Source organism: Physcomitrium patens, chromosome 26 (genome assembly GCF_059467195.1).
Source record: "Physcomitrium patens ecotype Gransden chromosome 26, ASM5946719v1, whole genome shotgun sequence".
In the NCBI taxonomy this organism is placed as follows: domain Eukaryota; kingdom Viridiplantae; phylum Streptophyta; class Bryopsida; order Funariales; family Funariaceae; genus Physcomitrium; species Physcomitrium patens.
In genome coordinates, this window is record NC_143435.1 from 4,253,887 (window position 1) to 4,325,975 (window position 72,089).

At 30.8% G+C, this 72,089-nt stretch overlaps 4 protein-coding genes across 5 annotated transcripts; 1 reads left to right on the forward strand and 3 right to left on the reverse strand.

Annotated features, from left to right (window-relative positions):
• Nucleotides 1-6,517: 6,517 nt before the first annotated feature.
• LOC112277805 (uncharacterized) lies at nt 6,518-10,481 on the reverse strand. The gene is made up of 2 exons (XM_073531570.2): nt 7,939-10,481; nt 6,518-7,760 (listed from the first exon to the last, which is right to left on the reverse strand). The coding sequence occupies exons 1-2, from the start codon at nt 8,966-8,968 to the stop codon at nt 6,775-6,777; spliced, it is 2,016 nt and encodes a 671-aa protein (XP_073387671.1). The 5' UTR covers nt 8,969-10,481; the 3' UTR covers nt 6,518-6,774.
• A 12,665-nt stretch (nt 10,482-23,146) lies between these two features.
• LOC112278044 (calvin cycle protein CP12-1, chloroplastic) lies at nt 23,147-24,408 on the forward strand. The gene is made up of 2 exons (XM_024511052.3): nt 23,147-23,453; nt 23,922-24,408. Exons 1-2 carry the CDS (start codon nt 23,277-23,279, stop codon nt 24,123-24,125), a joined length of 381 nt encoding a protein of 126 aa, XP_024366820.1. The 5' UTR covers nt 23,147-23,276; the 3' UTR covers nt 24,126-24,408.
• An 87-nt stretch (nt 24,409-24,495) lies between these two features.
• Nucleotides 24,496-26,185, reverse strand: LOC141044968 (histone-lysine N-methyltransferase SUVR4-like). 2 transcript variants are annotated; one of them, XM_090248197.1, is made up of 3 exons: nt 25,804-26,185; nt 25,347-25,407; nt 24,496-24,995 (listed from the first exon to the last, which is right to left on the reverse strand). In XM_090248197.1, exons 1-3 carry the CDS (start codon nt 26,070-26,072, stop codon nt 24,891-24,893), a joined length of 435 nt encoding a protein of 144 aa, XP_090104323.1. In that variant the 5' UTR covers nt 26,073-26,185; the 3' UTR covers nt 24,496-24,890. The 2 variants fall into 2 exon arrangements, with proteins under 2 accessions (XP_090104323.1, XP_090104324.1); XM_090248198.1 differs by having other exon boundaries at nt 24,496-25,150.
• Nucleotides 26,186-26,564: 379 nt separating this feature from the next.
• LOC112278043 (uncharacterized) lies at nt 26,565-28,860 on the reverse strand. Its single transcript, XM_073531756.2, has 4 exons — nt 28,589-28,860; nt 28,377-28,460; nt 27,875-28,180; nt 26,565-27,631 (listed from the first exon to the last, which is right to left on the reverse strand). The coding sequence occupies exons 1-4, from the start codon at nt 28,730-28,732 to the stop codon at nt 26,819-26,821; spliced, it is 1,347 nt and encodes a 448-aa protein (XP_073387857.1). The 5' UTR covers nt 28,733-28,860; the 3' UTR covers nt 26,565-26,818.
• Between the last annotated feature and the right edge of the window lie 43,229 nt (nt 28,861-72,089).

A 72,089-nucleotide genomic window follows, 5' to 3' on the forward strand; every position in this document is an offset into this window, starting at 1 on the left:
TTAGCTAAATTCTATGCTAGTGGAATTACAAGCTCAATGTAAAAAATAATTATTATAAATTATACATTAGCTTATATATTATTAGTTATACTTTAAATTTAAATATAATAAGTCAAATGAATGTATTTATCAAATAGTAACATGTAAAGAAGTGTCCATGCATTTGTTTTTAGTGCCAATAATTGAAGATGCTATGAGTTTAAGCAATAATCCAAATGATCTTATATGAAAAAAAATTACATTGAAAAAAATAAAAAAAATAAAAAAATAAATGATGAAACAACTAAATAATGCATATTATTGCTACTTATATATGAATATAGGCAATAAAATAGAAATTCTTATCCTTTGCTTGTTTTTATATGATAGTGGATTGTGGCATGTCTTAGCAACAACTTGACATAGTTAAATATTAAAAAATAGTGTTTAGCAAGTTTGCATGGTGATGTGTAAGGTATTCAAGTTAATAAGAATGATCTTACCATATATGTATCATTAATAGAGTGAAATTGCAATCATAGAATAGCTGCTATATGAGATATTTTAAAGTGTAACTTTAGAAACACAAAAATAGAAGCATGTAAGATATTAGAAATTTCTTGAGTTTTATATTGAGAATAATAATACTTCAAAGAGAGATCACTAAATCAAAGTTTGTTAGTAAAAGAATAAGATGGATTAACAAAGTTATTAAGACTTTAATTCCTAAGAAGTAAGATTAAAAATGACAAAGAATAGATTTTAAAGAATATCCGTCTACTATAATAAAGCTTGAAATACATAGTGTTTTAGAATGAAGAAGAAAAACCATACATATTGTGGACATCTAAAAAATTCATAGAATCTAAATATCTTAAAGAAAACCAATAATTAATATTATATTGGCTTTAATGGACACTTTAATAAACTAAAGAGTCAAAAAAACTTAATAATAAGTTAAAAGTTGGATATATAGATATATATATATATATATATATATATATATAAAAGAATATTCTATATAATGATTGCATAAAAATAACAACTATTTATATACATGCAAGTTGACTTTATTATCAAAGAGTAAAATTGAAAATTAAATTCAAAACTATAAAAATTATTTTAGAAAGTACGTTTATTCTAGTAAATAAAGAAGAAAAATATAATGAATGGTAGAAAAATAAGAAAGGTTAGAATTACATGAAGAGATGACTACTTAAATAAAGTTAAATTTCTATTTAAATTTTTGGGATATAATATTGTGTAAAAAAATCCATTATTTCAGAGAAAAATAAAATAATATATATATATATATATATATATGAAAATAGAATTAAAAAAAAAATCATAAATCCAAATTAGATAAGATATTTGCAATAGATGGCTTCATTTCAAATTGGCTTTAGGTGTTTATAAAGAAGAGAAAAAATAAAGATGTAAAAACAAGTGATAATTACAAAAAAGTATAGATTAGATTTTGAATGATGTCTTTAAATAAGCTTTAAAGATACTAGAGTATAAATGGTGTTATTATCTTATAATATCTTAGCTATATATAATATGATATTGTACAATAATAAAATAACTACAATATGGTTTATATTTTAGAATATATACAAAGAAATATATATATATATAAAATAAAATATTTAACATAGTTCAAAACCATAACTTAATTGGAGACTTAAACAAATGAAGAAAGATCCTAAAAATGATGAAAAAAAAAAATTTAGAGCAATATCAAAGGGATATTTAATATATACAAGATGAAGTTGAAATTTAAAAAGTAAATAAAATAAGAAAAGAACGTTGGAAGAATTTTAGTATTAATATGAAATAAACACAATTCAATATTAATTAATCAAAGTACAACAAAAAAAAAGACCCAAAAGAGGATTTCAAAGCCCTATTGCATGAAATGGCTTTTAGAAGAAGAAAAAAACTCAATGTGCAGTATTATTGAAAATATTGCAGAACAAATTTAGGCTTTAAATATAATTCAAAATTCATTTTTTTCTAAAAAATTCTTTTTTAGATAATTTCAAATATTTAATTTATTTTATTTATTTTAAAATTTTAAAATTAATAATTATGCATAAAAATTAATTAATTAAATAAATTTCTAAATTTTATATAGTTATATTAAAAAAAATTATTAATATACTATAAGTTATTCTTCTGAAGTCAAATAAGATTTGTAGAAGTAAGATTACTAATAGGCAATATCTTTCTATTGTATAAAAGAATAATTAAGCTTTTTAAAAAAAATCCAAGAATAAGGTGAAATTTTATGAAATTCTAATAAGTTATACTTAGATATTAATTCAAAAGTCTCAAAAGATTATTTACTAAAAATAAGATTTTAAATAATTTTAAATCAAAATAATATTTTTTAAAATTTTATATCTTCTTTAATAAAATTAACTAGGTTTTTATTAATTGTATTTATTGACTTAACCTTCAAGTGTTTGCAAGTCTATGTTACTTGGTCCTTTCTTATTCTATTGATCAATGTATAGATCAATTCTTTTATAAAATTATTTTATGCTATATACTATAAAAACTTTTTAAATTTGGTTCAAAGTTTTCAATACTTATTTGTATATAAATATCATTTTTATACCAAATAAGTACTTAAAGACTATATATATATATATATATATATATATATATAAGATTATATTTTGATTTACTTCAAAAAAATTAATAAAAAATATAGATATTTTTTTATTATTCATTTAAAACTTTATTGAAATTTTATTTTAAAATTTATATCATATTGAAAGATTTATAAGAAATAGTAGAAATGCAATATTACATAAGCATTCTAAAATCTTGGGAGATGTCACATAAAGATGGCTATACTAATGTTAGAATTTTAATGAAAATCTGGTTGCTAATGTTAAAGCTATATGAAGTCTCTTATTCTTCTAATAATTATCAATCTTTCTTGTTTATAATTATTATGTTGATACGTAAAGTTTTAATTTTTATTAAGATTATAACTAGCACAAATTTGGAAGTAGATTGTCCTATATTTTAGAAAAAGGAAAATTGGCACTACCTTGATGCATTGACTATCTTAATCAATGGTCTAGAATCTCTATTCATTTTCTTCCATTATCAAGGTGTTCTTTCTCCAATGTATTACATTTTTATTAATAATTTATTTTTATCTAGATCATAAAATTATAGTTGCTAATTGATTGACTTAAAAAGATTACTACATTTTTTTGTTTGAGACTAAGTTTTGTCTTTTTAAAGTAAAAATTTATTATTACTCCAATCAAATTATGTATTTATTTATTTATTTATTTTTATCTAGAAATTTTTTTCTCTAAAATTAAAGAAATTAAGTTAATTTATAAAATAGTAGAAATATCAATCTATTCAATTATTTATTTCTTTAAGATCAATTTTTAATAAAACACATAATATTTAGAAATATAGTATTATCTAAAGATCAACTATTTTACATTAAGTTATCCACCTATTTACACAATTTTTTAATCTATAATAAAATAAAAGTCCTTTTATGTGCTTCAATTTTGTTAAACTCAAGTGACATTTTGAAGAAAAAAAAGCACCTCACTTTGCAATTCAGTACTACTTCCTTAAGATATCTTTAAAAGATTTCAACAAGAGTAATATTAGATAAAATTATTTTATGATAATTCTTATAAATTGCTAAATTATGGCACTTTAACAATCACTTGCTACTTATATTTTATTTTTTCCAACTTCTTTTATTCATTCTTTCTCTTATCTATTTTTAAACATTATTTTCTAATATGTACCACTCTTTTGTTTTAAGACCTAATTAATTATCAATGCCTTATTCTATTCAATATAAGCTTTAAATGAATTAATAGAATCAAGTCAATTGGATTGAGTTGACTCAATTGTTTAATATCTTTCTAAATTCACTCAATTGACTGAATTCTCCCATTAATAAGAAGATTGAAGCCAAAAGAATCAAGAACATAGGTCCTTCTATCAACATAGCTAACTTCATATCAAAAAAAATAAATATATATATATATATATATATATATTTTATTTCTTGTAGATAAAACTTTACAAAGAGTAGAAAATTAAATACTAATAGTAAAGGATATCAAATCAAAAGAATAATTTAATATAATAAGTTAATATTTTTATAAAAAATATAAGTCAAATATATAAAAGTGATATTTTTTAAATATAAATATTATCTAAAATTACCTAATAGTCTAAAATAATAATAATTAAGGTAAAGAATTTATAGATTTTTATCAAAGAAGACGTAGAACTTTAAAAATATATAAATATATATATATATATATATATATATATATATATATATATATTATAATATAATGTATTTGGTAGTTGAAACAAGAATTTTAACAATAAAAAATAATTATCTCAAACTCTAGAAAATAAATAAGGATTATAAAAGAAACCTAACTTACTAGTGTGTATTATAACAGTTGCATAAAATCAGTACACCATACAAAAACCACTTTAACACACATCTATTAGGACATGTTAGATGCCTTGGAGACTGACAAGAAAATAAAACAAATCTTTTGCAACTTTTTTTTGGTCAAATGAAGACCACATCATAAAATTACATATTCTTAGAAGAATGCACAGGACAAAACTCACAAAAGAAAGTTTTTTTTTGCAAATAGAATTATAATTAGGATATAATTAGTAACCATACTAAGAAGCATAGGTATTTGGAGAGCAATAAAAGCAGATATTACATCAAAAATAAATAGTAGCATTTGGAGGCATATTCTGAAAACTTCGGAATGTAAGAAAGATTTGTTTAGCCAAATAAGTATAAAATTTATAATATATATATATATATATATATATATATATTTGCATATTTAAGTTGAAGCAATGAAGACACTTGTAGCAGCCTGATTAATTTGCTATCTTGATATGTATATTTATATTTTCAATCATCAACTAAGAAATAATATCACAATCACCTTAACATAAAAAGATTGATTCACATAAAATATTAAATTAAACAATAATTATATATTTTTTATTCTATTAAGGTTTCTAAATAAATAAGTATATTCAAATAATTATAAAATTAAAAAAAAGTATAACCTTGTATCTCATTGGCATTACCATTAACTACCAAGAAAATAATAATAACTCTACAACTTATGAATATATTTTTATTTTTATTTTACATCTTTCAATATATATATATATATATATATATATATATTTTTTTTTTTCTTTTTTAGAAGTTACAAATTTATACAATCTAATTGCAAAATCACTACATCTACTTTATTTGTTCATACCACTACATAATATGACATATTCAAGTTAATATGATATAATTTTGATACATTTCAAATTTAATATCTATTAAAACTACATCATCTTTCTACTAAAAAAGTAGTTAAATTAGAAAAACATATAATATTTAATTTTTAAATTTTAATATACTAAAAAGAATATATTGTCTTTAAACTGTTAAAGAAAGATTATTGTTAAACATTGGTAGATTTTCAATATTTAATTTTTAATATTTGATTAGGTGGTGTTGAAATAGCCACAAATAACTGCTTTCGGACTATGAGCCATAAAAGATATTTCTTTTGTTCAAATATTGACCCAATTTAAGAATATAGGCAAATGTTTTTTATTTTTTATTTGTATTTACTTGTCTTGATAGTTTAAAAGTTATTAAAGCAGCTCAAGGATGACAAGGGCAACAAATATAATTTTTTAAAAATATTTTATTATACATAAAATAAATATAAACACAAAACTAAACTTAATCTTGCCACCATTCAAGCATAGTGAGACACCTCACTATGCTCACCAAACTTTCTAACACATATCTTATTCTTGAGATTCAATGATTCATACTCAAGGAAGAATTTTGGTCCATGTAAGGTGCCCCTGAACTTTGGGACACCAAATAGACAATTAATAGAACCCTTTGCCTAAACCTGATGAATGATAATCTACAAGACAGTACTTGTGTAGCGGATTGAGCACTGAGGTAGTCTTACAGGAGTGGTGTTGAAGTTAGACCGTTAAACTTAGAGTATAAAATGATCCATGAGGGAATTATATGTTATTGGATATGGCCTGCCAATCAGTTTGAAGTGAAGGGTCGCACTCTGTAATTTTAGGATCAATTCAAAGGCCACCAATTATACGCGCTAAAGGCAAGTTCATGTTTAGAATTTATTTTATACACACTGTCACTGGAAGCCTAGCTGTAATGAACGACAATGAGGGACTAGATTTGGGGGCTTGGTTGGTAGGACAGCGGAGTTAGAGGAGCACTGAACGCTGAATGGAATACCGTGTTTGGCAGAACTCCCACCCATGATTCACGTGGCTAACTACGGTGTTACAGCTTTCCAGTTTGTGGGATGTCAAATTACTGCTTCCCGGTGGAAGAAGCGGAAGGAATCTAAGCTGGTGACGATCTGTAAAGCCTGAGAGGGAGAGGAAGGAATTGAGAGTAACGGAGTGATATGTTACGTGATCGGTAGGGAAGAGTAGCTTATCTTCAAGGAGAGCCCACCTTCAAACAGGTAGTTTATTCCAGTCAAATTCAGTTTTTGATAGGCCTAGCCTGGATTGAGGTTTCACACTTCGCTGGAGGGAAGGAAACTAAAACTTCTCCCCTTTTGACTAATCAATGCACCACAATATTCTACAAGTTGTTGTGGCCAGCCCTTCAACAACTGCACCAAGAATGGGGAGAAACTAATCTGTACATGCACACGGGGATAAGAGAATTATTCACACCAACAAACGCTATCTTCTGCTGTTAGTGTTTTTCGCAATAGTCTTCGGCTTCCTCGGCCTCAACACAGCCTTAGCAGCAGGCAACATCGACTTCCCACGCCCTGCTCTCTCCATGTGGCTGAAGCAGTCCATACACACAGACTTGAAAAAATCTTCGATGAGGTCAATATAAAACGGCGAGTTTAGCTTCATGTAGCCCGCAATGAATTGCTCCACGTCCATGTTGAGCTCGGGGACGTCCGCACCTTCAAGCATCATCCTTGCAACCTCGTTCTGAAACGCAGACACGGCGTCGGAGTTGGGATTAATAATAGTCCGCAATCTGTCGAGGTCCTTGGCAGACAAGTTTATTTCCTCCTGCAACTCCTTCAAATCCTTCGGCCCCGGTGGCAAGCCGCCGACTCTGAGACCCTTCCGGTTGCCATACTTACCAAGTAGAACCACCACTTTCGCTGCCGCGGCAGCCGGATTTTCATCACTCTGATATGTCTGAAGGCATGTCGACAAAGGATTTTCCTTTTTAGTGACCTTCTTTATCGTCTGCTGTTGTTTACCGAGCTGCAATTCTTTGTTAGTTCCCTTGCGACCGCAACGTGAACATAAGTGGTCTGTGGTGCAGCTTGTGGTCTTTGGCATCACTGGCAAAACAGCCTTTTTCGGCGGTGTTGGCTGGGTCTTCTTTTTAGCCCCAGATTCCTTGCGCCCATGACTAACAGGAATTTTCGTTTCACTTCGAGGATTGCTCTTCATACTTACAGGACTTTTGCTGACACTAAGAGGGGACTCCTTAACATGGTCCGAGAATTTAACGGTTCGCGACGTCGTCTGAAAGGTCTTTCGAAGACTGTGAAGAAGTTGATCCTCCTCAAGCATGCTGTTGTGTGCTCTGGATCGCTGCAACACCGACGAAGTATCTTCGGTTTCTGCGCACCACTCTTGAGAGTCCGAGCTGATGCTATAGTCACGGCCTAAGTCAGACTCCGACACCGTGTCATCTGTTCATGTACAAAGCATATCTGGTTCAGATGGCAGGATTTGAAAACGTGGCAATGCTCGGACATGAGACAATCAAACTACTCTGATGCCAGATCATTTAGATGAGAAATGCGTTGGAGAAAATGTCGTCTGTACAGAGGAAGAAAAGAATATTGAGAAAAAAATTTGCTAGCATACCTTGCAAGTCCATGTCCACGTTCATATCTTCATGCTGAGACGAGGAAATCGACACTGTGTCATCAAATTCAGGGCCTTCTCCGCTTTCCTCAAGAGACACATACCCAATTTCGAACTCCCCAAACCTACCTGATAAATCACTCACATAGCTAGTCCCCTCCTGAGCAAGGCTCGAGTTCAAACTTGTCCGGGGAATGATAGAAAAACTACTCGCATCATCGTCGTATACTTTGGATTCGAGAGTCGATCCCTGGTATGACAAGCCAAATGGCGAGCTGAAGCTGCCATTCACTTTCATCATGGAGATCATCGTCGTCTCGGAGATGCTTGTGTCTGTCAAGTTCATGCTTCCTTCCGATAATGTGTCATAATCAGTGCTTTCCGCTGCCAAGAAGGTTGCATTTGAGAGCACGACGGTGCCTCGTCTAATTCTTTCCTCATATTCCACATCTTCTGCCACAGCCATGACCTTCCTACCGCAGGCCGAGAAGCTCGATTCAATGACATGGGGGCCCGTCTCCACATGCAACTTATCCGGTTGATCAACCTGTTCCGAGGCTGAACCTTGTGTGAACTGCTTCAACAGCGAAAGCAACCCTCTTTTTTTTCTCTTCGGTTTTACAAGAGTGTTGAGTTCTCGTTCTTGTTCGGTTTCAATAACGTGCCTAATCTCTGCCTCCTCTTCAATCTCCTCTTGCGCTCGATCCATCGATTTCACCGACTCTGGACTAAGGGGCGACTCCGGCACCCGGTGCTCGTCTTGAGGATACGATGATTCACCGGAATGGTCCGAAACAGCAGATGGCTGAGCTGTCGATCTGCGACCTTCCACATTGGACGTCCGTTGGCTGTCAACCAAAGGCGAACTGCAGCACTGATGGGACATATTCTTGCAAGTCTCGAATGGATTTCTGAAAAGGTAGGATTTGCCTGTGTGGCCGGAATCTGATCCCTTCCTTTCGAGACTAGATTCAACAACTGCTTGCTGTTGCATCAAGAGCTCGGCTCTCATTTCGCACATGGGGCACATCGTGATAATTCGGGCACAGCGACCCTTTGTGCTTACACTTCAATCGGAACCTTATCAAAATCGCCTCCCAGCATCTTTCTCTACCTCCAGTCTGTGTTCGCCATTACCTGGTCCGCTTACACATGCACCGCGCACGTATCCCCCCCATGGCTTCCCTGGCTTCCTGAAGAATTAGTGACTACGAAATTTTTCTTTACCCCTTCCGTGGACCATGGTAATCGTGCATAGTCTGTGAGACCAGCTATCTTTCTACAGGTCGCATATCTCGAGCCTACGTTCGTGGTCTGCAAGTGGCAGACCTTTGCCACGTATCTCCAACGGCGATGGGACGGACGCTTTTCTGCGATGTTTGGTAGTCGTTCCCCATTAGAATTTAGAACACGCAAGGACCTGATTAAGAAGGGGACGGGATTAATATTACTGCACATGCGCTGTCTTTCGTTGAGGAAATTCAAGTCTATTGTATCATAGAAGCGTAAGCCCAATTCAAAATCGACCTACGTAGTACAAGCTCGGCTTCGTATTAATTCTCAACCAAGAAACGTAAACTAGAAATCCTTCTTCCCAATGCACTACAAACACGTTGCAGATATCAATGAGCTCTAAGAGGGGCAAAACGTTTAGACATCGACAAAACTAAAAAAGGTGGTATACTACAAACTAATATGCGATTATGTTGAATCTGCAACCTTCATTTTTTGCATCTAGCGTGTAACAAGTACAAATTGCTACAAGAACGACTTGACTACACAGCATATCACTTCAATATCTTAAAAGGTTTCGCAAGGTCTACCACCTCCAAACTATGTCAAAATGCTGCCGGCCATTACTCGCCACTTACAACCGTATCAAGCACTCCAGGAAGTTCCACCAATATCCCAAACCGCCCCGGATGAATCTCCAATGGAGATACTGACACAATCCCAGTGGGCCTGGGCAACCTTAGAGAACAATGTGACGCTGGGGGGTTGTGTTCACGGGGAATTGGGGATTCCTGAACAACTTCTCCTAGAAAATTTTAAGCGATTCTTCAAACTGGAAGGCTAATCGAAAATATTAGCAACAGTCCACTCAAGGCGCATCCACATGCTTCTGATTCATACATCAGAATAATTGTTGCCCTTATTGTTATTCTTCATTAAATGACTCCTCTGATATATCTAACGATCCAAACAGAAGAACCGGTCATCTAATACCATTTTTTTTGCCCCATCTGCAATCTCCTTATTAATGTCTCCACCACCAGATTCCCGACTAGATGACAAAAACTTCCAAGCACCACCAGCTGCTCTCTCTACTACAACCTCGTCGAGCACTTGGCTAAAGCCTGCAAACGATCACACTGCGTTTGCAGAACGGGAAGTAAGAAAGAAATCTTAAAAAACAGGTCTACATGAGTTCCAACGGACCCAAACCAACCTCATGAGTCCGCAGCTAAGAATACCAGTCGCCTTCACGTGGATCGACGAACTTCACGAGTTGGAATGGATTAGTTGGCGAGGGTGTCCAGACTTCGACAGATGATAGATCGAAGCCGGTGACATAGGCTATTTACCAGCTACACTTCCAAAACTCCGATGAGAGCCGCTCAGGAGTCAAGGAGAAGAATGAGGATCCGCCCAGAGATGGCACGACGAAGGCGGCGCGGGATGGGCGAACACTCTGGATCAAACAGCGTTCGGATCTCCCTCTAATAGTAAACTGTTGTAGTGAACAAGGCACAATGGTGGTGCGTCGCGTAAGCTCCGCAGCACTCTCATAGTAGTCTTGGAATGCTGGTTAGTGAGATTTCCGCGACTAGTTTCTCGGGAACCCCCCCCCCCCCCCCCCCCCCCCTCCGTTTCGAACAACTGCCGCTTCAGACGTGAACCTCCACATCAGTTCCTTCGGCTCTACGTGCACTTTTTCAGAGATGGAGCTTTTGAACTTGTGAGTGACGTCGCGAGTTCTGCGGTGTGGCGATTCTGTTTCGCCTCCGGATGTTCCGATTTCCCGTTGGTCTGGGTCGATCGGCGGTCGTGGAGACCGACACATGTTTTAGACCAAAACGCCTGCGATCCGCGAGTTAGATTGCGGCTGATGATGAACATGCTTCGACCTGCAGTCGCTGGCTACTGTGTGTTTTGAATATTGTCGGATGATGATGACGATTTGTAAGTTTAATGATGAAGGCTGCAAACATGTATCAGATTGGTGATAAGGGAAAAAACGTCACTGATTTGCATTTTATAAATACAAATACATACATACATACTATTCGGTGAAATGGGACTTATTTGGCTTGTAAAGATATATTTGGGTATTTAAAGTGTGTTCGTTCGAATATGTAGTACGTAGATTATAAATATATATATACATATATGGTTGGGTGTGGGAGGCCTCTCTGCTACAGACCTGAAATGCCACGTAGCAAGGTACCTCAGATGCCAGGTCAGGTGGTACTATATAGAGGGAGCTGAGAGAGTTTAATGGGGAAAGTACAAAGCAGTCTGTTTTGAGAAGACTCGTCTGTGGACTTTCTGAAGAACAGGAGGTAACGAGAAGAAAAAAAGATGTAATCGACGGAAATTAAACGTGAAAGCTACACAAAAAGGTCAAAGGAATGAACTTTTATGTGTATATGGTGTTATTTGTATGTATATTGAGGTAAATATATATATATATATATATATATATATTGTCATACATATTTATGGTGTGTTGCTCATGCCACCATACTTTTTGCTACTGCCATCACAATTTGTTACAACATGTCCTTTATATATATATATATATATATATATTTATTGTAAATTGATAAAAAGGAAAGATATTAGAAATACTAACATAAATTTTTATTGAAATAAAAAAAAAACTAAAAATATATTTCAAATGGGTGGCAAATTGTGCCAATTGTTGCAAACTGCAAAGTTTGAATTGGCATTGCAAAATAGAAATGTACATCTCAAAGTTGTAGAATTTTTTTTGTTTTACAAAGATGTATTATAAAATACACTTTATGAAAAAATATAAACTGGTAATGATTGACAAACTAAAATTTGATCCACGAGTTATAAAACAAATTGTAAAACTAAAAGTATCAAATGCATGTGCTTGAATTTGATGACTCAAGCATTTAGTTGGATGCATTCTTAGTAAATGCTAATTTTATTTGTTTGTGGATGTAAACTTGTATAAAAGTTGATTAAAACCTAAATAAAGGATTTATTCGGTTACAAAAGAGTCAGAACATTGCAGCTTGTGAAATAAAAATGGATGTCAATGCTACGTTTATTAATGCCTTATTATTATTTAAACAGATATTACTTTGATATTCTAATTTCTAAATTACCTATGTTCCAGTGACCTTTTCAAACTTAAATGCCTCATTTTCCTTCTCTTCAAAATCGAAGTTTAAACTTTGATATAAAATAAAAAATAGATAAAAAAATAAAAATAAAAAATACACATTTTTTAATGTTGGTCTTCTTATAATCAAACACATAATTTCAAAAAGAAAAAAGAAAAAAGAAAAAAGAAAAAGTTGGTTTTTAAATAATAAAGATCAAACATTTTGTTTTTCAATCTCATAGATTAAGTTGTATTGAATTATTTTAATTTTCTGGTTTTACTTTTTAATATAGTATATATAATTTTAGAAATTTTTAATAATTATGTCTTGAAAGTTTTAAATATCATTAAAAATCTTTTCATTTTTTTTTTTTTTTTTTTTTTTTTTTTTGTAAGGTTTTAGATATACATTTAAAAATAAAATTTTAAAAAAATACTTGCACACTACATGTAATAAGCCGAATTATGTAAATATTTGTGTTATATTTAGATAAATTATAAGTAATATTTCTTTTACACTTGAAAAGTCTTGTAACAGTTGTAAAGGAGATCAAATTTCTATTAAAATATGAAAAAATATATCTTCCAGAGCTACATGCTACTTCTGTAAAACCCTTAAATTCTTCTAGTACTAGGAGATCTAAAGATTTTTCATAAACACATGAATCTGTATCTATTGACGTTTGAAAATATTTAGATTTTTCTTTGTCTACATTTATGTCAAGAATGCATTCTTGAAATTCTTTTAAATATTATTTTACTTATGTTTCTATTTTATGCATTTGTAAAATACATTTATTTTAAAAGACGTTTCTTTTAATATACCATTAATATTTATGCTTCACTATATTTTTTATATATATATATATATATATATATATATATATATTTTGCATGTAAAATTATTATTATTTATATTTTGAATACTGAACAATATTTTTAAGAGTCTAGTATTCAAAATATTATCATAATTATTTAAAACTTGAGTATTTTAAACCATGAAAAATAAATTAGATCTTAATAAAATTTATAAATGATAAAACTCATGTATAAAAATCATATTAGAAAAATACTATATATGTATATATTCATATTATTATATTATATATGTTATTTGATTTTTTTTACATATATAAAATATAATATTTTAAATATTTTTGTTTTTATGTATATATATATATATATATATATATATATATATATATATATGTGTGTACAAATTTTAATCAAATTAATCAATAAAACATTATAATTAGATAATTAATATTAATTTTGTCTAAAAAACTTAAAGTCTTTGTTTTGTATAAATAAAGGTTGTTATATATAACAAATTAAGTGTCAAAAATTATCATCCAGTATGCAAGTAAAATCAAATAAGAATGCATAACAAACATACTGTCAAAGACAAGAACTCGATGAAAGCAAATAAATAAGTGAGACTCTCTCAAAGAAATATAAAAAAATAGAAATAGAGAAGTATGTATATTAAAAATGAAATTAAATTAGCTATTGCCAAAGGCAAATAAATTAGAGACTCTTGAAACTAGACTAGAAGCAAAAAAAGAATTGACAAGAGTGAAGAAGGCTTCACTCTTGCTTTTATATATACTATCTACTTAGGAATTATGTAGCAACTTTCTATAGGACCTCCAAAAATGTGTTGACTTTACATGATATGTATCTTAACTTGCAAGGCAAGTTTTCTATATAGATGCCACATAGTTACCTTATTCCATAAGCTATCAATATTTATGGCACATGCTTAGCTTGTTGACAAAATTTTTAACCTACCAATCAACTACAAATACATATAAAGTCATAATAGTGTCTAAAAAGCGTCTAAGAAGTTTTTTTTAGAAGGTATTATGAAATTAATATATTTTTACCTACTTCTACCTATTTATATAATTTAAATAATAATTACAATAGATATATGTCTAAGACATTACTCTTCTTTGTAGGGACGAGTTCCTCAAAGAGTGGTAATCACATGTTGAGAAAGTCTAAGATGTGGCAAATTATATTTATATTGTATTTTGATCTTTGTTCTCTTTGAAGATAGTTGATAAGTCTTCTTAGCCATTGATAATGTCCTATTCTAGAACAGGAAGACTACCATGTTATTTAATCATTGTTGTAACCTTTATAACATCCTTCAAATAAAACATTTGTAACACCATCAAGAGTTGTTCCTACCTCCAATAAAATCACTAAACATTGAGAGTTCCTTTTCAGATCATGATATCAAATGTATTATATCTTGCCATCTATTTAAAGAAAAATATGTCATTCTTGAAGGTCTTCATCCCTATTACATTGCCTAAAAGATTGTGATAATTGGAATGTTTCATCCAATAAGTCAGCAAATGATGGTTCTTGAATTGTATCCACTAGTTGTTGATTCTCTATTTCTTTGATGCCACAATTATATAGAAATTACAAATAAGGATAAAAGGTACAATATAATCTCTTTTAAATTATGTTTCTTTTATGGGAAAGGTTTGCTATCTTTTATCTTGATTTTGATAGAAGTCATTGATGAAAAGCTTTGACCTTCTCTTTATATTTATAAGATTTTCTTGTAGCTCCCATGTACATTTGCTAATATCATATCCGTACCAATGAATAAGATATTCCAACCTATGTCAGGGCTGCCTTGACTCTAAGACTTCTTTTACCTCAAATTCTTGATTATTATCTACTTCCATAAAAGGCAATGATATTTATCTTCTTCTCAAGATATTCATTGTCTTTAATGGCTCTAAAAGAAATACATAAAATATAGAATAGATTTTCATAGACTTTGATAGATGTAATCAATAAGTAATTGGATTGACTTACTTACAAATAGGAAATGATCTAAGTTTACAATAATCCAACTTATCACAAAAGCAAATAATTTTGATATTACAACAAAATAACCATACCTTATCACCAACATGAAAATGAGCTTCTTTTTTACAAAAATCATTCGTATTGCTCTTTTGTTGTTCTTGAGTTTTTTTTAGTTGTGCCTTTATTATTGTATGTAGCTTAGATAAATGATTTGCCAAATATTTTGCAACAAGATTATCAACTTTTGAAAAGTCAAAAGCATCAAATCACGGATAATAACCATATTTAATAAAAAAATATATATATTACGTAGAAGAATGTATCATGTTATTATAAGTAAACTTTATTCATAGCAAAAGAGTTATCCAATCATCTTATTGATAGTTGATGGTACACCTCAAATATTATTTCAAAACTTAATTTATACCCTCTATTTGTCCATAAATTTGAAGATAGAAATTTGAAGATAATTTTATATTTACTTTTAGAAATCTTGAAAAGCATTCTCTAAAATCTTAATACAAATTGAATTCTCATGTCCAATATAATATCCTTAGGCAATCCATGATAGGGATAGATGTTGTTAAAAAAAATCTTAGTTATTTCTTTATCTATGATAGTTTTTGTATATGATATAAAATATCCTATCTTGGTTAAATGATCTATTATTATGAATATAGAGTCATAAGAATCTGAGACTGAAAGATCCATGATAAAATCTATAGAAACAAAAGACTATGGTTGTTCTAGAATAACTAATGGTTGTAGAAGTCTATAGGATTGATGTCGAGGAGTTTTTGACCTTGAACAAACATTACATACCTAGACAAAGTCTTTCAGTGCCTTGCACATTTGTAACCACCAAAAATCTTTGAATATAAGTTTTAAAGTCTTATTGTATCTAAAATGTCAAATTGCTAGAATGTCATAATGTACTTGAAAAACACGTAAACATGCTTCTTTTTCTAGAATATATAGGTGTCCTTCAAAATAAAATAGATTTTTTTTGAACTTGAACTTGGAAGTATCATAAGACTTGGAAGAAAGAATCTTGATATCATGAATAAGAAGATCATAGGACATACTTGATTGAATTGGTTTGACAAGAGTTGAATCAATAATCAATGCTGATTTTATTACTCAAAGATGAAAATGCTTGGGCTTCAAGAAAATTATTCTTTGTTGATAAAAAGATGAGTTTCTTTTTAATAAACCCTATTATTTTTTGGATCAATAATTAATCTTAAAATCAAGTCTTGACAAAAATATGCTCCAATAGGCTTAGCAACAATTCAAAACATGTGTTGACATAAATTATTCAAGATTCTTGTGGTCGATATAAATAATGGCTAGATTAGAAATGCCTTTTAGATAATAGTGCCATTCTTAAAACAAATCCATAATTGTAAGAAGTTATTTATTATTATCATATTACAAGAAGTCTTGCTTGAGAATACATTTGGTATTTGATTGTAGAAGATAGAATAGAAATTATAATAAAAAAATCTTAATCCTAATAGAATTTTAAATAAAATCTAATTAAAAATTAACAATATTAAACAAGCTTTAATCAAATTATAAAAGAAACCTTGAAAAAATTACAAAAAAAATATTAAGAAATTTTAAAAGAATTAAAAAAATCCATAATTAACCTTAAAATAATCCTTAAGAAATCCTAAAAAATATTAGAATAATCACAAATACATCTTAAATAAATCTCAATCAAGTTCTAATTTAATCTTAATTAAAATCCTAATGGATTTGACTCAAATCTTAGACAAATTTGAAACGATTTCTAAATCCTAAATCAAATCCTAAACCAAACCTTAGTCAAATCCTAAATCTTAAATCAAATCCTAAATCAAATCCTAAACAAATCCTAAATCCTAAAACAAATCTTAGACAAATCCTAAATCCTAAAACAAATCTTAGACAAATCCTAAATCTTAAATCAAATCCTAAATCAAATCCTAGACAAATCCTAAATCCTAAACCAAACTCTAAAGCAAATCCTAGACAAACCCTAATCAACTCAATCTAATCCTAATATAATTTAAAACCTCAATATCTATCAATAAAACTATTGATCTTTTTTAAAAAATTTACATACCTTTCAACAAATAAATTAGCAATAAGCACATAAATTTTGAAAATAATTAGACTTACCAAATAAAAGAAAAATGCTAAAATTTGCATGGGTATTGGTTGGCTTCTTACTCCAATATAAATGTTGAATTTCCAGTGTCAATCTTTCCTTTTCAAATAGTTCAATTGATATCAAATTTCACATGTGTATAGCAAATTAATTCAAATAACTTTAAATTTAAATTTCACTTCAATCCAAGTAGTAGATTGCTAAAGATCTTAGAATTCCTAACTATCTCTCAAAGTCCAATTTCGAAGTTCTCAACCTACTTGAAAATCAATAACCTTCAATTCAACTATTTGATCAAATTCAAACTTACAGCATACACTCCAGACAACTATTTTCATAAGTCCTCAAAATTTGAATTATAGATCTACTACCAAACTTACAAAAATTTCTAAAATATAATATCTTTTATATTTCACAAATTCTATAGTTATCTAAAACAACTATGACTTTATAAAATTCTTGCAAAGTCATTACACACTCAATTCCCTCAAAATCAATGCTTAAAGAAATTCTATTAAGTTTTCTCTCAAATTCCACTTTCTAATCTACCAAAGAACCGTCAAGTTGTTGTTTGTACTGAGTTTTATACCTTGGGATTCGGTTTCGATCCAAATTGATAATTGATTCTTTTTGGATATCAAATTTTATCCTTTTGAGTTAATTTTCATTTAAATCAACTCCTAATTTCTTCTTTAATATGCTTGTATTCTTTATTTTTTGTAGTCTACTTTGTTTTGCTTTATTTATGGCCTTATAAAATAAGTAGAAGCATACTTTGCAAAAAGGTAGTATTTAAACATTTTATTCTATTTTCTTTCGGACTGTTGTATATTTTCTAAAATAATTTTCTATAATATTTGAAGTAAGAAATTCTATAATATAATAGATTCTTTACCCCTTTCACCTATTAGTCATATTACATTACAACATTGTGAATCTTGAAGTTGATCTCGATTATTAAAAAAATTCTTAAATGAAAAGCTATTAAGTGAAGTTTATCATATATTCACATTTGTGATAATATAGCACTCAAAGCAAAGTCCGATGCATTTGTTTTCATAGAAAATAGTTTAGAAAAGTTAATATGATACAAGATTGGTGCAAAAATAAAGCTTGTCTTTAAAGCTTCAAATATTGCTTTCACTTCTTGATTCCATTGAAGTTTGTCTTTATTAGTGATTTTGACTTTAGATGTATTTATAGGTTAGAAACTTGTCCAACAAGTTAATGACGTATTGGTAGCTTGTAGAACAAGTTAACTCCATGTAATAGCTTGTGGAAGAAATTAACTCCAGGTAATAGCTTGTAGAACAAGCTAACTATGTAGTGCATACATAGATAATTTGCCTTGCAAGTTAAGACATATCGCTAGCAAAGTCAATACATATTAGAGGTCCTATAGAATATTTCTACGTAGTATTGTCATTGAATTATAGCAATATTGAAATGCTTTTGTATGATTCTCTAATCAAAATTCAAAAAGTCAATTCTCACATCTCATAGCAAAGTCAATTGCTTGATTCAATGTTTGAGGATTAAGTAAGTTGAACATCAATTTTTTTATGTCATATTATAATCTGTAGAGAAATTGACTAAAACGTGCACAATCATCCCACTTGATTGATTAATCCTCAAAATTTGGATTTTGTACCATAAAACTTCTTAGATAATGCAATCTTTGATTCTTTAATATTTGAAAATGTGTTCTATCATAAGAAAAGAGATATGATTTGGTACAGATGTTGAAGCAACTTCAATCATCTCTATATCTTTAGCCCTTGCCATTCTTATTGCTTCTTATGGCGGTAAATTGAGTTGATGCATTATAAGCATTAACTTCCTAAATTTTTCTTGCATTTGTATCATTGTACTCTTTATTTTATGAAGCTCTACCATGATATCTCTTAAAAAAAGCAAGATTTCTAATATTGATCAAGATAAATAGAAGAAAAGACTTAAAAATGAAGAAAAAATACTAATGATAATACAAATTTAGAAGAGGATAATCTGCAATTCTTAATATGCTTTAGTCTTATGAAGAAAAAAAAAAAAAAAAAAAAAAAAAAAAATCTACTCTTAATTAAGAAAAGACAAAGCTCTAACATTGTAGTTATATTTTTATCAATCTATCAAGGATAAGAACTCAATGAAAGAAAATAAATAAGTAAAACTCTCTCAAAGCAATATGACAAAATAAAAATAGAGAAGTATGTATATTAAAAAAGAAACTAGAATGGCTATTGCCAAAAGACAAGGAAATGAAAGACTCTTGAAACTAGACTAAAAGTAAGAAAGGAATTGAGAAGAGTAAAGAAGACTTCATTCTTGCCTCTATATATACTATCTACCTAGGATCTATGTAGCAATGTTCTACAAAACCTTCAAAAATGTATTGACTTTACATGATACATATCTTAACTTGTAAGGCAAGTTTTTTTTTTAGGGGCACCACATGGTTAGCTTGTTCTACAAGCTATCAATATATGTAATACGTGGTTAGTTTGTTGACAAAGTTTCTAATCTACCAATCAACTACAAACACATCTAAACTCAAAACAACATCTATGAAGCTTCTAGGAAGCTTTTTTAGAAGATATTATGAAATTAATTTACTTTCATCTACTTCTATTTATTCATATTACCTAAATAATAATTATAATAGATATATATCCGTGACACATACTTTTAAGTACTTCCTTATCACCTCCTCTCCTTTGTTTATCCGATTAAGAGTTCTACTTATTAGCTAAGACAACACCACATACTTAATCAAAGATAAATGCTGCAATAATATTAGTGTAATATATATCCAACTAAGTAGATATTGTAGCAATTAGACAACCAAAATATGTTGCAAACATAAAAGAAGGAATTTTCAAGCCTTATGAATAGATGAAACATGACAAAGACTTTCTACATTAAGAACAAATTTAATCTCTTAAAAAAAGAGTCAAAAGATGTAATATTAAGCATATCATATGTCACATATGTTGGCATTGGTTACACAATAGCATATTAGTAATTTCTTTTATTTCAACTTATATAAAATAAGAAAAGCTATTTGATATAATTTCTAGTTCAAAATGTATAGAACTATCAATAGAAAGATGACAAGGAGCACAATTTTTTGAATGCTTCTAATACTCTTATCCATCCTTGTCTTTTAGCAATAAAATATCATTAGACAACATATCCTTAATACAAAGAATTGTGAATCTTGTATTAACATCAAATATCATAGGCACTCCATGTTACAAATATACATAATTTATTTTAGAAAATCTCTTTAATTAAAGTCAATAAACTCTATTATAAATATAAACATATTATAAAGTATTACAATGTTGAATAATAGATAAGTTTTCTATGACCTTTGATCTTTTTAAAGAGCTTTGATTAATCTTACAAACATTAAATCCAAACATTAAAGTCATTAAAGTTCACAATTAAAGCTCTCTTCTTACATATTGAGCTTAGTTGAATCAATTCTTATTAATATAATTATTGATAAGAAGTATCAAATGCCAAAGATACATGCTTGCTAAAGCGTTAACTTATTGCCATCCATGATAATATCAAGTCAAAATTATAATAGTTGCTATGAAGCAATTTATATTTTTTAAACCACACTTTATGGTCTGAATAACTCATTTAGCTTTGCTATCTTCCCAAAATGATTTCTTAAGGTGATAAGACGATCTACCAAAGCTTACATATACAAAGTCTTAAAAGCTCTAAAGAAATTTTTTTCTTGATCTATTATGAATTTTGTAAGTACTCCAAAATAAGCCTACACAATTTTAAAAAGTCATTATTCTGAACTTTAAAGAATTTTGTGGCAAAGCTATAAGTTCATTTAACTTCCTAAAATGCTCTACTATCATTAATACTTATTTACTTCTATATAGGATAAAAATATGCAACTTAGAAAAGTCCAAGAACAAACAATAGCCAAAACTTTTAATATGTAAAGACTTCAATTAAGGTAATAAAGTGTTAAAACTTTAACCTAACTTGATTGTACACTTCACACCATAAAACATATGTAGTGATTTATTAATATATATATATATATATATATATATATATCAATCTACCAATATTAGTTGCTCAACACAGAATATATTATGCACATCTTAAAATATCTAAGTTGATTATGTATTTTCTCTATCAATGAAGTTCTAATATCTAACCTTAAAACTATATGCCTAACTTTATTGGATCACATATAAAATAAGTAGTTATTTTTCTAATAGAACCTTGCTACTTGGTGACTAATCTTTTGTCACTCTATAGTAGAAACGGTTGAAGGAAATGTCTCTTATTGAAGCTTATACAAGCCTATAAGGTCCTCTCATATATTACTAACCACTTAGATTTTATCAAATTTTTCATTTGAGTATTGATTGTATACTATGGATATAGAGTCTAACATCAAAGTAAGGTATATTGTTGCATGCCATCCAAGTACTACCTTTCTATTGGAATCTTCATATCATCTATTTTCAGTCAAGTCTTCTTTAAAAGATTTGAATTATAAGAAATTTTATTTGTATCCAAATTGTAATGATTTACATATTAAAAAATTGTGGTGCTTTACATGTGTAAGTGTATATTTTTAATTAAAATATTAAAAATATAATTATTATTGTGACATAATAGAAAGATATTTAAAATATAAAATAATATAAAAATTATAATTATAAAAATATTTATTATTTTTATAAATATATAAATATATATATATATATATATATATATACATCATTTTAAAAAATAAGAAATAATATTGAAAATAATAATATTTACAACATTAAAATGGAATTTTTAAAAATAAAACATATTTTATAAAAATCAATAAAAAAGACTTAAATTAATCAATATAATTTCTTTTATATGTCAGTTTTTGATAAATTTTAGACTTAATTTTATGTAAATTTAAAATATATTCTGTTACTATATTTGAATATTATGGTTTTTAAATTTATTTATAAAAAATAATAAAAAAATATTTTTAGAAATATAGACAAAGCATGTATTTTTGTAAAATAATTCAATTATGTACTTTTAAAAATGAATATATTTCTCCTAACTAATATTATTCTATGTTATAAGTTTCATATGTTTAGTAAAAAAATGGTCTCCTTCAGAATTTATTAGAAAAAAATACTTAAAACATGTGTATCATAAGTTTGATCTCCAATATCATTATGGTCTTGCTATTGGAATTTATTTTCAATCTTAATTTTCATGATTTTTTTTAAAAAAGAGGACGTTTTTTTCTTTATTTGGATTATAGATAGTATTAAATAAAAATTTGTAAATATTTATCAATTATTGATTTTATACAACATTTTTTTTATCTTTGTCTTTTACAAATTTTTGAGCTTAAAATATTTTTTAAACTTGGAAAAAGGAGTAAGGATTTATTATTATTGTTATTATTATTATTACAGGAAAACATATTGAATAATTTGAATAAAAGTAGTTCCAGCCATTTGGTGACGCCGTGAAACTATCTCCTTTACAATGCATGACACAGAAAGAAACTCTCGTTGTCCTGTACCAATAAAGTTCACAAAATATCTCTTACGCTATTCTATATACCGGGCGGACATAAAGGGAACCGCAGGAGATACTGTAAACCCCAGGCCAGCCTGTGCTGCCCCCCTAATGAACCCGGATAAGTCTGGAGAGGACGAGCATGGACGAGCGGGATAATGAAAATTCGCCCGATTGCCCGAGGAACGAAATCGGCTGCCCGTGAGCGCAACTTCTTTACGTCTCCACCGCTCAGCAGCTGCGTCGTCCACTACAATTCTGGGGTTGCATTGCTCCCTGCACTTATCTTCACAGTCTCGGCCCGGCGCAGTGTTTCTCTGCGTCGTACACTCCCCCAGTCGCATCAATCTCGCCGTGACCCTGCTTCTTCGGCACCCTCTGCATAGAATTATCATTTTTCCGCGTCGTTTTTGCTGTATTTGAGCGATGGCGGCCCTTACCGTTGCGATGCCCGTAGCAGGAGCCACCATGGCTACTTCCGTGGCTTTCGTCCCGAAGGGCTGTTTCTCCATTGTTGCGGCTGCCAGAATGGCGCCCATCAAGATCAAAAGGCGTCTGTCTGTTGTTGTCAAGGCTTCTCCCAAGGAGGATATTAAGGATAAGGTGAGTACTTGAGTAATTGATTCCTGGTTGCGATCTTAGATTGCACCGTTTCGGTTCTTCATTATTATTCTATTCTGTTCGTTTTGTATCGTCAAACTTTTAGAATTTTTTTGAGGGCATTTTTGTCGATGTGCAAGTTTGTCAGCGCGATTTAAGTCGTCTTAGAAGGTTAATTATTTTCTGTTTTGCCCACTCGTGATCTCTATTTTCAATTTATACAGAGACTGCGTCTGTCGATATTCAGTTATATTGACCTAATTATGAATCTTTGGCACGGGGAAAGCACTTGTCATGCTCTGAGAACTTTTAGTGAATTAGTCTTTACAATATACCATTAGTATTATTCGCCAGGCGGTTGCTTCAACCATCGGTCAAAGAGATTCCCTTGATTATAAACACTCGACCAGCTGGAGATTTGTTGGATTATCTTCTCAATGGTAGGGGAATTCATGTCTCCTGCATGCGCAGATCCCCGAAGCCATTGCTGAAGCTCAGAAGACGTGCGAGGATGACCCCACCTCTGCACCATGTGCTGTCGCATGGGACAATGTAGAGGAGCTCACTGCTGAGGCCGCTCACCAGCGTGACCGCAACAAAGCTAACAGTGACCCCTTGGAGACTTATTGCGCAGACAACCCTGAGACCGATGAGTGCCGAACATACGAGGATTAGGCCATGAAGAAGTGAAAGAATATCTGGTGGATTGTAGACTGATTACCACAAGCGGTTGCTGCCGCTGTACAAAATCATTGGGATTTTTTGGGAAGCAAGCTGGGATAGAAGCCGAAGTACTCTTCCATATGTTGATTCCAGTCCTCGTTATCACTTTTCGTGATGTTAGTATTTTTATGGTGTCTGTAATCTGTCTACCATATCGAGTGAGGTCTTCCCAATTGGTACATCAGACATGTACAAGTTTTTTTTTTTGTTTTATTCTATTTGCTTTTCTATGTCACATGATTTGTCAAATCCATCGAAAGCTGTGCTATGAAGAGCCGCACTGAAGTTTGCCAGGGAAAGTCGGTTGTCACGCTGTAGCAGGTGATTGGCAATTATTCAAGAGTCTACTCACATAATCTTTATTTAAAGAGTTGCACACTCTGTCAAGTACTCCCGTAATACAAAATATATACTCCCAAGTCCAACTTAATTAACTTGACTTAAGATAATTTGTCACAACTAATCTTAGTTCAGTTTCCTCATGACCAACGATAATTGGTAAATCGTAGTGGTAACGATGACCTACCATATTGCCTGGAGTAACGCCTGAGAACTTGTGCCTCGAATTTTCGCATATTTATGTAGCTAGAAATTTGTTAGTGTTCCTTGTCTCCATCTTGGCTACGTAATCTGTAGCTTCGGTTGATAAGAATATCGCTTATCAGTCTTCGACACTGGCAGGGACGATGAGAGAATCAGAAACACTATTGCTGACCTCTACCAGTTGTTTTCGAGCTTGTTACCCCGGCAGTAGTCACTTCCGCAAAGATAGTCGAACGCTTGAACCCGCTGAATCTTGTCAATAAAATTCAAACCATAATCCTGGTTGTCGACAATATAATGGAAAGCGATAACGGGCGTTAGCATACCTAGACGGATTATATCGAATGTACATGAATGGAAACAACCGAATTATAGTAATGTACCCATGTGAGCTCTTCCCCTGCATCTACATCTCTGGTGGTGAAGAATGCGACCTGCACCAATAATTCTCTTGTGCAATAAGCATGACTCACATCAAGACGTGGCAAGGAATTTACAAATGAAGATGTCATCACCCTCTCGAAACTTTTCGACACACTGAAGACTCACTGCCGACCTGATTTGCAGCAGAATTTATGAGGTTAGGCTCACTACTGAGTGCAAAACGAGAGGGAAGGAAGTTATCCATACATGATCATGTTCCGCACTCTCGATCTGAACAGGAACCTCAAGCAGGTTGTTGTCGTAGCATCTGAATAATAACCACGGAGTTAAAACTCTCAGAACCCGTAATGACTTTGAATGACTTTGAACATAGCAACCGCAGTTATTTGGAGCAAAACATAGCCTACAGTGTGCAAGATGTCTGCTGCAGAAGATGTTTAAGAGGGCGTCAGCCAATGCACACTATGGTGGTACACATATTACGACGTGCATTCGTACGAGGAGCAGAATGTTATGTATGAAAGAAGTGATACACTTGATTTCTTCAGTCTTTCTATCTTTAACTCTATTAAATCGATGAATAATCTCTTGTGTCCCTTAAAAAAATATGTCACGACACAGAATTGAAAACCAGGAACCCGTAGATCCTTTGAAAATTTAAGGTGTTTCTATCGTTCAAGTAGCGGTGTAGTTTTAGGCTCACCTATGGTTGACGAAACGAGCAACATTTCCATAATTGGTAGCATCCACGTGAATATTCCTTTCACGCTTCTCAGCGCACCAGGTGCCTAACAGCTGCAGGGAGAAATGAGGATCGCCTGCCGGGATTGTTAGGTGACGCAAGAAACTTTCATCATCGGTCAGGATCTCACCCACAAATTCGAATACAAATGATCCTGCCGGTATATTATCCCAGGTTCGCACACCCCAGCCTTTTCCAGTTTCTGTCCAGAAGACCTGCCCAATCTCCATACCTATGGCAATTAAAGTTTTGCTTCACATGTCTACTAAGGAAAAATAATTGAAACTATTGAAACTCAAGAGTGATAAACGGGAGATCTCATCACAAATAAATGACGAATAGATAGAATCGCCGGCACCACACCTGCAATTTATAACTGATGCCTCGTTGGACTACACGGTTGCCACAATGCTGAGTGCAACCACATTTCTCCTAGCACTCTTTAATAAAAGGTCGTCGTAAAATACGTTTGAGATCCTCTTCGTAATGAGAGCATACAAAATGAAGAGTAATACATGCAAAAGGCAGGCAAACGGAAGTCCTTTCTCTCCAGTTCCTGTTTAAGAAAAAGGGGATGTAAAGAGCCTTCCACTGTGTAAGCATACTCTCCGCCTGCTGATCTAGCTCACTCGCAAGGAGTGGGATTATCTAAGCAATTACCCAAATAGTTACTACATCTGTCATCCTCCCCAATCCTTGCCATTGATGTACCTACCTGTGCATTGTTAGACATAACGCTTCTGTTAATGTAAAAGAAATCTCTAATCAATTCCTTAGTATAAGGACCACTTAGAGAAATAGGGATTCGTTCCTTCCCTCTGCTGATATCATGACGGTCATTGTGCTTTACAATGGAAACATCTGGACCAGGCTTGTCTTCATATTTTTGAATATGCTCATCCAGCAAAGGTTGTTTCTTGATTGAGATTTTTGTGCGTTTTCTACCTGACCCAAAGCCTCGGCGTTCTGAGTGCAGTCACCCTCCTCTTGCATCTGAGAGTTGAGGATTCATACATTTCGATTTCAAGTTTGTCACTTCCTCTACTCCACCTTCAGGCTCAAGTGGGATCTCTGCATCTGAAGTATCAGAATCAGTCACGTAACCTGCCGATTCCTCTAGTCCGCCGTCCGATTCGCCTCGAGGTTTAACAAGTAGTGAACTTCCATGGGTTTCTACTATTTCTTCAGTTTCAATTGCAGGGTTTGCCGAACAAGCTGTCACTCCTGATCCCTTAACCTGGAGCTGCTGATTCGACCCTACACATTTCAATCGAGCTTTTGTTGAAGATTGCGCAAGTAATGATTCTTGAGTTTCGTTCTCTATCAACTCATTCACGTGAGTTATAATAACTTCAACCGAAGGGTCTATCGAAGAGAGCGCTATGAGCAAGTGCGCTGTTGGGGCCACTGCTTGCAGTGGCTCAGGGTTAAAGAATTTTAAAGAGTTTGTGGTAGGAGATGACTCCTTAGTCTTTTGAGAATTTGCTACCGTGAACGTCGTTGGTTCGTTTTCTTGTTTCACAATTGAAAGATCACACGCGACTGTTTTTGGAACACTCAGATTGAGAATTTGTCTACGAATTTCATTCGCGGGCAAAAAAACAGGAATATTTTCCTGTTTTGGTTGAGTTACATTTGGATTAGGAGAATTATTTCTTGTCCCAGCTAACTCTTTAAAACACTCCTCGGTCTGGGTATGCTGATTCACCATATTCGGTGCTTTCACAGATTTTCCTCTCGATAGTCGATTCAATTCCTGTCGCTCTGTTACACTTTGAAGCTCCACACACTGCGCATAAACCAAAAATTAAGTTTGCTTCCACTCTCGAAAGTGAATTAAGAATGTACCTGTGTGTGAAGCCAAGTGTACCAAAGTTAAAAAGAACGTGACTGTCGCTTCATGAGTAACTCTCACTAAGTCTAGTCCAGTTAAGTCAATTGTCACACCTTCGTTTCAAACTGCGGACCAGATGAGTAAGCAAAGAAGAATGCACCCAATGCGTCAGAAAATAAATGCAGGGAAGCTAAGAACCTGATTCGTATTCCTGAATGAGAGTGGAACAGTCTGATCCTCACAACCTGGCTCGTCTTCACTAGCTTTCCGTTTCCCAGCACACGCAACACTGGTTAGAGTCAAGGGCTTCGCAGCTGGATGTCTTATTCTACGGACCAATTTTAGTGAGGAGGCTTCGTTTACGTCGGAGTCGTCAATTTCGATTCTATTACAAAAACTGCCTGTCCTTCGTGCTGGATTAGATCTTCTCTCACAAGACTCTTGCCCCTTTTTCTTCTTGATAAACTGAGTACCAGACGGACCTACCGCCGCCGCCTTCATGTCCTACACTCACACCCACAAACAAGAAATCAAGAGAAAATAGATGTTGGCAAGATTCTCATATTTCGCTCACAATGAACAATCCAAACCATCATGTAGTGACCGACAATATCGACGTCAACGATGTACCTATTCTTCCAAGGCCTTATTTCAAAAGCACAATCACATACCACATTTCTGAAGGGTATGTCAAACTCACCGCTTCCTCCTTCTGCGCAAAAACCATGTCCGCCAGGAGCCGATATCCGTCTGCTTCAATGTGCTCCCACTTATCATCGTAAGCCTGGACGCGCATTCCAGTTAATTCAAAAACAGTCCACAAAAGTATCCACAAAAAATCCAACCGCGCGATAAGGAAAATAACCAAACCCCTTCAATCATTCCTAGTAAATCTCCAGGTCGAGGTCTCACCCTCATCAGCTTCATCAAAACAGGCATCACAACCTGCGTGGGCAGCATGAGCTCCTTCTCCATGGTTTGGAGGGCTTTGATCGTTCTAATCTGCCTCTCCAGCTCCGCCTCCTCCTCCTCCTCCTCCACATCATCCTCCGCCATATCGAACGCTTCAAGGAATTCTATGAAAATTCATGCAACTCTTAACCCGACATTGAACTCAATACGATTAAAATTGTCGATTCAATTGCAGGGAGTGAAGAATCGAGGCAGAAGTAGCGAGCGATAGCAGTATAAGAGTCGGGACACTCTGGCCTGTGAAGGTTTCTCAGATTGAATATGGATGGATGAAGAAGATGAATGATTAATCATCCATTGATGAAGTTAGTGGGACGAGCTGTCACAATCCGACAGCCGTCACCCACGTCAGCGGAGATTGGACAGTCGTAATCGGGAATGCGCCGGGATGGCGGCGGGGGGGATTCCATCTTTCCACGTTTCAAATCGAACGGTAAAGATGTAACGGTAAGTCCATTGAGGCCACGTCAGCTACTTTTCATCACGATTTTGATGTAACTCTGCATGTGTCCCCAGTTACATGTGCAAAAGGGTAAAAGTAAACGTAAAAGTAACTAGTGATAATGCAAAAGGGTAAAAGTAATGGTAAGAGAATCAGACGGTAATTTACTTTTTGGGCAGTAAGTAATTAGTTGGATAAACTTAAGCTGGAAATGTACTTGAAGTGTAGATTATTCGATGTCATGTACTAGAAGAGCTCGTTGAGGTTTAGTATTTTATGCAGAACTAGTGATGTTTTTATTGTAGTATTTGTTATTTCAAAATTTATGAAAATGAACAAATGAAATATGAATAAAAATGTAGGGTTGTTGTAAAATTAAATTAGATGGAATTTTATACATCATGAAAGACAAGAAGTTTTTAAAAATCAGTGATGTTTATTTATTTTATTGCTTTAACTAGAATTTCATATTAAGTGTTTATACCATAAACTATTTTTCATTTTTCGTAAGTTATATGGTTGTTATTTATAAATAAATAATAGATTTTTATTTTATTTTTTTGTTTTGTAAAACATAAATATAAAATGTGAATGTGTGTGTGTGTGTGTGTGTATATATATATATATATATATATACACTTCACTTTAATATTTTAATCCTAAAAACTTTGAGTTTTTGAAAAATAACACTACTTTATATAGTCACAATAGAAATTTAAATTATTCAATAATAAATTAAATAAAATCAACATCCAAAAATCACAAATTAATTTTTTACATCAAGATTACATGATATTTAATTAAAAATATATTATTTAAATTATTATATTGTATGGATTGAAAAATACATATATTAAATAATTTATAATAAATTTTGATGAACAACAAATGATTCATATTTTTATTTTTATTCATTGCATTTTAAAACTAAATGTATTTATTCTACAGGTATATATTTTTAAGCTACAAATATATCTATATATATATATATATATATATATATATCTTTTAGTATAAATGTATTGTAGCTTAAAATATATTTAGTCTTTAGAAAAATAGAATTTCTATTTGTTAAATTAAATGTTTTTTTTTAAGCCACGGCAACAACCCTCAACAGCAAACAATTCCCAGCCAATGCAGTCCAAAGTTCAGGTTTTAGGGTTTAGATGAGGTCATGCAATGGTGACTTTAGCATAAATGCCACTGCCTGCTTGTCACTGCAAAGAGAAAAAACATGTCAAATAAGTTAAAGATTTTAGAACACATGAGCTACAAGGTTCAATGTGAACATAGTGCAAAGATTTAAAGATTAAATGATGTATTTATATTTTTCAATAATCCTATTTTGTTAGATAAACTTCACAAGCAGAAGCAAAATTCAGATTAGCCTGTTTTTTTTCAAATATTTAATCTATATACCAAAATATATATGATATGATAATACAAATTTTTTCTTCACAAAATTTTCACAAAAGCTATAATTTTATAAGTTATTTTTTTAAGCCATAGAAACTAAAATAATTTAACCTTTTTTTTTTTTTTTAAAGGATTTTTTCAAGATATGTATCGAAAAGAACAGACTAGGCTAGATGTTAAAACACCAATACATTATACTTCAAAAATAAAAAATAAAAAAATGTCAAAAATGAAGAAATTCAAATGATTAAAATATTATGTAAATTTCATTTTCTAGTGTTTTAGTTTAAACTTCACATTAATTTCAGAACAGATATGTTTTTAATGTTTTGAATTATATTGATAATTTAATTTAAAATTTTTCCTAACAATTAATAAAAAGCATAAGCATTGTTATGAATTTGCCCAAAAACATACCATATCAATAAAATTGTAATAAAAGATAAAAAAATACATTCAATTGCAATAGATTTTAAACTGAGTATAACATTGGCAATATTATATGAGAGCTAAAAAATGTGCATACTACACTACATAATTGATTTTTATGTAGAAATATGGAAAAGACATAAGGTAAAAAATAGAATACATATTATTTGTGAGTATATGATAAAACAAAATGAGATCAATGCGGGAAGCTGGAAAAATTACACCATTAAAGTTTCCTGGAGTCATCATGCTTCTCCACCCCTGCTTCACAGAATCAACCTCCACCATGTTTGAAGGATCATGTGGAATTGGAAACACACCACAAAGAACATAAGCAACCTTCAAAAATAATACCCACTATATGAATAGACAATCTGGCCACCAATGGTCATGGGTATTGATTGGCGAGTTGTTGGATGAAGTCATTCATTCAACTTTTGTCATTTAAATAATCTAGATCACTCACCAAATTACTGTAGATAAATAAATGTTGTGTTGCAAATAGATTAGTCTTTTTCCCAACATCTACCGTATGAATGGAGATGTATGATATTGCTTGTAGCATCTTAAATACAAATTGTGTAAAGTGGCTCAAAGTGCAATTGCAAAGATTTACACTAGTTTTATTTGTGATGTTGTTTTGCATTTACTTGTGATAAGTTAATAAATATAATAAGTTATGGATCTTTATTCTATTTAAATGTAGTGCATATTGTATTTTTTTTTTGTTGTCATTTTTTTTTGTTTAATAAGAATTTTATTTATCAATACTAATTAAATTTTATTCTTTTGTTTGTTTTGTGTTGTTTATGAATTTAATGGAAAAGCATGAGAAATTTGAAATTAATGTTTTTAATAAAATAAAATAAAAATTGGATATGAAACTACCATATAGAAATTGTTTTCCACTTGTAAAAGGTTTTTAATGAAATCACTAGAATTGAAAAAAAACTAATGCCCATGCTTAGAATACATAATAACATTGAGTTGTAAGAACACATAGATGTGTCAAAGCAAAACAATTTCAATGTAAAGATGCTTATTAATTTAGATATATCTTCAGGAATTATATCAAAACTAACAAGTTGTACTAATGCCAAAAATATGTAGAGTAAATTTTATTCTATTTATCTCTAGTGCGTTGCAAAAAAATATATTTTACTTGCAAAGAAAATTTTTGTGACTATAAAATGTCCTCCTTTGATGATATAAGCTCTCAAAATCAAAATTTTGAAATGATGGCCTTATTGCTCAAAGACCTCAACAATGAAATCTCCAAATCCATGATTCTTTCAAAAATCATGTTTGATCTGCTATCAAGCTTCAACAACATCTTTGCAATGTAGGCCAATATTGGTGAAGAGAAATAAATTACCTTTGTTCTTCAAGAGCATCTTTCCTAATATAAGACATTCTTATAAATCAATGATAATTTATAAGAATATGATAATCTTGCATATTTTATATAAGCACAAGATTGAAAAAATAGTATGATAAATTGGTGTGAGCAATATCAAAAGGATGTAAATTATATTTACAATAAAAATATAGAATTTAATGTTTTAATTGGAGAATACACAATCGTTGATTTGTAGATTGTACTTGCATTAAATGATGTGGTATTACATCTTCTACTTCATAAAATACATTAAGATAGCCAATATTCAAGCAAATAAGGATTTTTTTTTTTTTTTTTTTTTTTTTTTCTAATTGGTATATTCAATTTTTTCCAAACTTTTTATGCTTGCTGTTTGCTTGAAGATTTAGTTATATAAAAAGTTTTAATTAAGATTAAAGGTTTATTTAATATTTATTGAGGTCTTAAAATATTTATAGAAATATAGTTAGGATTTATTTAGAATTTGATTAAGATTTGATAAAAATTTGATTAGGATTTAATTAAGATTTGGTGAAGATATACTTAATATTTTTAGAATTTGGTTAGGATTTTTTTAGAATTTGGATAGGATTTAATTAATATTATATTAGAATTTGATAAAGATTTGATTATAATTTGATTAAGATGTTTTAAGATTTTATTTAGATTTGGTGAAAATTTAATTAAAATTTAATTAAAATTTAGATAAGTTTTGATTAGAATTAGATTAAGATGTTTTAAGATTTTATTTAGATTTGGTGAAAAATTAATTAAATTTTTATTAAAATTTGGATAAGATTTGTTTAGAATTTAATTAAGATTTAGTTAAGATTTATTTTATACTTAATTAGGATTTTATTAGAATTTATGTAGGATTTATTTAATTTTTTTTAAGTATTTCTTTAGGATTTTTTTTATAATTTTTTAATAATTTTTTTGAGTTTTTTTTAGAATTAATTATAATTTTATAAAGTTTTTTAAGGTTTAATTGGAATTTATTTTGGACTCTATTAGAATTTTAAGAGACTTTATTTATTAAAATTTCTAGTTTACCTTTCACAATCAAGTGCTTAATGCATTCTCAAGCAAGAAAACATGTTCTATAATAATGTGATCAAAAGAATATTTTGTTGTATAAACAAAGATTGTTACACACAATACATTAAGTACTACAAATTAATCACAAAGTATGTAATTTAAATCAATTACAAATACACAACCAAGATACTTGTAAAAAAAGATAATGAATCTATACAAAAATAAGTCAAGCTACCTTTCATACTACAAAGAGAGAATCTAAAAGTACAAGTGTGAAGAATAGAAAATATCCCAAAATTTTATTAAAATGGATAAATCACCATAGTTAAAAAAAAAATACTTACAACAAGTTTTATCTCTCTCAAAATCACCTATAAGACTTGACTTGATAAGAATATTAAGTCAAGAGATTTTTCTATGTAAGTATTTAAATCTTAATTGAAATTAATAAGTCAACTAATAAAAAATACTAAGCCAAATCAAATTATATGCATCCAAAATGCTTTGGCACTTGATGACACATCACATATCAATTTGTTTATAGCAACTAATAGATGATAAGTTTTTTTTTGGAATTTTTTCAAATGTAATCTATTATTTTTTTTTAGCTTAAAATTATTTTTTTGTTGACATTTTATTTGTTAAAGTAAGTAAATATTATCTAAAGTAAGTTTCTAATGGTCAAAGGGTAGCAAAAGGATGAAGAAAAGTAACCAAGGTGGTGGCTAGGATTTAAGTGGCAGTTAGGTTAAGAAAGAACCTAGGATTTAGTTGGATGAAGTAAAAATAGATGTAATATCAAGAGGATGGAAGTTGTATCATTGATTAGCAACCACCATCTATAAGTAAAGGATGTTAGAAGTGGGAGGTATCTCATTCCACACTTCTCTTGTATCTAACCATGCTGATTTTTACTTACTTGTGTCTTGCTTATTGTGTTTATTCAATAGGCTATGGGCCCATATACACTTGATTGTGCTTCTCAAGTAAATTGAAGTTATTTGTTGGTTGTTACTTTTGTGTGGAATAGATCTTTTGGTGTTTGTTGATGTTAGGATTTGTATGATCTAATCTTGTGTTTTGGCTTGTAGAGGTTTTGATTTGGACCTTATAGATCCCTAACATCTGTTTGAAGGTTCTTAATTCATAGGATTAAGTGATTAAGACCTTATACAAAGACCTTGATAGTATCTTTGGTATTGTGGAAATTTTAGTTAGAAAGTGAATTTTATGAGTTAGAAAACTTGATAGTGAAGTCGATTGGAGTCCATATACTTGATAAGAGCTTTGAAAGTTGAGTTGGAATATTTGGAGTGAAGAAACACTTATTTGTTCACAAGAAGGTATTCTGAGATTTTGATAGTGCAAAATTATTTTGATGATTTTAAGCACATAGAGACTCCTTTTCTTGATATTTTTTAATAGACCTATTCTTAGATATGGCTTCTAGTGAGGGTGAAGGTTTGAAAATGATTGAGAAGTTTAAAGGTGACAATTTCTACCATTAGAAGGTAAAAATAGAACTTTTGTTGGCATCTTTGGACCTTTGGGACATTGTAAATAAAAGTGAATAGCCTCCAAGCATGCATGTTGATGCTAAGGAGAAGAAGGACTTTACAAGATGTGAAAAGAAGGCTTTTGGCATAATTTCCACCAATTAGGATGAAGTCAATTTTTCTCACATCATCTCTTACAAAAGACCAGCAGAAACATGAAAGACCCTTTGCAATATATATGAGAGCAAGAACTTATCCAATATCATCTCCACAAGGAAGAAATTCTTTACTTGCAAGATAGAAGAAGGTGATAACCTCATAGCTCATGTCAATAAGGTAAAGGCCCTTGCTAATCAACTTGCAATTGTTGACAAGCCTTAAGAAGAGAGTGATATTATCATGACCTTGCTTATGAGCCTTCTTGAGTCCTACAACTACGTCATTGTGGCATTGGAATCCATCAAACTAAAAGAGCTCAAAATGGATTATGTGATAGCAAGACTTACTCATGAAGTGACCAAGATGAAAGAAAAAGAGCCTCAAAGTGATGATTTGACTCTCTTTTCAAGACAAGATAACGGAAGTTATTTTAACAAACGTGGCAATGTAAGAATTTGCTTCATTTCTAGAAAACCAGGTCATTTTGCTAGAAATTACTAGAAGGCTAAGAAATGAAATAAAAAAGTACAAACAATGCTTGTGATGAATATGGAGGTGATGATTATGCAAGTGAAAATGCTTCCATGGCTGTCATATCCAAGTGGATTGTTGATTTAGGTGCTACCAAGTACATGACTCCATACAAGTGTTCATTTGACACCTATGAAGAAATTTCAGCAACAAATATACTCATGGAAGACAATGGCTAAATACAAGCTATTAGAACGGCTTCTATTATAGTAGAGATTGTTGTGAAAGGCCAAACTAAGAGGATTAGATTGAAAGACGTCTTATATGTACCAAAGATGAAGAAAAACCTCCTCTCAGTGAGTAAACTTGTTTTATATGGTTGTAAAGTGTAATTTGATAAGAATGGATGTTTTGTGAAGACATTGAAAGGAGATGATGTTGCAAAGGACTTTAGAGATGGCAACTTCTACTTCATGAAGTGTAAGAAGGTGAATGGAGTTGAAGTGGCTGTATTTATTGAATTTCCTCAAGATCAAGATAATTTTGGTATTTGGCATTGATATCTTGGTCATTTGAATGCCAAGAGCATGAAAGAGCTCTAATCCATAGTAAATGGCTTAGATCTTGGTCATATAAGCCATAATACTATAATACTTGCTTGTGAAGGTTGTATTCAAGACAAACAACAAAGGACTACATTTCCAAGTGGAGTTGCAATACATGCAACCAAATTATTGAAAATAATCCATTTTGATGTTTGTGGACCTATGAAGATACCATCAATAGGAGGTATAAGGTACTTTGTCACATTCATTGATGATTTTTCGAAGAAGGTGTGGATTTTCATCCTTAAATCAAAGAGTGAGTGTTTCATAAGGTTTAAGGAGTTTAAGTACTTATGGAGAAGCAATGTGAGTGCAAAATCAAGATATTATGTATAGACAATGGAGGTGGATATATGTCAAAGCAATTCAATGATTTCTTGAAGATGCATGGTATTGCAAGATAAACTTCCACTCCTTATACTCTACAACAAAATGGAGTTGCTGAAAGAGTAAATTGTATTATTGTGGAGATGGCAAGGAGTATGCTACATGTATAAAACTTTGGATTTGAGTATTGAGTGGAAGCCATAATAACAGCACTGTATATAAGGAATAGGTGCCCTATAAGTACATATACATCAAAAATTTCCAAAGAAACTCAAAGTGGAAGGAAACCTTGTATTTCACACATGAGGACTTTTGGATGCATAGCATATGTAAAGATACTAGATTGTATGAGATCAAAATTTGATGCAAAAGGTATAAAATATGTATTTGTTGGATATTGTGAAGGTACAAAGGCTTATAGGTTCATGTGTTTGGAGACCAAAAAGATCATCAATAGTCATGATGAATTTTTAGAGCACAAGAGTTCTTGTGAGCACTTAGAGATGTGTCCAAGTAGGAGTAATAGTGTATTTGTAAACACATCTTCAAATTCAGCAAAGAAAGAAGAAGATGAAGACAATGATAGTTGTAAAGGTAGAAATGAAGATAAAGAGACAAAGAAGGTGGAGAACAAGGCCTTTAAAAATGCTAAGACTAACAATGAAGAGCATGAAGATGTTGATGATGATGGTGATGAGGATTATGAACCTTTGAGTGAGAAAAGACTATCTTCAAAAGAAAAGAAGGTTGAAAGTGACCATGGAGTGCAACAAGTTGAGTCTTCTTCAAATGAAAGGAGATATCTTTTGAGAGATAGAAAACAACGTGGTGAATGGTGGAAGGACCATATTTTTCCTCAAGTAAGTAAAGAGCATGCCAATGTTGTACTTCTTGCTAATGCATTGAGTTTATGTGATGCAATGAAATCCATGGATGCTATGAAGTGGGAGAATGCTATGGAAGAAGAGTACAAATCACTCATGGACAATGGAACATGGAAATTGACTCAACTTCTACCAAATCGAGCTTCAATTGGTTGTAAGTGGGTGTTTAGAACAAAGAGGGATGCAATGAGTAATGTTGTGAGATGTAAAGCAAGATTGATTGTTAAAGGCTACTCACAAGTTATTGCTGTTGATTTTAATGAGACATTTGTTCATGTGGCTATATTCACCATCATTAGAACCATTGTGGCAATTAGGATAGGAAAGAATTGAAGATACAAATGATAGAAGCTCAATAATGGGATATGTGTTCTTTGTTGGAGTGGGAGTAATTTCATGGAATTATAAGAGCAATTTCTTAGAATTATAAGGTACTAAGATTAATAGCCTTTGACCAATAGTAAAGTAGGAGTGTTAAAGTAAGTAAGTATTATCTTAAGTAAGTTACTAATAGTCAAAAGGTAGCAAAAGGATGAAGGAAAGTAACTAAGGTGGTGGCTAGGATTTAGGTGGTGGCTAGGTTAAGAAAGAATCTAGGATTTAGTTGGATGAAGTAGAAATGGATGTAATATCAAGATGATGGAAGTTGTCTCATTAATTAGCAACCACCACCTATAAGTATAAGGTGTTGGAAGTGGAAAGTAATCATTCTACACTTTTTTTATGTCTAACTTTGCTGATTTCTACTTACTTGTGTCTTACTTATTGTGTTTATTTAATAGTATTCAAGGATGAAATTTTTTTTGTTACAAGTCTAAGACCATATAAATTCCTATTAAAATTAAATAAAATTATTTTGAAAAGACAATAGATTGATTGATTTTATCAATTATCATTATAATTTGTAAGTTTATTAATTCTAGCATTAGTAACGTCGACATCAAATGCCAATTTATCCTTGGCCATTTCTATTAAAATTTAATAGAAAAATTAAAAATTAAAAATATTAATGTATGACATAAATAAATAATGCATGTTAAAATTTTAATTATAAAATATATATCATATCACAATTCTTTGCTAGAATTTATCATTAGAGATATTAATTTATACACCACTTTATATTGTAATTGTATACTTAGTAAGCATGTTAAATCCAACTACGTAATAAATTTAAAAAAATAATATTAATTCTAATTATAAGAATTTTTTATGGTGATATTTTTGAAAAATATAGTAAAAAATCAATTGGCAATACTCAATATTTTATATTATCAAAAGACAATGGCACTGAATTTTTATTTATTCATTAAAAGAAATTAAAATCAAAAGTCTTTAAATTTTTTCAGCAAATGGTAAAAGTAATTAGATTTGATACAATTAATGATGTTAAATGATTCTACACCAATTTAGGTACTAAGTACATAATTATGTCTTTTTAAGAATACTTGATTGCCACTACTATTGTACATGACTTAAAAACTATATATATGCCCGTAGAATGGATAAGATTTTTTTGTTTTGCAATACATAATATGTAGAGTTAAGAGAAGCTAGTAAACTGATAAATGGATAGTTTAGAAGGCAAGATAGATGATTCAATCAAGAAAAGTAGTTATCAACATATTGTGTAGTGGTTGGCATTTTGAAGTAAGCATAAGTAGGTTGAAGAAGAAGTAGGAAGGGCCAAACTGTGATAGTTATGAGTCGAGATAAGCTTGGTGCTACTTCTTTGTTTTCTTTATTTTTTTGTAGTTGAGGAATAATAGATAGTTATTGAATAATGTAAAGAAAAATTTTGGAATAAAAAAGAGACTTAATATTATAAATAAAGTATGGAATTTACTGTGAATGAATACAATGGAGAATTATAAGTAGACAATTGGAAGTATTCATGAAGAATGGATATGAATGAGAGAATTATAATATTGAGGTTTGAGAAGGACTCTTTGGAGTCTGGATTTGTATGAAGAAGTGTAGAGAGAATGATAGTTAAATGTAGAGGATTTCAATGATTGGATTACAGAGTGATGGTATGCTGTCTTTTAAGATAGTATAATATTACATATTATTGTCATAAATTAGGAAAAGAGAAGAGACAATCAATGTGAAGATAGAATTATCGATTGTAATATTTGATAAAATGCGGAGGCCAATGTAGCATTCTTGGGTATTTTTAGTTGATTAGGAGATAGTTAATTATGTAACTCTAATGTGTAAACTCATGCAGATAGTCTTTTCTTATGTTCGAATTCTCTTATATAAGTTTATTTTGATTAGATTAGCCTGAAATAAATAAAATGACAATTACATTTTGGCATTACTGTCGGGGATGGATAATAGTATTGAGTATTAGGAATTAACTATTAAATGTATGGTTGTGGATATCACACAAAGAGATTATAAAATTGATGCTGATTCAAAAGTGAAGCCAAATATATAGTTAGATTGGAGATGAAAAGTAATTTTAGTATTATATGATGAAAGATTATGATTAATAAGAATAAAAACATTATACTAAGAAAAATATGTTAATTGAAAAGAAGATAAGAGAGAGCGCAAGGAAAAAATTTATTGCATGTTGAGTAAGAACATAATCTAAAAAAGAAGCATTGACATAATTAGATTAAATCATAGTTGCATGCATGTTGGCATATTTGAGCATATCAAGAATCTGACAGACTATTAATATTTTAGTCATATATATTATTAATAAAACTACTAAGAGCACTCATAAATTTTTTTGTCAACAGTCTAATTTATCTCTTGAGCCCGTTAACTGAAAGTGAAGGAGGCATAGAAGGATTGGATATTCCATTGGGTACTTTTTTAATAGTGGTTACAGCCAATTCTAGCAAGTCTATTTCCTAAGAATGGCATAAATTGCTTATCAATAAAAGCCAATTTAGAGTGTTTTAAAATTTATCTTTTTTAACCCTAATTTAATTAATAAATTTATTTTGAAATAATAATAGTAAATTGAAGAGGTCTAAAAGTCCAAAAAAGATAATTGGAGAAGGTAGTGATTATTTTAAAAGAAAATTAAGTGAAACATTGACATCTTTAATGGCAGCAGGGCATTGAGTAGTTCTAATTGGGATTCAAATGGGTATAGTAGGTGATTGCACAACTAGCATAGCTTCATTACCTACTTTTAGAGATTTTCCAGGTACAAATCCATATCAACATTTGACTCAATTCTTGACTGCTTGTATAGCCAATAATAGTAAAACTGAAGATATTTGGTTGAGATGGCTAATAGCGACTAATATTTGAATGGTATAATTACCAACTTGCGGACCAATTTCTTAATTGGGAGGTATTAAAAAATATATTTTTAATCCATTTTTGATCAATTAGATTTGAAGAACATCTCAAAAAAAAGTTAATAAATAGTAGAATTGTACCAAGAGAAGTAGTGTATTCATATTATAGATGAGTAGCAGATATTCTTTGGAAATGGCCAAATAACCAAATGTCAAAATTGTTTTTTTTTGTATACTGATTAATGGACTACATCCACTAGAATTGAAGATGTTTGCAAAGAAGGCCCAATTAGCTACTATTGCTTCCTCACTTAATCAAGCAAAGGTATGAAAAGAATGTTATTATGACTAATTCCTAACCACTAGAGTCACGATGATTCTATATCAAGGAGGTTATTAAATGCCAGCTTGGAATGAAATAGTAGGCAGTTATCCAAGAATGATTGATTACGATACAAATATTAGTGTAAATCCACAAGAGATAGTTTATACTATTTCATTACAAGCTGTACTACCAAGAACAGCAGTTCCGTATTCTTCATACTCCTCATATCAAAAATGAGTACCTATGAAAGAATTACTTAATAAACTAGTATCGAGAGATCAAAACGAAGCTTTGTTGTTAACTTTGACAAAGAAGATGGATGAATTGGCTGTTAATTTGGCAAAGGATAAGGAGAAGAGGTATAAATCGACCAATATGTGCTCCAATGTTTGTTGTAGTAATTCTAAAAGACAAGGCCATTTGGTAACGAAATGTTCTTCACCACCTCATATGACTATGTAATGTACATTTTGTGAGGGTAAGTATGCCACTACCAATTGTTAGAATTTACATAAGTAATAACAGTTTGATAATTAGACCGTGATTCAACCAACTTTATAGGATGTTAATCAAGTCGAAATAGGAAATAGGTTTAGCTGGAGTAAAAATTATTTGAATAAACAAAATAGGAATTTTTCTAGTTTTCAAAATTTTGAGTATAACAAAGAATGTGGATCAAATACTGAAGGTTTTATGTAAAGTCAGTAAGAATATTTGTAATATCCACCCATTCAAAAATCAACTTTAGATTCTACAGTACCAATTGCTCAACCAAGATCATTTACCCATCCAACTTGGAATAGGTCCAAGTAATATATATCAGTAGAAACACCCAATATTCTTAATGGAGTTGGAAGAAGACCACTTTGATGTTATCATTGTAGGTAGATAAGATATTATGCTAATCAATGTCTCAATCTAATAACCAGTGATGAATAAGCTCTAATATTTGGAAATTATAAGCAATTTGGATATACTTATTAATAGTGTAATTTTCCATTTAATTTCAATAACCAAGATTAGCAGATGTAGTCAAGCCAACAGTTAGATGATAAAGATCATATTCAACAAGAATCTCCAGTATATTGAGTTGAGGTGGTTAATGCAATACTTACATGGGGTTAGCAAAAAGAACAAGATCTAATTCAAGAATTAGGTGAACCAGTTGTGGGGGAGCAACTCCATCTGCTAATGGGTAATTTAAAACTAATATCAATATTGAGAAACATTTCAATATTGAAACCTAGTTCGTCTAAGCAATCCAATTTGATTCCCAGTACCAATTTATTGATCCCACCAAATCCAATTTTAAATAAAATATCTTATCCATTAAAAGATCTTTTGGTGGAAGAAAACTTAGAGAATATATAGACAACAATTTTGACCACAAGGATTTAATATCTCAAGGAGTAAAAGTAAAACCAATGAAACAAAAGAGGGCATTGGAAATCACTTTCAATATAGAACCATATGATATTTTGAAAGATTTGGATGTACTTTAGCCCTCTATCACAATGAAGCAACTTTTGGCAGTAGCATCGGAATGTTGTTTTATATTGAATGCCTTATTAATAAGATGTAGGTCTTGTAATAGAGAAATTCATGAAGTTAGTTTGAATTCCAATCTGGAGGCACCAACTATTAATGTATCAATTGATGGAGTTCTAATTCCCAGAGTTCAAGTGGATGGTGGCTCTAGTATCAATTTGATGAACGTCGATATAATGGAGGACTTAGATTTAAAATATTTATCACCACAACATTGGTATTGAAAATGGCTGATCATAGTAGGGTGAAACCAATAGATATCATACACAATATTGACACTATAATTGTTAGAATTATATACAAAATTAATTATGTTATTTTCTACTTACAAAGTTTTACATTATTATATCCAATTTTATTGGATTGACTATGATTATATCAAGCCAAAGCTAAGAATGATTGGAGTTGTGGCACATTGACCATTGGAAAAGATAGTAATCAAATTGTGTTACAAATGTATCGAATGCAATATCATGAGAATTTCAATTGCCACAATCAGAGGTTACATTGGAAGATGAGAGTCAATCTGTTGAAGAGGACAACAGAGCTGTAGAGACAATGTACTTTGGTGAAGTTCAAAATACTTTGAAGTAGAATAGGGTGGTTTACCAATGTAGAGGCCTTGGCGAATATTTAGTATATCAGGAGGATACAACGAATTCTTATCATGCTATTGCTGATTGGATGAATAATTATGATGTAAATCACATCAGTGCAATGGAATCAAAGTTGTGTAGTTTTAAATTATCAGATCATATGAAAGATTATGAGTCAATGAAAAAAAATCAAATAGGAGGTTGTTGAGAAACCTGTGTGCCAATCCATTAATTTAGGCACCATTGAAATACCACAGATTATTAAGGTATACACTAATATTATTAGTATCAAGCTGAAAAATTAGAAAGAATTCTTCTTCAATTAAAAATCTATTTTTTCTTGATCATATGTGGATTTAAAAGATATTTCTATCAAGATTTGTGAACATCAAATTACTTTAGAAGAAGATGCTACATTGGTTTGTCAAAGGCAATACCATCTTAATCTAGAATATTTCCTTATGATAAAAGAAGAATTGGACAAACTTTTAAATATGGGTTTTATTTATCTAGTCTTATATAGTGAATGGATTTCACCAATTGTGATGGTGCCAAAGAAGAATGGAAAAATCGAATTTTTTTAAGATTTTTGTAAATTGAATGCAGCTACTAAAAAGGATTATTTTCTTTTACCTTTTATGGATAATATTTTGGACGCAGTAGCAAGATATGAATGTTATTCCTTCTCGGATGGATTTTTGGATTACAATCAAGTTAGAATTACATAGGAGGACTAGTTAAAGACTATTTTTATTAGGGATTGCGGCACATTTGCTTATAAAGTGATACCATTTAGATTACGTAATGTCCTTGCTACATTTCAAAGAGCGATGATGTAAGCATTTTAGGATTATTTATAATTATCAATGGAGATATTTTTAGATGATTTTTGCACATTTAGTATGAAGACCAAATATTTGGAATATCTTAGTAAGTATTTGGATTGCTCATCATTATAGGATCTCTTTGAATTTAGAAAAATACCAATTTGGAATACCATCTGATAATTTATTAGGACACATTGTCTCACTGGCTAGTATTGCTACTGATCTAGATAAAGTTATTAATATATTGGCTTTACCAAAGCCAAAGACAATATCAGATATTCGTGGTTTTGTCGGCCATGTCGATTATTATCGACAATTTATTCCTTCATTTAAGATTATATATCAGCCTTTAACTAACCTCTTAAAGAAACCACTATCGGATGGGTCTAATCCAATTTGGACTAAAGACTATACAATTGTGTTTGAAGAATTGAAACAAAAATTGGTGTCTATACCAATATTGATTGTACCTTGTTGGACGAAATTATTTCATGTTTATATTGATGCATCCAATATTGCTATTGGATCAGTATTGAGTCAAAAAATGAGAATAATTTTGACCATCTAATATATTTTGCTAGTCGTTAATTAGTTTGAGCCGAATAAAATTATACTACTATAGAACAAAAAGCCTTGGGCATGATCTACTATGTCCAAAAATTTTGGTATTATCTACTTGGTTATCTATTTGTGTTTCATATTGATCATGATGCTCTAAAGTATGTGGTTAATAAACCTCAATTGAGTGGATGTATTGCTCGATGGATGTTACTACTTCAAGAATTTAATTTAACTATTAATGTTTAACCAAGCAAGAAACATGTTAATGCAGATCACTTATATCGATTGTCTAATATATTGAAAAATGAACCTATCCATGATATACTTTTTAACATGTAATTATTTGCTGTCAACATGATTATATCCGAATATAATAAATTGATTCAATATCTAACATTTCAAATATTTCCAACTCCATGTAGTGAAAAATTAAAGAAACATCCAATTTTAAAAAGTGTGCTATATACAATGATTGGTGATACCTTGTATAAGTAAGGACAAGATGGAATTTTACGCTGATGTATCTTTCAAAGTGAAGTGCATATTATATTGGAAGGATGCCATTTGAATAATTGTAGAGGACATTTTGTTAGAGATAGTACTGCTCGTAAAGCTCTAATGGCTGGATATTGGTGGCCAACCATGTTTTTGGATGCATACCATTATGTTCAATGTTGTGATCCTTGTCAACAAATTAATTGACCTATCAAAACTTCTGCCATGCCGTTGGTACTAGTTTTGGCACAAGCATGATTTGAAAAATGGAAGATTGATTTTATAGGACCAATTGTACCAACCTCCCAAAATGTATAGAAAAGATATATTTTGGTAGTATTTGATTATGTCACCAAATGGGCTGAGGCTATGGCAATGAAAAATGGATAATGCCAATATAATAGCCACATTTTTATATGAGAATATTATCACCTATTTTGGAATTCTTAAAGAATTTATTAGCGATCAAAGAACCCATTTTATTAATTCTACGATTACAGTTTTGATGGATAAATATGAGATCAAACATCAAAAAACAACTCCATATCACATTCGGGCCAATAGGTAGACTGAAAAGACTAAGAATACTTTGTGTAAAATTTTAACTAAGACAATGTTTGTTATGGGAACGAATTAGGATACTAAATTATTTGTAGCATTGTGGACATATCATATTGTATATAAAGTGACTACCAATTCTATACTATTTTAATTAGTATATGGGCAAGAGACAATCTTACTAATTGAATTAGAGGTACAAAGTTTGAGAATTGCATTAGATGAATATCTTGATAACAAAGAATCCCTGTAATATCGGTTAGTAGAATTAAAAAAATTGAATGAAATTAGAGCTATGGCTCTATTGACTATAGAAGCTACACAACATTGACATAAGAGTTATTATGATAGTAAATTACGTCCCAAGTTATTTTTACCCAATGATCTAGTGCTTCTTTATGATAGCAAATTTAACAATTTTCCAGGAAAATTTTAAGTCCATTGGCATGGACCATATTGTATTGTGGAAGGTTTTCTTGATGGATTTGTTCAATTGAAAGATTTCATGGCTACCCAATTTACTACATGTATCAATAAAAATAAATTATGGCTTTTTAATATATAAATCCGAGACAAATTTTAAAAATTAGAAGGAGGAAGAATATTTGTTAATGATAGATTGTCTATAACCATAAGTAAAGATGGCTGATGGTTAGTTTTGGATACTAATACTGACTAGTAAGAAAATCAAAAGTGAGATTATGATCAATAAAATTAGAGATTTTTTATCCATACCTAAGTAAAAGTTAAAAGCGGGGCACTCAGTGGCAGTTGTTTTTAGCATTTTTTATATTATTGTTTGGAGCATACTAGCTTAGAGAGTAGGATTTACTTTAGTAAGCAAGAACATAGTGTTAGTACGAATAAAGAGTGGAAAGCTAATATTATACAATATCGATGGAAAGAATGAAGCAAGCTACAAACAAAGAAGAAAGAGGCTAAAATGTGAGAGTTAAGAGCAATTTGGAATTACCATCTTTAGTGGTTCTGACTAACATGGAATCAATGAAGTTAGAATTCTACTGGAGCACAAAAAGGTAGAGAGATTTTAAAAATGTGTAATTATATGTGTTTTCACAAGGGTCTAATAACTTGCCATTAATTGATGTAGAATTGTTGGAAGAGTTCATATTCAATTATGATCCGGAGGATGGTTTAAGTGTAATAAAAGAGAGAATTATTGGAATTGATGAGACTACCTTGTAAAATATACTACATCACTTAATTGGTGAGCTTGCAATGGATGTTGAAGTGTCTAGCAATTTGAGATTGAGAAGCTATTTCAAAGGTAGAATGTCATCATTTGAGAGGAATCAAGATTATTAAATGGTAGAGGCACTTACATCAAAGCTTATGGAGTGGATGCGTAAAAAAATTGGAGGATGATTTAACCAGTATTAGTTAGTCACAAATATCTACTCTACGAGTTTCAACAATTGAAAAATTAGAGGAAAATATGAGGCAACATCAGCACCAATTGGAAGCAAATAATATTAGGATTCTACAATTAGAATCTCAAGTTCATAAATTTAGAGCGTATAATAAAGATTAATCAGCCCAATTCAGAAAAAGATCCAATAGAAGTATTGGAGGAAGATGAAGACTTATCATTAGAATTGAAATTTGTGGACCCATCTATGCACAATATTGGGATTCATCAATCCATTGAGCCTAGATAGTAGTTTACGAGGACGCTGCATAGTTAGGAGTAGGGCTATGTAGAATGGGTAGGATTTTTTTGTTTTGCAATACATAGTATGTAGAATTAAGAGAAGCTAATAAAATGATGAATGGATAGTTTAGAAGTCAAGATAGATGATTTAGTTAGAAAAAGTAGTTATCATCATATTGTGTAGTGGTTTGCATTTCGACGTAAGCATAAGTAGATTTAAAAAGAAGTAAGAAGGGCCAGACTATGATAATCATGAGCCGGAGTAAGCTTGGTGCTACCTCTTTATTTTCTTTGTTTCTTTGTAGTTGAAGTATAATGGATAATTATTGAATAATGTGAAGTAAAAATTTGAAATAAAAAAGAGATCTAATATTATAAATAAAGTATGGAATTTATTGTAGATGAATACAATGGAGAATTGTAAGTAGACAATTGGAAGTATTGGTGAAGAATGGATATGAATGCGAGAATTATAATATTAAGGTTTGAGAAGGAGTCTTTGGAGTCTGGATTTGTATAAAGAAGTGTAGAGGGAATGACAATTAAATGTAGAGGATTCCAATGATAGGATTATGGAGTGATGGTATGCTATCTTTTAAGATAGTATAGTATTACATATTATTGTCATAAATTAGAGGAAGAGAAGAGAGAGTGAATGTGAAGATGAAATTATCAATTATAATATTTGATAGAATGCGGAGGACAATGTAGCATTCTTGGGTATTTTTATTTGATTAAGAGATAGTTAATTATGTAACTCTAATATGTAAACTCATACAGATAGTCTTTTTCTGTATTCAAATTCTCCTATACAGGTTTATTCTGATTAGATTAATCTAGAATAAGTAAAATGATAATTATAATGCCACAAAAAATCAATATATAGAATATAATGATAGAAATATATTTAAAGCAATATGGTTGATATTATATTTAAAACAATTACTATTATAGCTTCGAGCTAAAGCACTTATTACAAGTGTATATATTTTGAATGTAATCATTAAGAATCAAATGAAGAATAAAATACTATATGAATTCTAATTTATAAAAAAATACTTTATTTTCTATTATAGGATTTTTTTGTTGCCCAACTTACATATATATGAATAAACCATTAATACATTATAATACAATAATTAGATGAAAGAAAAAAAATTTATTAATTATAGAAGAGTTTATTTTCAAATATATTAGAAAATTAATTATAATTATTGGTAATAATTAAAGAAGTAGTAAAATTAATAAATGTTAATTTTTCTTTTGATAAAAAAATTTCTACTTATTTTGTAGAACCATAAACAAGACAAACTATAATAGATTATCAAAAATAATATGATGAACATCTTTAGATAGAAGTAAAGAATATCAATCAGCAAAAACTTTTAGGATAAATCTTTGAATAATATCCATAGAAGGTTGGTTATAAAACAGATCTTGAGGGACAAAATTCCATACTTATGGCAAATGGTTTTTTTTTTTTTTTTTTTTTTTTTTTTTTATTGATTGAAATTTTGATTTTAAAAGAAAACTTAATAAGATTTCAATGAGCATTAATATTGAAGGATTTGATTGTATATTAACTTTGTAAAAAATTTACAAAGTTTGGGTAGTTTTAGATAATTCTATTTTGTGTTGAATAAAAAAAATATATTTTGATAAATTATTTAAGTTTTAGAATAAATCTATAGATTAAAATTTGTAGGTTTCTAAATGTATCTATATCAAATTTAAGGTATAAATTTAAGCTCAATTGGATGGTTAAATCAAAAAAAAAAATTTAAGATTCAAATAAATTAGTATCTCAAAAAATTGGATTTTGAAGATTAATGATGTGATTTTAAATTTCAAGTATTTTTTTTATTGGATTAGAGAATTTTTTTTTGTATGCTAATAATTGACTAATATTTTTAAATTTATAAAAATTTATGACTAAGTTAATATTTTAAGAGAGAGATATTTAAGTTGAAAAAATTGCATTAAGTTAGAAAAAAGAAGATATCCAATACCTCAATGGATTATGAGTCTTTTCTTTTAATTTATAAGTTAGATTTTTTTGAAACTTTGTATGCGTAGAATAGGTAGGATATTTTTTGTTTTACAATACATAGTATGTAGGATTAAGAGAAGCTTGTAAACTAATGAATAGATAGTTTAAAAAGAAAGAGAGATGATGTAGTCAAAAAAAATAATTGTCATCAATTTTATATTAGTTGGCATTTCAAAGAAAGCATAAGTAGTTTGAAAAAGAAGTAGACAGGGCCAGACTGTGATAGTCATGAAGCAAGGTAAGCTTGGTGCTATCTCTTTCTTTGTTTTCTTTATAGAAGAAGAAAAACAGATAGAATTTGAATAATGTGAAGTGAAATTTTATAATGAAAGAAAGATTTGATTTACGTAATGTCAAATAAGAAATTAAATTTATTGTGTGTTGAATTATAAGTAGAGGATTAGTTGATAACAAAAGATATTTGTGAAGTATGGATATGACCGAAAGAATTATAATGCATTGATTTTCAAGAGTTAAGAGTATGCCAAGAAGAAGAATGTGGAGTTTGGAATTGTGTGAAGCAGATTATTAAGAATGATAGTTAGTTTTGGTGATTCTAGTGATTGGATAGGGAATGTTTTATATAATCTTTTAAGATAGTGTAGTATTATCTATTATTATCATAAGTTAGAAGAGGAGAAGAAATAGTGAATGTATAATATAGAATTATAGATTGTAATATTTTATTTGATAGAATATGTGAGGTATTGTAGCTTTTTCTAGTTGTTTTAATTGATCAAAAGATAGTTAATTGTGTAATCTTAACGTGAAAATTCATACAAATAGTCTTTTCTTGTGTTTGAATCTCCCTATAGAGATTTATTCTAATTAGATTAATCTAAAGTAAGTATAATGACAATTATATTTTAGCGCCATTGCCAAAAAATTGATAATAGTATTGAATGTTAGGAATTAATAACTAAATGTGTGATTGTGGATGTTGCACAAAGTGATTACAAAATTAATGCTGATTTGAAAGTAAAGCCAAATGTATAATTAGATTGGAGATAAAAAGTAATTTCAATATTATATGATGAAAGATTATGATTAATAAGAATAAAAATATTATACTAAAAAAAATACACCAGTTGAAAAGAAGAGGAAAGAGAGCGCAAGCAAGAAATTTATTGCATGTCAAGTAAGAATGTAATCTAAAAAAGAAACATCGATAGAGTTGAATTAAACCATAGTTGCATACTTGTCGACATATTTGAGCATACCAAGAACCTGACAGACTGTTAATATTTCAGTCATATATATCATTAAAAAAACTACCAAAAGTACTTATAAATTTTTTTGTCAATAGTCCAATTTATCTCTTGAGCCTGTGAACTGAAAAAGAAGGAGGCACAGAAGGATTGGGTATTCCATTGGATACTTTTTTAATAGCAGTTACAGCTAATTCTAACAAGATTGGTTCCTTAAAATAGCATAAATTGCTTGCCAATAAGGGCCAATTTAGAGTGTTTCTAAATCCATCATTTTTACGTCCAATTTAATCAATTTATGAATAATAATAGCAAATTGAGGAGGCTAAGAAGTCCAAAAAAGCTAATTGGAGAACTCAGTGTTTATTTTAATAAGAAATTAAATAAAACATTGTCATCTTCAATGGCAACAAGGGGCCCAATAGTTCTCATTGTGGTTCAAATGGGTGTGGAGGGCGATCGCACAACTAGCATAGCTCCATTATCTACTTTTAGAGGTTTGCCAAGTGTAGATCCAGATCAATATTTGTCTCAATTCTTGACCACATATATAGCTAATAATAGTAGAACTAAAGATATTTAGTTGAGGTGGCTGCCAGCAACGTTGAAAGATACAAAATTTGAATGGTATAATTGTTAGTTTGTAGGCCAATTTTTTAATTGGGAGGCATTAAAAAATACGTTTTTAATCCATTTTTGACCAATTGGATTTAAAGAATGTCTCAAAGAAAGATTAATGAATAGTAGAATAGTACTAAGAGAAGTGATGCAGTCATATTATAGACGAGTCACAAATATCCTTTGTAAATGGCTAAATAATCAAATGCCAAAATTGTTTGTTTTGTCTATATTAGTAAAATTAAAGATGTTTGTAAAAGAAGCCCAATCGGCCACTGTTGCTTCATCATTTAATCAAGCTAAGGTATAAAAAGATGTCATTATGGTCAATTCGTAATAATAAGAGCCACGATGATTCCATCTCAGAGAGATTATCAAATGCCAGCTTGAAATGAAGCAATAGGCAATTATCCAAGAATGATTATTTATAGTACAAATCTTAGTTTTAATTTACAAAGAATAGTTAATGTTGTCCCATTATAGGCTATACCACCTATAGCAATAGTTTTGTATTTGCTATACCTTCAAAAGAGTTACCTAATGAAATAATATTGAAGGATCCTAATGAAGCTTTGTTGTTAATTTTGACAAAGAAGCTGAACGAATTGGATATTAATCTGACAAAGAATAAGAAAAAGAGGCATAAATCAACTAATATGCACTCCAATATTTGGTGCAGTAATTGTAAAGGATAAGGCCATATGATAATTGAATGTTCTTTACCACCTCAAATGATTGTGCAATGTACATTTTGTGGAGGTAAGCATGCTACCACCAATTGTTGGAATTTACAAAAGCAACAACAGTTTGGTAATCAAATAATGATTCAATCAACTTTGTTGGTTGTTAATCAAGTCCAGATAAGAAATAGATTTGATTGGAACAAAAATCGTTTGAATAAATAAAATAGGAATTTATCTAATCTTTAGAATTTTATATATAAGCAAGAATGTAAATCAAATTTTTAATGTATTGAATAAAATTAGTAAGGATATTTTCAATATACACTCATTCAGAAATTAATTTTAGATTCTACAGTACCAATTAGACAACTGAGATCATTTATCCATCCAACTTGGAACAGGCCCAGCTGATATATATTAGTAGAAACATCCAATATTCTTGATGGAATTAGAAGAAGACCACTTCAATGTTATCATTGCAAGAAAATAAAATATTATACTAATAAATATCTCAATCCAAGAACAAGTGACAAATATACTCCAATATGTGGAAATTATAAGGAGACTGGACATATGTACCAACAATGCAATGCTCCATTTAATTTCAATAACTAAAATCAATAGATATAGTCAAGCTAGCAGTCAAATAATAAAAGACATGTTCAACAAGAATCTCTAGTACATTGGATTGAGGTAGTTAACACAATGCTTATAAGGGGTCAACAAAAAAGAAAGGACCTAATTCAACAATTGGATGCATCAATTACAAAGAATTATTTTATATCAATTATAGAAACTCCAAATCCAATACCTATATTAGAAACATTACCAATAACGGGACCTGGTCCTTCTACGCAATCCAATGATGTTCCTAGTACCAAGATATTGGTTCAATCTAAATCAATACGATTATCTGAGAAGTTCGAAGAGCCATCTTCTATATTAAAAGATCTTCTCATGAATGGACATTCCAAAAAAGTTCATTTAGCTATTTCACATTCAAATTCCATAAAAAAAGATATATTATTTCAAGAGATTAAGTTGAAATCCATGAATAAGAAGAAGGCCTTGGAAATCACTACTAACATGGAACCATATGATATTTTAAAAGATTTGGATCTAATTCAGCCCTCTATTACAATGAAGCAACTTTTGGCAGTAGCCTTAGAATGTCGTTCTACATTGAATTCCTCATTAATAAGACATAGGTCCCATAATAGAAAAATTTATGAAGTTAGTTTAAATCTTCATGTGAGAGCACCAACTATTAATGTATCCATTGATGGTATTCTTATTTCCAAAGTTCAAGTATATAGTGGCTCTAGTGTGAATTTAATGAACGCCAATACAATAGAAGACTTGGACTTAAAACAATTATTATCCACAATATTGATATTGAGAATGACAAATCATAGTCAAGTAAAACCAATGGATATCTTAAGCAACATTGACATTGTAATCGCTAGAATTATATACAAGATTGATTATATTATTTTTTCATTACAAAGTTTCATATTATCCTATCGAATCTTATTAGGTTGATTGTGGCTATATTAAGCCAAAATTAAAAATAATTGAGACTGTGGAACATTGACTATTGAAAAAAAAAAAAAAAAGATTGTATTATAAATGTACCCAATTTAATATCATGGAAAATCTCAAATTCTGGATTCAGAGGCAACATTTGATAATGATAGTCAATCTGATGCAGAATATGATGAAGTTACCAATGCAATGCAAGTTGGTGATAATCCACTTCACGTGCAAAAATAAGGTGTGTTATATCAATGTGGAGGACTCAAAAAATATTTAGTATATCTAAAAGATACATCAAACTCTAATCATGCTATTGTCGATTGGATGAATAATTCTACGGTTAATGAAGTTAGTACATTAAAATCAAAATTGGATAGTTTCAATTTATCAGATTATATGAAAGATTATACACTAGAGAGAAAAATCAAACTAAATATTGTCGAGGAATCTGTGTGCCAATTCCTCAACTTAGGCACCAATGAAACATCAAATATTATTCAAATATACAATGGAATTAAGTATATTGAGTTGAAAAACTAGAAGGCTTTCTTTCTAAATTATGAATCTTCTTTTCGGTAGTCATATGTGGATTTGAAAGACATTCTTATTGAAGTTTATGAGCATTGAATTATTTTGAAAGAGAATACTATACCAGTTTGTCAAAGACAATATCCACTCAATCTAATAATATTCCCTTATGGTGAAAGAAGAATTAGAAAACCTTCTTAATGTGGATTTTATTTATTCAGTTCTATATAATGAGTGGATTTCACCAATTCTAATGGTACCAAAGAAAAATGAAAAAATCCAAATCTGACAAGATTTTTGTAAATTAAATAAGGCTATTAAGAAAGATTATTTTCCTTTAACTTGTATAAGTAGTATCTTAGATGTGATAGCCGGATATAAATGTTATTCCTTTTTAGATGGATTTTTGGATTACAATCAAGTTAAAATTATAAAAAAAGACCAGTTAAAGACTACTTTTATAACGGATTGGGAGAACTTTGCTTATAAAATTATGCCATTTAGATTATATAATGTCTCAACCACGTTTCAAAGGATAATGACACAAGATTTTTAGGATCATTTATGACATTCAATGGAGATATGTTTAGATGATTTTTGTACATTTAGTAGAAAGGCCGATCATTTGGAATGGCTTGGTAAGTGTTTGGATCGCTGTGGCCTATATGAGATATCATTGAATTCGAAAAATTGTCAATTTGGAATATCGTGTGGTAAATTATTGAGACACATTGTCTCACTAGCTGGTATTGCTGCTGACACAGATAAAATTATTTGTATATTGGCTTTACCAAAGCCTAAAATAGTGTCAGATGTTCATGGTTTTATTGGCCATGTCAATTATTATTGATGATTTATTCATTTATTTATGATCATATGTTAGCCTTTAATTAATCTCTTAAAAAAATCCATATCATATAGATCTAGTTTAATTTGGACTGAGAAGTGTACAATTCCATTTGAGGAATTGAAATGAAAATTGGTCTCTGTACTAGTACTGGTTGCATCTTATTAAATGAAATTATTTCATATTTATGTTGATGCATCCAATATTGCTATTGGATCCGTATTGAGTCAAAAATATGAAAAGAGTTTGGATTATCCAATATATTATGTTAGTCAATAATTGGTTGCAGCTAAACAAAATTATACTACAATTGAATGAGAAGCTTTGGGAATGACTTATTCTGTTCAGAAATTTTGACATTATTTGCTTGGTTATGACTTCATGTTTCATGTCGATTACAATGTTCTTAAGTATATGATTTATAATCTTCAATTGAATAGATGCATTGCTCGATGGATGTTACTACTTTAAGAATTTAATTTTATTATCAATGTCAGACTAGGAAAGAAACATACCAATGCGAACCACATGTATCATTTATTCAATATATTGGATAATGAGCTTATCAATGATATCCCACTTGATGTAAAATTATTTGCCATTGATATGATTACATCCAAATACAGTGAATTGATTTAGTATCTGATATTTCAAAAATTTCTATTTACTTATAGTGAGAAACTTAAGAAATGCTTGATTTTAAAAATTGTACCATATACAATGATTGGTGATGCTGTCGCGTTGTGGTTTGGCTACCATGTGAAAATAATGTGATTTTATATTTAATATACAATTTGCTTAACAACATGGTGAAAGCCATGTTATAAGATTTTAGTTGGTGGTAGAATGTGGTTAAATTATTACTTTAAAAAGAGGTTGTTTAAAAGTATTATTATTAGAATTTATATAACTTTATTTTCTTTTGATAGTGGCTTTTGATTTTGTTGGTAGTAATTTTAAATATTTAGAGTCACCTTTATTAGACATTGGTGACCATTGAAGTCTTATTTTGGTTCTTTAATTTGGTATTTAGAACATATATTGAATAAATCTTGTAAAAAAAAGAGTTAGAGAAGAATTTTGGTAATAAAAAGAGAATTTAGGACATCCATATAGATGAATGGAGATGGATGATGAAAATCTCCATTCCTATTGGTCAAAAATCATGACCAATGGGCTTTGAGGAGGTTGTCCGAGGCCATATTAGAGATTAGGGTTAGATTTTTGGAGCCATTCGAGCTATGAAGGCTAGGATCAGCAAGTTTAGGTTTTTCGCTATGATTTTGGTACAAATCTTGTATGATTTGGAGTTTATATGATGGAGATATAGATGCTCAAAATTAAGTTGTTGATTGTAGAGCTATTGTCACTCTTTTCAACATAACGCATGCGTATAGATGGCAATTGAGGATTGGCGATTGCGACTAAAAAGAGCACTTTTACAGCTACACTTTTTGTATATTACTTGCTGGATTCTATATTGGAATAAAGGAGATATTGGATTTTAAAGTCAGCACATGCAATCTAAGGGTAGTAAGTGACCCAATTTACTAGTGGTTGTGTCTTGAGCTATATCTTGAGTAATTTGACAAGGTTTTGGCTCAAAATTTCAGAGAACATGTATATTTATGTTAATAAACTTTAAACCTAAATTTGATGACATTTGAGTAATTTTTTCTTGAGATATTAAGAAAATAGTACTTAAGTTCTTGTAAATTAAAATTTAGAGCATCTATTAGGGATTCTTAGATGCCAAAATTTTGGAAGTGAATTTGTAATTTGATTTTTTTGTAGTTATACTTAAGGATGAAGTCTATCTACTTTATAAATTTGACACAAATTGAACAATTGAATCAAGAGTTATGAATTTCTAAAGTTTGAGAAGAAAAAATCCTTTGTGGGAAAAATATATTTTGAAGAGATTTTGCTATATTTTGAATTTTGTACAAAATAAAGGAGTTTTGGAAGCTAAAAAAAGATACACATAAAATTTTAAGCTAAACTCTCTACAACTAGATATCTAGTGTATTCCCAGATAACAAATCATACTATATGATAATGCTTTGTATAAAAAAGGGCATGATGGAATTTTATGCCATTGTATCTTTCAAAGTGAAATGTGTACCATATTGAAAGGTTGTCATATGGATAGTTATTGTGGACATTTTGTCAGTGATAGTATTACTCATAAAGCTTTAATGGTTAGATATTGGTGGCCAACAATGTTTTTGAATGTATACCAATATGTTCAACGTTGTGATCCTTTTCAAGGAATTGATCAACTTACTGGAATTTTTGCCATATCGTTGATACTAACTTTGGCACAAGCATCATTTAAAAAATGGAATATTGATTTTATAGGACCAATCGCTCTAACCTCATATAATAGAAAAAAAAGATATATTTGAGTAGCAACCGATTATGTAACAAAATGGGTTGAAGAGGTAGCAAAAAAAGTTGATAATGCCAAACCCATTTTATTAATTCTATGATTGCAACCTTGATGGATAAATATGAAATAAAATATCAGAAAATAACCTCATATCATTCTTCGACCAATAGGTAAACTGAAAAGACCAATGATATTTTGTGCAAAATTTTAACTAAGACAATGTCTAGTCTAAGAATGGATTGGGATACTAAATTATTTACAACTTTGTGGGCTTATCGTACTACGTATAAAGTTACTACTAATTCCAGACCATTCCAATTGGTGTATCGAGAAGAGACAATATTTCCAATTGAATTGAAAGTTTTGAGTTTGAGAATTACGTTACATGAATGTCTTGGCAACAAAGAATCCCTCCAACATCGGTTTGTAGAATTGAAAAAATTGGATGAAGTTAGGGCTATGGCTCTTCTAACTATGGAAGCTACATAGCATTTTTGTACTGTAATTGCTTATAATATGTAAAAATTAATTAAGACATATAATATATTTGTAAGTCTTGATGTAGATTAGAGTGGTTAATAGATAAATTTAAAGAGAATTGATATAGGAGAATTTATTTGGAAATTTATGTATTTTGATTATACTGTTTATATTTTGTAGGATTTACATATTTAGTATAAAACTGAAGGGAAGGTTGGAGTCTAAAGATGAAAGTCTAAACTATTAAGAGGCTCATTGGGAGGGATGAAAGCAAGGCATGGCTGGATGAAGGCAAGGAATAGAGATCTTCATTCCTATTGGTCAAAGGCTATGTCCAATGGACTTCAAGGAGGCTGCTTGAGGCCTTATTAGGGATTAGGGTTTTTTTTTCGATGTCATTTGAACTTTAGAGGCTAAGGTCAGCAAGTTCAAGGTTTTGGATATAATTTGGGTGAAGAGTTTGTGTGATTTCGAGTTTTTGTGAAGGAAATATAGGTGTTCAAAGTTAAGGTAGATTATTTGTACCTATTGTTACTCTTTAAAGCATAACATATGCGTATAGAGAGCAATAAAAGATCGGTGATTGGATTTGAAGAGAAAACTTTTTTGGCTATATTTTACATATACTATTTGATGAATTTCAAGTATAGATAAAGGAGTTATAGGGCATTGAAGATAGCACATATAATTCAAAGGCAATAAGTGAGTCATTTTGTTGATAGTAATGTTTGGATTCATATCTTGAATTTTTGGACGAATTTTTGACTCAAAATTTTTGTAAGTGAGAATTATTAAGTTAAAAGGTATAGATAAAAGTTTCATGGTATTTGAGTACTTATTTTGTGAGATGTGAAGAAATTAGTACAAAGATATATGTAAGCTAGGATTTAAAGCTATTGTTAGGATTTTGGTGATATCTCAAGATTTGTAACAAATTTATAGTTGAATTATTTTGTAGTAGTTTTTGAAAGCCTATTAGTACTTCATGTAAAATTTAGGGTTGTTTGGACGGTCCGATCATGAGATATAAACTGTTGAAGTTCAAGAAACATCTCTCGTAAGGATAAAGAAGGTTTTAAGATACTTTATCATACATTTCAGTGTTTTCTCGGTACTTGGGCTTATATTTTGATGTAATTTTCCTAAAAAAGAATATATTATATATATAAAATTTATACTTTATATCTTAGATTTGATTGAATATTTAGTAGCAGCCAAAAGCCCAGTGCTTTCTTGAGACACATTCTCTCTACTCCAACAACATTGATGTAAGAGTTATTATGATAGTAAATTATGTCCCAAATCATTTTTGTCTAATAATCTAGTGCTTCTTTATAATAGCCAATTTAACAATTTTTTCAAGAAAATTTCAAGTTTGATGGCATGGACCGTATTATGTAGTAGAAGATTTTTTTAATGGTTCAATTTGATTAGAAGATTTTATGGATATCCAATTTATCACATGTATCAATGGAAACTAATTACAACTTTATTATACGTAAACCCACGATGGATTTCAAAAAAATTTTGAAAAGAAGAGGGTTTATCTATTAATGATAGATTGCCTATACTCCTAGGTGTATGATGGATATTAAAGATGGCTAATGGTTTGTTGTGAATCCTAACACCGATTAATCAAAATAATTAGAAAAGAGATTCTGGTTAATAAGATTAGGGATTTTTAATCCATATCTTTAGTAAAAGATTAAGAGTGAAGCACTTAGTGGAAGTTTTCTTTAACATTTTGAATATTTTTATTTGAGGTATAACTATTAAAGTATAGGATTTATTTTATTAAGCAAGAAAGTAATGTTAGTGTAAGCAAGAAGTGAAAAGCCATTATTCCACAATGTCAATGAAAAGAGTGAAGAGAGCTACAAATAAAAAGAAAAGCTGCCGAAATGTGAGAGTTAAGAGCAATTTGAGGTTACTGTTCCTAATGATTCTTATGAATATGGAACCAATGAAGTTGAAAATTTTTTTGTCCCCAAAAAGGCAAAGAGATTTTAGAAATATACAGTTATATCAGTTTTTGCAAGGATCAAATAACTTGCTACCAATTGATGCGAAATTAGTAGAAGAGTATATAGCAAATAATAACCTAGAAGATGATTCGAGTATTGTTAAGAGGAGCATTATTGGGATTGTTGAGACTACCTTACAAAAGATACTTCACCTTCCAATTGGTGAGCTTGCAGTGGGTGTTGAAGTATCAAATGATTTCAAATTGATGTCGTGTTGTGGTTCGGCTACTATATGAAAATAATGTAACTATGGACTTAATATATAATTTACTAAGTAATATGGAAAGAGCTATATTAGTAGATTTTAGTTAGTTGTAAAATATAATTTGATTTTTACCTTGAAAAGAAGTTGTTTAAAAATATTACTAAAGAATTTGTATAATTTTTTTTATTCATAGTGGCTTTTAAGATTGATTTTTTTCATAGTAATTTTAAATATTAAGAGTCATCTTTTTAGACATTGGTGACCCTTGAAGTCTTATTTTGATTCTTTATTTTGATATTTAAAACATATATTGAGTAAATCTTATAAAGAAAAAAATTGGAGAAGGATTTTGGTAATAAAAAGAGAGTTTAGGGCATCCATATAGATGAATGGAGATGGATGATGAAAATCTCCATTCCTATTGGTCAAAAATCATGACCAATGGGCTTCGAGGAGGCTATCTGAAGCCATATTAGAGATTAGGGTTAGATTTTTGGAGCCATTCGAGCTTTGAAGGCTAGGACCAGCAAGTTTAGGTTTTTGGCTATGGTTTTGGTACAAATTTTGTATGCTTTGGAGTTTACATGAAGGACATAAAGGCACTCAAAGTTAAGGTATTGATTTGGGAGCTATTGTCACTCTTTTCAACTTAATGCACGCTGTCATGTTGTAACACGAGTATATCGTGAAAATATAAAGAAAGGGGACTTTTATTAATGTTCAGTTACCTCGAATATTGGGAGCAATGACCGATTCCAGTGCTAATATTCAGGGGCCAGTTTCAGACACCTTGTCACAATCGGTCAGGGCATACTTACCAGTAACAAAATGCTCCATTCGAGCCCAATAGTGGGAGTCAATAGAATTGAAAGGACTAAATCGATGACTGAGCGAGCGTGACGTGAAGGACCAATTTGACCCAATTACGGGAACATCCAGGTCTTACTATAGGCCTCTTAGCCAATTTGATGCAAAGAACCAATTTGACCCAGTTACGGGAACATCCAGGTCTTACTACAGGCCTCTTAGCTAATATGAGACCTGAATTGGTCGGGTGACTCAATGTAGTTCCGATTACGGGGGTTTCGATTCCGTTTCAGGTTATCCTGTTCTCTGTGCCATTTCAAAGAACGTTATTTTTGGAAAAAGAACCTTTTAAAAGGTAAAAAATGGAGGAGAAAGCTCTGACGGCGGAGCCTATTTCGGATCCAAGATGGAAGATTGAAGAAATTCAAAGGCTAGGATTTGAAAGAGGGGAGAATTAGGATTAAAAGGAGAAGATAGGTTAAGAAATAAAAGGGAGAGAATAAGGGTTTTAAGGGTCAAAGAGCTAGCTTCATGCTTCAGAGGGGGAAAAAAAAAGACAGACAATTGGCGATTTTTTTCATAGGATTTTGGGAAGACTGAGGCAATTGTTGCTGAAGTCAGTGTTGTACTAGTGAATCAGGATTTTTAATGAAGTGGGTGAGATTACTCTTGACTGTTTTGTGAAATTGAAGTTACGTTTGTAATTGAAGAATTAAAAGGGTGTCTATAGGATTGAGTATGCGGAGTGAATGAAAATTTTTGGATTAATCTAACAAGACAATCAGTGGATACAAGATCGTGAGTATAAAGCGGTATCAGAGATTAGTAGATTGGGTTGTTCGGAGTTCTCTGTAACGTCTAGAGACCTATCGGCTGGGCCAAAAAGGATTTTGGAGAGCAGTCGAAGGACATCCATATAGATTTATGGTATATTCTTGTAGTCATTTATATTCCAACAGTCAAAAACCGATAGACTGCTTGAATATTAGCAAATCTCCATACTACCTTCTATAGCCAGACCCCCGGCGCGTTCTCAAGCAGAAAAGCACGTAATACGACAACGCGTATAGATGGCAATTGAGGATTGGTGTCTAAGACTAGAGAAAATACTTTTGCGGCTACACTTTTTGCATATTGCTTATTGGATTCCAAGCTGGAAAAAAGGAGATATTAGATTTTTAAGTTAATGCATACAATCTAAGGGTAGTAAGTAACCCGATTTACTAGTGGTTGTATCTTGAACTATATTTTGAGCAATTTGATAAGGTTTTGGCTCAAAATTTTAAGGAATATGTATAATCATGTTAGTTAATTTTGGACATAATTTTAATAGCATTTGAGTATTGTTTTCATGAGATATTAAGAAAATAGGGCTCAGGTACTTATAAATTAGGATTTAGAGCATCTGCTAGGGTTTCTTAGATGTCAGAAGATTGGAATTGAATTTATAGTTGGATTTTTTTTTGATAAAATTTAAGGAAGAATTCTACCTACTCCTTTAAATTTGACTCAAATTGAATAATTAGATCAAGAATTACGAATTTCTAAAGTTTAGAAAGAGAAAATCTTTTGCGGGAAAAATATGTTTTAAAGGGATTTTACTATATTATAAATTTTATGCAAAATAAAGGAGTTTTGGAAGCTAAGACAAGATACATATAAAAGTTTAAGCTAAACACTCTACAATTAAATATCCAATGTATTTTCAGATAGCAAATTATGTGATATGATAGCAGATTTCAATTTATTTGGCGATTGAGGTGAAGGTTGAAGTTCTAGTTTGAATGGACATAAACTAGTTAGCATTTCTACAGGATAAAACATCAGAAAGAGTAAATCTCAAGGATGTCATACTGACTCAGATTTCTCAATTATAACTCACGATGAGTAAATTGGATCGAGAATAAAATTTAAGGGAGCAATTAGATGCAAGCAGGAAAGAGATATTGGAGCAAAGCCGCCAAATTAAGGAAAAGGATTAAATTATTTAAAAAAATATAGAATCCAAGTTGCTATTAGAGCATAAATTTGGAAAGAAATAGGAAGCTTGGAAAAAAGAAAAATAATGCATTCAACGTAAGATGAAAGACCAAAGACAAGACTTAATCAAGATTTGCTGTACATCAATGTTGGAACGGAAAAAAGTGAAGTGTCAGTTGGAAATGGAATGAGAAAAGATAGCATTAGTAGAAAGAAAAAGCAGCCAATGGTTGATCAATATAGAATTGAAATAGAAATATTAGGGGCAAAAATTGAAACCTTGAAGGTTGTAGTGACAAAATTAGAAGATGATTTAGCTAATATTGGTCAGTCACAAATATCTACTACATCCGTTTTAGTAATTGATGAATTGCAAGAAAGGTGAAGTAATAGCAATATCATTTGGAAGCGAAAGATGTCAGAATTCTATAGTTGGAGGATCTAGTTTGTGAATTGGAAGTATATAATGAGGACTTATCAGCCCAATTGAAGAAAGAACTAATAGAAGTATTGAAAGAGGATGAGGACTTATCATTAGAACCGAAATTTTTCAAGGACAAGAACTCGATGAAAAAACAATTCAGACAAGTGAGCCTTTACTCAAAGAAAGATAAAAAAAAATATAAATTTGTGAATCCGGTGAAACTTTGTAAGGATTTTGTTGAAGAAGTTTGTTTTTACTAATTCCATATTTACGAGGATGCTGCACAGTTAGGAGTGGTGCTATGTAGAATGAGTAGGATATTTTTTGTTTTATAATACATAATATGTAAGATTAAGAGAAGTTTAAAAACTGATGAATGGGTAGTTTAGAAGGCAAGATGGATGATGTAGTCAGAAAAAGTAGTTATCATTGTGTCACGGCCATAATCATGTAAGCTAATAATTACATATAGAAATAGGTAGAAGTAAGTAAAAGTAGATAAAAGTAAGTTAATTCTATAATATTTAATATAGAAGCTTCCTAGAAACTTCTTAGACGTTGCTTTGACTTCATAGGTGTCTTTAATTGACTTTTTGGATTAGAAACGTGGTCAAAAAGTTGGCCATGTGCCACACATATTGTTAGCTTAAAGATCAAGCTAACTATGTGGCCCACGTGTAGAAAAACTTACCTTGTACGTCAAGGCATGTGTCCTACAAAGTCAACACATATTGGAGGTCCTATAGAACGTCGCCACGTAGCCCCTAGTTAGATAGTATATATAGAGACAAGAGTGAAGGCTTCTTCACTCTTGTCAACTCCTTTCTTGCTCCTAGTCCAGGTTCAAGAGTCTTTAGTTTCTTGTCTTGTAGCAATAGCCATTCCATTTTCCTTTTAATATACATACTTGTTTATATTTTGACTTATTATATCGAGATAGCCTTTTTATGTATATTTTCCCTCATCGAGTCTTTGTCCTTGACAGATTGACAAGAGTATACTTACAATATCAGAGATTTATTTTTCTTGAGTAAGAGTGGATTACCCCTTTCTCTTGACAAGACATAAGCGTATTAGAAGTTTACGGATTACCTACTTCTAAACTGATATTGTTCTTAGTATCTTCTTTGTTATCAAGTCTTTCTTTTCTTTTGTCTTGAGCAGTATCAAACAAATTTTTCTTCTTAGTGTCATTATGGTAGAGCTTGTTGAAATGAAGAGTGCAATGGCACAAATGCAAGAGCAAATGAGGGAGTTAATGCTTGCGATGCATCAACTCAATTCACCAACACAGGAAAGAACAAGAATAGCAGAAAGTGGGAATATAGAGATGATCGGAGCTGCTTCAACATCTACAACAAATCACGTTCCTTCTCCAGTTGTACAACATCCTATAAGCACTAGAGAACCAAGAATTGCCTTACCCGAGAAATTTGATGGTACGAGATCAAAGTTTTGAAGGTTCATCAATCAAGTACAATTGGCAATTGAACTTCAACCACAAAGCTATCCAACTCCAGGATCACAAGTCAGGTTTATTGGCACTCTACTTTTTGGTTCTGTATTATCGTGGTTTTCATCTTTTCTTGAACAACGAAATCCAATATTGGACAATTTGGAAGCTTTTTTGGCGGAGTTTCGATCTATATATGGTGAACACGATGCAACTCGTGTTGCAACAAATAAGATCCGAATTCTGCGACAAGAAAATCGCTCTGTAACAGTGTATGCTTCACAATTTCGACAACTTGCAATTGACATCAAGTGGAATGATGCTGCACTCATCAGTCAATTTCTTTATGGATTGCAATACGAAGTAAAGAAATTGATGTTCAACTTACCTGATCCTCAAACTTTGAGTCAAGCAATCGATTTTGCGGTAAAATGTGATAATCGACTTTTCGAATTTCGATCCGAAAATCATTCACGGGAACCTCAACGTTATTACTCAATGGCAACATCAACATCTTTGCCAAACGTACATTCGAAAGTAGAAGACATGCAAATTGACGTGGTACGTTTTAAATCCCTAACTGAGCAAGAAAAGATTCGTCATCGTCAAGAAGGATTATGTTTATATTACGAAGAACCTAAGCACACTGCTCAACATTGTCCAAAGAAACGACGTAACTATAAAATGAGGGGTACGACGGTCAAAGAAGACAACATGTCGGGAAACGGATTTGTCCAGCTACAATAGGGACCATGCAGTTGGAACCTTGTACAATTCCTAATGAAGGTCCTATCTTCTCCTTAGAACCCTCTCTTTATTTTATAATAGACTTATATTTAGGACCTAAGAATTATAAAGCCTTTCCTTTATTAGATTTGGGAGCCTCAGCATGTTTTTTAGATGAACAATTTGTTAAAAGTCGTAAAATACTTTTTATACAGAAACCTAAACCAGTACATGTAGAAGTCATAGATGGTCGTCCCTTGTCTTCTGGAGATGTCACTCATGAAACTCATCCTATAAAAGTAACAATAAATGGTTATGATAGCTACATAGTTTTTAACATAATTAAATCCCCGTCCAATCCAGTTATTTTAAGTTTATCCTGGCTAGAAAAATATAACCCTCGAATAGATTGGAATTCCCATAAACTTGACTTTTCCCAGAGCATTATTAATAGTTCTACCAACCAAGTAAAAAATTATAAGTCTAGTATAGTAAAACCCGTACTAATAGGTGCAAAAGCATTTATACACGCAGCAAAAGAAGGATCAACTTTTGCTATTTATGCTGCACCTATTTCTGAAAACGTAAAGACTTCAAGTGGCATTCCAAGTCAATATCAGGAGTATCAAGACGTTTTTGAGAAAAAGAATGTAGATATTCTTCTTGAGCATCGCCCATATAATTGTTCAATCGACCTCAAGGAAGGAACTCAGCCACTATTTGGACCAATTTACAATTTATTGCAAGATGAGTTGGCTGAACTCAAGACATATATTGACGAGAATTTAGCGAAGAATTTCATACGCCATTCAAAATCTCCAGCAGGAGCTCCAATTCTATTCGTAAAGAAAAAAGATGGATCTTTACGAATGTGTGTTGATTATCGAGGACTCAATAAGATCACAATCAAGAACAGGTATCCATTACCTTTGATATCAAGACTCCTTGACCAGTTGAATCAAGCTAAGATCTATATAAAAATAGATCTAAGAAGAGCATATAATCTAGTACGGATCAAAGAAGGAGATGAATGGAAGACTGCGTTTCGAACCAGGTATGGACATTTCGAATATAATGTCATGCCCTTTGGACTCACGAATGCACCAGCTACTTTTCAACATCTCATGAATGATGTATTTCGTGAATTCTTAGACAATTTTGTCGCCTGCTATCTAGATGATATCCTGATCTATTCTAAAAACGTCGAAGAACATGAAATACATATTCGTCAAGTATTACAAAAACTTAGAGATGCAGGATTGTATGCCAAGATGGAAAAGTGTGTATTTCACACTACTCAAGTTGACTTTTTAGGATACATCATTTCAAATGATGGTCTCATGATGGATTCTAAGAAAGTCCAAACAATCATGGATTGGAAGATTCCAAGGACAGTAAGAGATGTCCAATGTTTCTTGGGATTTGCCAATTACTATCGGATCTTCATCAAAGATTTCTCACGAGTTGAAGCTCCACTTACATGCTTGACTAGTAAAGATAAATTCCAATGGAATCAAGAAGTGGAAGCAGCATTTGAAGCCTTGAAGACATCGTTTGTCTCTGCACCAGTCTTATATTGTGTTGACTTTTCCAAGGTATTTTTTATGGAAACAGATGCATCAGATTTTGCCTTGGGTGCAATTTTATCTCAAATGGGATCAGATGACAAACTTCATCCGATAGCTTTTCATTCAAGAAAATTCTCAACAGCCGAGATCAATTATGAGATCCACGATAAAGAACTTCTTGCGATCGTGGATTCCTTTCAAGAATGGCGTCATTATCTAGAAGGTGCTTCTAGTCCAGCCACTGTGCATACAGATCACAAGAACCTCGAGTATTTCATGTCAGCATGCGTATTGAATCGTCGTCAAGCTCGTTGGAGTATGTCTTTATCAAGATTCGAATTCATTATCACTTATCGGCTAGGAAAATAACAAGGTTTGTTCGATGCTCTATCTAGACGTTCTTATTTTACACCAAAAGAAGGAGATGTAGCTTTTGAGCAACAAAGAACGGTCCTCTTGAAACCAGAGCAATTTCATCTCCGAGCAATGAAATCAACATAGACTGTTGATTCAACTTTTCTCAAGCAAATCCAGTCCAGTATGTCCTCAAACCCTCTTGTTCATGATATCGAGAATAATTCTTTCAAGTCTCATGATCCTTCTAAGTTCGAGTTCAAGAATAATCTATTATATTTCGAAGGACGCTTATATGTTCCAGAAGGAGAAGTACGTTTACGTGTTCTTCAAGCATGTCATGACTTTCCAGCAGCAGGGCACTTTGGATATAATAAGACTTTGGAACTCATATCAAGAGATTTTTGGTGGCCACAAATGTGGAAGTCAGTCAAAGACTTTGTATAATCTTGTAATATTTGTTCAAGATCAAAAATTCCTCGTCATCGACCTTACGGACTTCTTCAGCCATTACCTATACTAGAACAACCATGGTCTTCTGTTTCTATGGATTTCATCACAGATCTTCCAAGCTCAAGATCTTATGATTCTATATTTGTGATAGTAGATCGTTTCACCAAGATGGCACATTTTGTGCCATGTACAAAATCTATCACAGGTGAAGAAATAGCTAAGCTTTTCATTGATAATATCTATCGCTATCATGGATTACCTAAAGATATCATATCGGATAGGGGAACTCAATTTGTGTCAAGATTTTGGAGGACCCTTTTTAAGATTTTAAAAGTGGACATAAAGCTATCTTCGGCTTTCCATCCTCAAACTGATGGACAAACAGAGCGCGTAAACCAAGTCTTGGAGCAATATTTAAGGTGTACTATCAACTACCAACAAGATGATTGGACAACCCTTCTGCCATTGACAGAGTTTGCTTATAATAATACGGTACATTCTTCCATGCAACAAACACCTTTCTTTGCCAATTATGGCTATCATCCACGACTTGATACTTTTGATTTTTCAAAAGTTGATAATCCTGCAGCAGAAGATATGGCAAATCGGTTGTCAGAGTTACATGCAATAATGAAGACGCAATTGAAGGAAGCTCAAGAACGACAAAAAATAAACGCAGATCTATATCGTAAGGAGCAGCCACAACTCAACGTGGGTGATAAGGTATGGCTACTTCGTCGCAATATCAAGACTACTCGACCTTGTGACAAGTTGGACTATCGTAGGTTTGGCCCCTTTTCTGTTTCTGAACTGATCAACCCAGTTGCATATCGGTTACATCTACCGGAGTCAATGAAGATCCATCCTGTATTCTACGTATCTCTTCTTGAACCATATAAGACAGTGGATATATAAGGAAGAAGACAAATGCCATCGCCTCCTACAGAAGTAGATAATAATGAAGAATTTGAGGTGGAAGAGATATTAGACTCAAGGTGGCGCCAAAATAAGCTAGAATATCTTGTTCATTGGCACGGATATGATATTAGTGAACGCACATAGGAGCCATCCAAGAATCTAACAAATGCATCAGCTAAAGTCAAAGTTTTTCATCAACCACATCCATCAAAACTAAGATGAAAATTTCTCTTATAAAAGAGATAAGATTGAGGCAAGATAACATTCAATTTCCTATCCTTGTTTGTAACTTCTTTGTATTTGTGATGCTAATTAGATGGAGAGCCAACAACCAACGGATTCAACTCAAGAACCTTTGTTTGCTAACCTGTCGGACGAGACATTACGATTGTCACAACCTTCAAGACGACGCAATCGAGATGAAGATCTTCAAGAACGACATGTTCTTCCTCGAATAGATGGTGAGATACAATGCGTTTGGTATCACGATTTGGGAAGGGACTCCCGATGTTTGGTGATTTTGCTAGAGGTAGGAACAACTCCTGATGGTGTTCCAAATATTCTATTTGAAGGAAGTTACGAAGGCCTCAACAATAATCAAATAACTGGGTGGTCTTCTCGCCCTGGTATGGGACACTACCAATGGTTGAGAGGCCCTATCAATCATCTTCGAAGAGAACAGAGATCAGAGTATGTGGCGAATGCAATTCGTCGCATCATAGATTTCCTCAACATATGATGACCGCTCCTCATGGAACTCGTCTCTAGAAGGGGGGGTAATGTCACGGCCATAATCATGTAAGCTAATAATTACATATAGAAATATGTAGAAGTAGGTAAAAGTAGATAAAAATAAGTTAATTCTATAATATTTAATATAGGAGCTTCCTAGAAACTTCTTAGACGCTGCTTTGACTTCATAGGTGTCTTTAATTGACTTTTTGGATTAGAAACGTGGTCAAAAAGTTGGCCATGTGCCACACATGTTGTTAGCTTGAAGATCAAGCTAATTATATGGCCGACGCATAGAAAAACTTGCCTTGTAAGTCAAGGCATGTGTCCTACAAAGTCAACACATATTGGAGGTCCTATAGAACGTCGCCACGTAGCCCCTAGTTAGATAGTATATATAGAGACAAGAGTGAAGGCTTCTTCACTCTTGTCAACTCCTTTCTTGCTCCTAGTCCAGGTTCAAGAATCTTTAGTTTCTTGTCTTGTGGCAATAGCCATTCCAGTTTCTTTTTAATATACATACTTGTTTATATTTTGACTTATTATATCGAGATAGCCTTTTTGTGTATATTTTCCCTCATCGAGTCTTTGTCCTTGACACATTGATTGTATAATAGTTGGTATTTTGAAGAAAGCATAAGTAGTTTGAAGAAGTAGATGGGGCCAGACTGTGATAATTATGAACCAGGGTAAGCTTGGTGCTACCTCTTTGTTTCTTTGTTTTCTTTGTAGAAGAAGAGTAATGGATAGAATTTAAATAATATGAAGTGAAATTTTAGAATAAAAAAAAGATTTGATTTAGATGATGTCAAATGAGAAATTGAATTTATTGTATGCTCAATTATAAGTAGAGGATTAGAAAGTTGATAATGGAAGATATTTGTAAAGTATGGATATGACCAGAAGAATTATAATGCATTGATTTTTGTAAGTTGAGATTGTGCCAAAAAGAAGACTATGGAGTCTGGAATTATATGAAGCAGATTATTAGGAATGACAATTAGTTTTGAAAAATTCTAGTGATTGAGTAGGAAATATTTTATACAATCTTTTAAGATAGTATAGTATTACCTATTATTGTCATAAATTAGGAGAAGAGAAGAGACAATGAATGTATAATATAAAATTATAGATTTCAATATTTTATTTGATAGAATGTAGAAGATATTGTAGCTTTCTTGGTTATTTTAATTGATCAAGAGATAGTTAATTATCTGACCCTAACATGAAAACTCATATAGATAGTCTTTTCCTATATTTGAATCCTCATATACATGTTAATTCTAATTAGATTAGTCTAGAATAAGTAAAAAAAAAAATTACGATATGCTTGTTTTAAAACTAATAATTTGAAATATATAGAAAATTTAAATCAATATTAATAGTTAATATAAAACTAATTGAGATTTAAAATGTAATATATTATTTATTTAGGATTTGATTAAGATTAGTCAAAATTTCTTATGGTTTATTTTATTTTTTTATTTTTTATTATTATTATTTCATTTTATTTATTATTTTTTTTAAATAATTTAAAAATTTTAAGAGATTTTTTGGAAATTTTTAAAGATTTTATTAGGATTTTATTTTTATTTTTTTAGGATTTTATATGATTTTATAGAATTTCTTTTTTATTTCTTCAGGTTTATTTGTGAGTATTTAAAAAGACTATTTAGCATTTATTTGAAGTTGAAGATAATATAATAAATATTTTTAGATTATTTAAAATTATCAAGATATTTCTAAGTATCTTATAATTTTTTTTTTTTAAAGATATAATTCCAACTTCAAAGTAAGATCAAATCTTTCTACAACTAGATGTTCAATGCATTTATAAGCTAATTTTTATATAATAAGACATATTTCATGAACTCAATGTAAAAAGCTTGGAGTCAAAGGTGCTTTGATTTTCTTTATTTTTTTGAATTACAAAGAAAGAAGTCAAAAGAATAAAAGATGGATTTATGAATGGAATCTCAATTGAAGCCGTTAATAGAGTTGTAAGTAGAGTTATAAGTACAAGTAATTTTGAAAGGCAAAATACATGTTTTGATTCCAATTTTTCAATCATTTTTGAAATATTTTTTTTAACTATATAATGACAATAAAATAAGGATTATAAAGAAGATTTGAAAAATAAGGATTTATAAGCAGTTGTCAAAGATATTAATCAATATAAAAGCAAAAAGATTAAAAAATATAGATAAAGATCAAAAAAATCTATAAGAATAATGATATAGAGTCTTTACTTTAGATTAAATATTATAATATTAAGAAATATTTTGATCTCTTTTTACATTTGAGGCCACTAAAAGCCTCATAAAATTAGTTTTATAGTTTTTTTATATCTAAAGTATCATGCTATGAAAAAGTCATGTTGTGCTTGTAGTGCATTTAATTTTGTTTAATCTTTTGTAATAAATAAATATATTTTACAATAAAATATATATATTTTTAATTAAAATTTACTAAATTCATCATAAAAAAAATTAATATAAAGAATGAAGATTTTTTGATGTCTTTAAAAAAAATTAAAAAAATATTAATTAAAATTCTTGATTTAATGGTTCAAAAGTATAATTGCATTGGTTTCAAAAAAATAATTTTTTAATGATTATATATCATACTTTATTTTTTTGATGTAAGATAAAAATATCTAAATAAAGTATTTCAAATTTATTTATATTTTTTAATAGAATATTTAAAATTAGATACAAATAAAGATAATATGTTCCAATAAGTGTGGTAATGATTTAAGATACGATTTAATTTGAATTATTTAAGATCAAAAATATTTTATCTCACCATTTATTTGAAAAAAAACATCTTATTTATAAGGATTTTTATTTCTATTATATTGTTTAAAAGATTGTGATAATTTGAATATATTATCTTGTAGCTCAATAAATAAAAATGCCTAAATTAATTTTAATGGTTGTTGATTCTTTATCTTTTTAGTGCT

Coding starts and splice junctions, on each gene's coding strand:
- LOC112278043 (XM_073531756.2), bottom strand. CDS start 28,732: ATGGCGGAGGATGATGTGGAGGAGGAGGAGGAGGAGGCGGAGCTGGAG. Junction 28,181..28,376: donor TTGCGCAGAAGGAGGAAGCG/GTGAGTTTGACA, acceptor GTGTGAGTGTAG/GACATGAAGGCGGCGGCGGT. Junction 27,632..27,874: donor CATTCAGGAATACGAATCAG/GTTCTTAGCTTC, acceptor GTTTATGCGCAG/TGTGTGGAGCTTCAAAGTGT.
- LOC112278044 (XM_024511052.3), top strand. CDS start 23,277: ATGGCGGCCCTTACCGTTGCGATGCCCGTAGCAGGAGCCACCATGGCT. Junction 23,454..23,921: donor AGGAGGATATTAAGGATAAG/GTGAGTACTTGA, acceptor CTGCATGCGCAG/ATCCCCGAAGCCATTGCTGA.
- LOC141044968 (XM_090248197.1), bottom strand. CDS start 26,072: ATGGAGATTGGGCAGGTCTTCTGGACAGAAACTGGAAAAGGCTGGGGT. Junction 25,408..25,803: donor GCTCGTTTCGTCAACCATAG/GTGAGCCTAAAA, acceptor GTTATTATTCAG/ATGCTACGACAACAACCTGC. Junction 24,996..25,346: donor AGAGTGCGGAACATGATCAT/GTATGGATAACT, acceptor GTCGACAACCAG/GATTATGGTTTGAATTTTAT.
- LOC112277805 (XM_073531570.2), bottom strand. CDS start 8,968: ATGTGCCCCATGTGCGAAATGAGAGCCGAGCTCTTGATGCAACAGCAA. Junction 7,761..7,938: donor CGTGGACATGGACTTGCAAG/GTATGCTAGCAA, acceptor GTACATGAACAG/ATGACACGGTGTCGGAGTCT.